The sequence below is a fragment of the Caloenas nicobarica genome, chromosome 1 (genome assembly GCF_036013445.1).
Source record: "Caloenas nicobarica isolate bCalNic1 chromosome 1, bCalNic1.hap1, whole genome shotgun sequence".
Lineage (NCBI taxonomy): Eukaryota > Metazoa > Chordata > Aves > Columbiformes > Columbidae > Caloenas > Caloenas nicobarica.
In genome coordinates this window covers 26,573,203-26,645,291 of record NC_088245.1, presented here as the reverse complement: position 1 = coordinate 26,645,291, position 72,089 = coordinate 26,573,203, and the positions used below count along the sequence as shown (strand labels likewise).

Genomic DNA, 72,089 nt, shown 5'->3' with positions numbered 1-72,089 from the left:
AGGATATTAAAACAGTTAAATAATTGAAATGAAAGAATTTTAATTTAACAATACTTCTAATACAGTGCAGTGTTTTTTCAGCTTGCAGACAACAACAGGTTTTCAAGAATTTCACAAGTCCTCTATATGGTTAAATGTCTCCGAATGCATTTTGATGCCTTTAAAAGAAACTGGTTTTTTTTTTCCTCATTTGAAAACCGTGTATATATAGTCTGCTCCACCAAATAACTAAAATGCTAGAACACAAAGGAGTCATTTAGACTACGATTTGGTCAGATATATGCAGACAATACACCTGCCTTAACATCAAGGAGTAATTATAGAAATAAAGGCAAATTTGCATCAAATTCATGATGAACAAATTATAAACTATTTTTGCAAAGTTGTTAATTAGCAGATTCATAATAAAAGGTTTTAATGGACACTACATTTCTGAAGCTATGTGAAATAGAAAGTACTTACCAGAGGTAATAACTAGTTTAATTTCCTTCCATAACTGTAACAACCATTCTTTGCAAATTATTGTGCTTAGGAGCTGTGAAGTGAGACCATTGAAAGGAAGTCTCTCCTCAGTTTGGAAAGCACGTATATGAGAATATAATTCTGTCCAGGTGTGACCCCAAATCACTGAGATTATCAAGGATGTCCTCATTGGCTTCAGCTTCAATGGTGTTCTCCATGAATAGATGTAGTGTTTAAATATATTCAAGATATAGCACAATATTAAAAAGTGGTAATAATGCTCATCACCATCACTGTAAAACAATAAAGTACTGAAATAAAGCAGTGCAAGGCTCCGTAAAAAAAATTTAAGCATCCAACATTTCAATAATGTTAACATATTCACATACATAATCATCCCTCTTCAATATCCTTGCATGAAGAGTGTCCACAGGGCCATCTCAATATACACAAGACTTTAAAACTGGAATAAAATATACAGCACACATATGGCACTTATGTTATAAATCAAAACTAAATGGAAGGAGCAAGGCATTGTAAAAGGTCACTTACTAAGAAATCTAGAAGGATTAAGGTAGCTAGAGTGTAATGGTAAGGCCAGATGACAGTTCGGGACAGATATTCAAAGTGTTACTCTAGTGGAGAAGGTTTAGAAAAGAAGAAATTGAACTTCTCTAAACATCTCATTCTAATGAGCAAAAGTTGTGATTCGGGTCTTTGTAAACACAATTTCCTTTCTCAAATAACAGATAACTAGTTTAACTGTCTCAACGTCTACACAAAATAAGATATTAGAGTGAAGGGTTTATCAGCTTTGATGGTTTGATTCTATGTTCCAGGAAAATGACAATGGGATCTAAGGGATATAGCAACCTTCACTTGCAGACTGCTAACTATCCCAGCTTCAGGTATAAAAGTGAATGGAGAAATCTGCCAGGTGCTGAAAGAGTGGGGCAGTCCTTAACTGGGCTGGAAAGACTGGACAAAGAAACTCCAGAGGTTTGTTCAGGCTAAAGCACACTGCTGCCAATCAGCCAAGTACTTAAAATATCCACCACATCTCTCCTGCTTAATTCCGCCCCCAGGATCTTCTCTTTCCAGGCAAGGGGACAAGGTGCAGGTATCACTTTCTGTGACTGCAGGTTAGGATTGGCTAGATCAGGACTCCTCTCATTTTTAATAATGCCCACAGAAACCTTGAGGTACCATGGTAAGGAACACAGTATAAGGACATAGATAAGAGAAAGCTTTGGGAAAGAATATGCCAATATGCAGATGAAATAAAAATAGCCCACAGCCCTTCAAGCATCCTTCACTCACCAGAGTTTTCCGTATCTCATTCAGCTGAGCACTAGAGTATTTCTTACTTACATCATAAATGATGTGTGCAGCTGAAGCAGTAAGTTTGTTGTTGATAAGCAGCTTGAATATTCAGAGTCAAGAGGCCAGTGAGAACTGAAACCTCAACTTCAACAGAATGAACTAGCTTAGATGCGACAGAAGGGCTGGTGAGAACTGTCTTCACCATGAATTTCTAATTCCTCTACTGCTACTAATGAACTGTCCACCAGTCCTGAGGACAGCAAGTTTCATTCCATCAGAGTATTACAAAATTATGTAAATGAGATACGGAGAACTAATTAGAGTGCAGGAATTGCATGGTTCAAGGAAAAGTTCAGTTATGTATCGGTAATTACACAACAACCCTTTTTCCTAACAGGCTAAACCAACTCCATTTGAGTATAATAAGTATTATAATTAAAACAGCTTTTCAAACTAATGATGCATGAAATATATAATAAAAAATGAAAAGTCCAAACATCCATACGGTTTGTTTAATAGCTAGGGAGCATGCGAAATAAGAAAAGCATTATTTTGATACAGAGAATATAATAGCCTTTTATTTTTAACAACAGAATGTTAATGGCATATGTAAAATCTTCAATGTCAATGAAAATTCATACTCAGCTACAATATGAATTTAAAATTTTAACTTTGTTCTCATTCTTAGAAGTAAGGCAGAATGAATTACAAAGATATTGATGCTGAAGGAGGGGAGCAGGTAGATGCAATGGATGTTCAGAATGAAAAGTTTGCAATGATGAATTAAATTTAATGGACCAATTCAGTCTTTTCAATCATACCATTAAAGATAAGTATTGAAATGCACATTTTCTCTTAGGAATTATTGTTCATTTTGTATCTTCCTGACTTTTACTTCTCTTATCAGAAGATTTTTTTTCTTCTCTAAAAGATGGAATTGCAGCAGCCTAACAAATTGTAACAAAGCAAAAAAGAATTGTGCTTCCTAAAAAGGAAAAATGACTGAACAGCAGGGATATAAACTTCTGGGTGTTGAATTATTTTTACATATATTTAAATGATTTTTTTGGATCACAGGAGTTCAGTATCCTCTATTCTACTCAGCACCTAATGAAAGCTTGATTCTGGGATGTTAAAAAATGAAGTTTTTTTTCTTAGCTTTCAATGCCACTGGCAGGACTACACCCTGAAGTTATAGCACATTTTCTTTCTGTTTTTTTTTTTTTTTTCTTGCAAAGCTCTCTGTTGATTAGACCACTGATGCTGATGAGCTAAAATGTGTTATGTTATATCAATTTTTTTTCAGGGAACAGAATGCCCTCTGACACAAGAAGAGCTGAAGGAAAGCAAAAATACCAAGAAAAATGCAGATAAGTGTCCTTTTCTTCGTGCAGGTACATGCTGGGGAAGAAAACTGGGAGAGTAGTTAAAAGTCCAAGATAAAACCAGATCTTACGTGATTTTGTTTTAATTCCCCGTCCCCCACCTCGCTCCCACCCCATTCCCCTCAAGCTTGTTCTGGCTTCTTTGGAGCTTTCACTGCAAATCTGACAAGAAGTTTGGGCTGTCTGTACAACACACAGAGCAAATCTATAGCAAAAAAGTAGCATGAAGCTTCAAGATAAATATTTGCTCTCAAAGGCTGGTGTAAATAATGGTCCCAACACATCAGCTTTTTGAGCTTTTTGCACCTCTGAGATATCTTTAACTGTGCTGAGCAATTATTGGAATTATGTCTTCAATTATTCCTATGTCTAGGATTATGCATATGAGCCTTAAAGGAGCAAAAAGACCCGTTTTCTTTCCCTAACACCAATTTAATTATGTTGATGTTGAAGATATGCACAACTGAATTATATTTATCATGAAGAGATGAAAGAAACTTGTAAACCAAATTACTTATGAATCATAACTGATGAGGCCAAATAATTCTATACCTAATTTAGATTTTTTTTTTCCCCTCCAGCTGTGAACTGAACCTTAATGTTATTATGTATTGCATTCATTTCCATTTTATTCCTCTTTTAAAGAAATTTGTACTTCCAAGGGTCCACAAGCTGTGTAATGCAACACATCCATCTGCTGTGGTTGTATTCCATCACAACTTTACAGCACATAAACAAGAAAACCTAAGATGAGTTTTCTTATAAAATTAGTGCTTTTAGGATACTGTATGATGGTCATTTCCACTCCAGAAATGACTGTGAACTGGAGGCTTAGGATAGAAGATGACAGAGTTTATTTCAGTAATTTACTGGTGCCATGAGAAATGTTTGAGACCATGCCATTTCCCTAACACTTCTGACATAAAAAGTCAGTTCTGCTGCAAGAGTGTTATACAATTTGGCATAATGGAGTTTGTTTCTGCAGGACTATTAACTGCCCAGATACCAGACTTGGAAGAAAGAGCAAAGAAGGCTGTATTACACACTTTTCAAAGAGCTTATTTGTACCGAAACATATCTGTGAAGTTCCTTTTGGAATGCTTTCAAATAAAATATTTGACAATAGATATATTCCATTTCAATAGAAATGAAAATGCATGCAAATGTTTCACAAAAGCCTTTATTTCTGTATGGAGTAATATATCAATGCCCATTTAAAGGAGTGACCATCCAGGGCTCTTTTGAAGATATAGTGCTAAAAATTCAACAGAAATATAAGACTGGCTTTCAAGAAATTTAGTTTATGTTTTTGTTAGTACTCTTTGTGCTTTCTATTTGTGCATGTGAAAGCATCAGGTGCCAGTAACTTAGACTGCTGTCAGAAATGAAAGGATATGTGGAATGATTTTAGAGGAAGTTATAATTTTGCAGAAAGAAAAAGTGGTCTATGCTTCGTTGTTAATGATTCTCTTTTTCAGATAGTGATTCTTTGTTATTGTTCATGAACCATTAACCCAATTCAACCTTTTGACATAAATGGAACCTCCTGCTATTTGACTGGATCAACTCATCAAGTTCGTGGTTATTTACATATTTTTCAGGATATTTGTGGAAAAAAAAGTGTCAAAGACCTTTTTTGACTAAGAAGCTGGAGAACTAGGAACTGTTGTGCAATGCATATAATAGACCATCTATAGGCATGGTTTCTATTCCCGAAAACAATGGAAAACAATTGATCTCTGTGCTCTTCCAGAATATTTTTGTCTCTACTAGGTTCCTCACTGAAACATGATCTGCAGGGTAAATTTATCAAACAACTTGTTTCTCTCTATCTGATCTTTCCTGGTCATCCATGAAATTAGGATGGCATGATTTTCTTTCTCCTACCCTCTGGCTATTTTGGCTTTTCAGGTCAAAGAGATGGTTTTGTGTTTTAAATCTTATAGTAACTTCTCCGTAGCTTCAAGTTTAACTCCTTCATCTTCAGCTCTCACAAATTTACTTGGGTGAAATATCCCTTCAGTTTTTCTTTTATGAGAGAAGCATATTCAACACTCATCTCAAGTGTTTTCTTTCTCAACTCAAAACATTTCTTTGCTGGTGTGGTGTAATCTTTGGCCTTTACCTTTTTGTTTAATTTTCCTGTATAACTGCCACCAAGAAGTCTGAAATCTTGCACCTTACCTGCATTATTCCAGCTTTCCTCATTTTTTCCCTCGGTTCTGTCTTTTCTCAGTTTCTCCTTCCTGCATTCTAACATTTTATCTTCAGTAGATGAATGTTATAGGTGAAAATTTCTTAAGTAAAAATAGGCGACCAGTTATTCCTTACATCCTAAAGTTCCATTCTATACTAGCAATAATTTGATTTTTAAAGTTCTTATATGATTGTTTGGTAACATCTCCTACGTTTTCTATGCTTTTCTATTTTTGCTTCTTCTCTGCACTCACGGTCACCAGCTTTCTCACACACACAGAGCACCGCCAACACATTTCTCAGATACACCTTCCTAAATGTAGTGGGATTTTTTTCTGTCTGTAACAAAGCACACTTCACCATTGTCTGCCATTATTTACTGTTTCCTTGAAACCTATCCAGACTGATAGTCTGTGTGAGAGATGTGCAGAAAATAAAGGTAAATCACATTGTATTTCAGTCCCACTGAAAAGATACTTGTCGAATACAACAGAGGTTTTTTCCTACTCTGTTCAACCATAGGGATATATTATAAAATGTCAAATACAAGCAGAGGAAAAAAATGAGTGAGAAGTCATTGTTTTCTTTGTATTCTTCTGAATGGATTTTTAGTGATTTTCTTCAAATCTTGCAGTGAGATTCTAACCTAAAGGCATAGTGTGTGGCTGTGTTAGTCTAAAAGCAAGGCAAGAGCAAGAATGGGACCTTAGGTCACAGTCTGGATTCAGCTTCTGCCTTGCCCATGGCAGGAAACTCTAGCTGCAAACCAAACAGATAGTCCAGGTAACATCTTCATCCCTGTTTCTGCCATATAACAGCTGGTATCTGCTACAGAGCGACTATTTCCATGTACATCACTGTCTGCTTTTAATTTTTTTGCTTCATGAGCTGAGGTGTACCTACTTTGGACTATTTTCGGTTTTCACGCTTTTTATGTGGGTATGTACAGCTGTCTAGCAAGTGACTCAGTTGTGTAAATGCTGTTCCAAAAATCTTTTCAGATGTCTTCTGCTAGCATCCTATTGCTGTCCTTTGGAGACAAATGGGAGGGATTCCAACACCATTCTAATTTAGAAAGTTTCTAACAGTCCCCAAAGGATACACACTGTTGTCAAATCTGCTCATTGAACTAGCGCCCTCTGTTAGTATATTGATTGTATGTTGTATATGTCAATTAGTGCATTTCTTCAGCACATTGATCAAAGTAAGTAAAGTCAGAAGGTGTCATTCTGCTATCTTTAATGGGTTAAGCCCATGATTTCTCCTTTTGCTCTGGTAGTTTCAGTGGAAGTGATTCGATAGAAAAGCCATAATGGCTTCTAAAAAAGGGACATTTACATATTGGAATTTTGGGTGGGTGTCTGCTAGAGAACATCTGATCAGAAAGAAGAGGTAGAAGATGACTTGTTTGGAGCTGATGAGATGCATCCATGAGTGCCGAGAGAGCTGACCAATGTCATTGTGAGGCACTGAGGGGACACTAGACAGTCTCCAGATGTCCTTTTCAGCTCGGTGATTTTCTGACAAATTCTTAAGGCCTGCTGAATCACTGCTAGGAAGTTTGTTTGTGTGTGTGTATATGTTTTTTCAACGGGAGTGAGAAAGCATATGAGTGTGTATGGGTATGGGAGAAGAGATAAATCAAGAAACACACTTCTATTGCTTAAATATCACCTACTTCTTCCCATGCTGTTCTTCTCTGCTCTGGAAAGTGCCAGCAACCACTCAGCATAATGTCAAATTTCCACTTCTGTCCCACACTTGTGGGTAACTGAGATTAAAAGAACTCTGTGGAAAGCAAAGCACTGCAGGTTATTTTAGCATGCTGAGCAGCTGCTACTTGAAATACAGATCAGAACTTGTTCTTTTGGGAGGGTACCCAGTGACGATTTTCCAGAAGCGCAAGCAATATGTTTACTAATCTCTCCTGGCTAGCAGCAGTATGTTTAGCTTCCATAAGCCTGGAGGCCAGTAGTCCTGTGAGAACTTAGAGCTGCAGCAGTTCAAGCATAATAATTTTGACTTCGAACGACACAGTAATTCCTCAGCTTTTATGCAGTTACAGCTGCACACTTCAGCTCTACAAGGAATACAAAAGGAGTGACATCACCACTACCTACATAATATTTTTAGCTCATGCTGGAATCTATTACTGTTAAGGGACTAAAAAAAGAAACCAAGTTCTAAATTCTTCAAAGTATCAGGCATGTGGCAACCACTTCTGCAGTGCCTCATTAACTTATGCTGGATTTTAATGAAATTTCAGAGGGCATTTGTGTATCTGACAGTCTTTTTTAACATCTATTGACTGTAAAGAGTACAAGCACCAGAAAAAGAATGACTAAAATATATTGAAGAGATGATTTTGCAGCTCTTTTTGCCTTTTTTCTGGCAGTTTTCTGACCAGTATCATATGACTTGATCTTATTGAGACTGTTACATTTCTGTAGACACAAATATGTACAAAATACATTGACATGTGTTGTATATTCATAAATGCACAGACACGCTTTCCCACACACACTAATATACCACTCACATTCCCGAATTTGCATTGGGCATCCATGACAAGGTGCTGGCAGCTGGGCCTGTGGGGTGGCCTCTGCGAGGAGGTGCTGGGGCTGCTGCATGCTGGACACAGACAATTCCATCCAGTTCCAACACACCCACTGCAAGGCACAGTTGAGCCCCTCAGCCAAGATAGTGGTATCTCTGAGAAAACATATTTAAGAAAGAGGAGAAAAAGCTGGACAGGCAGGGGAGGGAGGACAAAAGAGTGTGAAACAACAGAGGGAACACCAAGGTCAGAGAAGGAGGAGGAGTGGAGAAGATGCTGCTGAAGGACTACAGCTCCTGGAGGACCCCATACTGGAGCAGTGGAAAAGGGTGAGGAGCAAGGACTAGCAGAGGGAAACCACCACGTACTGGCCATAACATCCCCAGCCCCACCGCTCCTTGTGCCGCACGTTGCCTCACTGAAGGGACTGAGTGTAACCTGCAGCAATGACAAGCGGGGAGGAGAGGAGCTTGGGGCGAGGTTGAGCAGAGGAATGGGGGCCAATCCACCACATAATTTTGTGCTAATACTCATACAGATATATTTTTAAATTTTGGGTAGGACTTTCATGGAGTTTCTTGGAATACTTTAGAGTAATTTGATTAACATGAATACTATCCTAAGAGATCAATCCCCACAAAGAAATTATCAAAAATTTTTCCTTCGTGTGTGTGTGTGATTGATTTTATAATGTTTGAAATGGAGGTGTTAATATGCAGACATCAGACAGATTTCCAAATTGATTTAATTCTAACTAGACCTCTCCAGTCACCTGACGTTCCTTAGCCCTCCCACTCTTTTTCTCAGTTTCAGTTCCCTGACCAAGGTTCTATGAAATGTTTGGGTTTTGTCTTTCCAAACCTCCTCCTACATGTCTCATGTTTGATTTTTATCCTAAACGCTTTATTTTTTTGAATCTTTATTCTTGTCATTCTACCTAAATTCTCTTTTTCACCTTACATACATCTACTTTTCTGTTCCTTCTCTCCAGACAGATATACTGTGGCAGAGAGAGGTATTGTGATGGCTAATGATCAGAAGTGCTCATTCATATTTCTTGGATCTATCAGTTCATTTTTGTATCAATGTGAATGGTTTTTGTTTTTATTTCTTTGTTTGTTTTTGTATGTGTGTGTGTGGTTTTTGTGGGTTTTGGTTTTCTTTGTTTTTTTTCCTGGGTCTGGTCAGGGTCCTCCTGTTGGCCAGGAAACTCACGATGCTTTTTTCTCACTGAGAAGTCATGGGATAATATGTAGTTCATTAGCGCTGGGCATTAACTGAAAGTAAAACCAGTGCAGACTGGGTTTTAGTGCCAGGAGATTGAGAGAGTTTATTTCAGGTGGGGATCTTGTTTCTGTGAACTCCACTCTCCGGTCAGAGCTGAACTCATGATTGTCTGAAGGTTTATCAGTGTAAATCCTTTTGGAAACAAAGTCTGTTATAGAATACAGCAGCTTACATAATGAACGGCTTATCTGCATAAAAAAAAAATTCAGCTCTTAGTTGTACCCTGTATTTACTGTTTGAGCATTATCAGGTGTTGTCCAAAATATAACATTTGACATTCCGAGTGACCTGGGATTTACTTTTCAAGGCTGTCACATTTCTGGTATGAGCTAACATTAACTCAATTCTAAGGATTCTGGAAGCAGTTCTGCACTATGAACAGTCTGATTTAACTTTGTAAAAGATGAGGAAACTCATTTATAAAGGTGTTAAGGATGACAGAAGTGACTAAGAGCTGAAATACTAAACAAAATTATGGTTTTCAAGACAATATATGTAACTGGTTATACTATTACACATGTGGAATGAATTGCTGAATTGTGCTGCATTGTGTATGATATTATGTATTCTATTATGTACGGTTCTGATAGAAAAGGATCTGCGATTTTTCTCTTAATTATTTATGCACCTGAATACATAAAAATGAACAAAAGATGATGTGTTATGAATGTTCCTTTATTAGCGTGTGGCTTTCAGTAGTTCAAGGAGCTTCATCAGTCATCACTTGCTTGCACTTAAGTAGCCTTTTTCAGCAGTAATAGTGTGGCTGATTGAATACCTATTTTAAAATTTTAAAAATGCTACTTTGCTCTGAGAGATGACAACTGACTCTTCATTTGAAAGGAGAAGCTGACTTTGTATAATCTGCAGGCTTGACAATGAGTTTAATTTCGTGGATGTATATTTATTACTTCTGCTCAGCATTTAAGTGAATTTAACCTACACTAGGCTGTGAGCCCTGGATTGCATACCGGGACCATCAGCAGTCCACATACCCTTGTCCTGCATTTTAGTGCTGATTTGCAAGGTTAACTTTTAAGATTAATAATTAAAGTGTTTCATGCAAAGATGTACAGAGAAGAAACCATACATGATATACAACAGATTTTATTGATCCTATGAAGACTGAAACTGTGCTACGTACTTGCGTACCATCTGTTGCACGTCAGCTATCTACTAACTCTAGACATATGTACAAATCACAGCTTTATGGAAGTCTCTATAACATGGCATCTTAGGGGAGTGCTTGGATTTTCTGCTGGAACTACAGGAAAGGTGACAGTAAAGGTGCAAATTATGATGCTTGAAACTGTGCAGTGAACTGAGAAGAAAACGTGAGTTTTTTGTAGGGGCTATGCAATCTCAAATTTACTGACCACTGATCTTGGAGCTATGGCTATGACAATATTTTACTATCCTTGTTATTATCACCTCCATGGCTAGCCATAAGGTTTGTGCAGAATGAACCTAAATAAAAGGTGTAGGTGCTAATGTGGATAAGAAATATTTTCTTCTTTTCCTCTGTGTAGCAGAGAAAGCTGGTATGATTTACCAAAACAGGCCTTATGGCAGAGCTAAGAGAAAAGTCTACAGCTTGAGTAAAACATTTTAATAATAAAACTAGATTTTCACTCTGACCCTAGAGAAAAAACCTTTCATGTTGCTTTGCTAATACTCTAAATATTTCAATCTCCCTGCATATAACATTTTTGAAGAAACTCTAGGAAATATATTTTTTAAATACATATTTTCTGAGGTTGATAGACACTTACATAATCTAGTAAATATGCATATAGCCAGAAGAGCATTCCAAGATAGGGAACAGAAAACATGGAGTACTGAACCTATACAAATTAGGAGGAGACAAGAAATGAGTTCTTCCCTATTATGAAAGGTAGCTTAGCTGCCATTCACCACTGAAGAGTGTTCACAGGCTGCACTATGGCAATGAGATTAATGATGATTCTCCCAGTTAGATTTAGTCATGAAGGAATGGGATTCTTCCTTGCTCTGTGGCTTGTGTGGTATAATTTCAAACCCACTGGAGGCTAATGTAGAGTCTGGTAGTATTCCAGCAAGAGAGGTAAATTGCTCTGCACAGATGTGAAGAACTACTCATGTTGAAAGGGAGGGTAATAAATCTGAGATCCAGAGCATCAGTGGGCCAAGGGGAAAGCACAGCTCAAGGTGCAGGAGAGGCTTTGCTAGGGCCTGGGCACACTGCACAGAGAAGCTCCTTTAATGCAAAGCGGGCCAGCTGACAAGCTGGCATCCCCTGTGCCAGCTGCCTCTGGATGTAAGCAAATGTCAGGGGAACTGGAGATTATCAGGGTGTGAGGAAATCTAAATTGCATGTCCTACTGCAGCTTCTGTGGGACTGGTGTTTAAGAAAGTCTGCTACAACTATCCAAACTTATCTAAAGAACCCTTTTTGTAGGGGCGAGCTCCCCGAACTGCTTTGCATTATTGAAGCAGAGTGAGAACACAGAACATGGGCCTAGACCAGGGTCCGCATCTTCAGAAGAGAAACAGATGTGGCTAGTTATTGGTCTTAATCTATATTTAGCTTGGTGTAGTGTAATGCTGGTAATGTAAGAGGCATTAACATGCTTTTTAGCCTGATCTTTTGGGCAAATAAGATCTCTGTGATTGTGTGCTGTGTTTTTTCATTCTTCTTCTTCTTATTCCCTATATTATTTCCTTTTCTAAAAGGTTTTGAACCAACAGCCAATTTCAACCAAAGAGACAGAGACCTAAGACATATTGGCTTTCTAGAAACACAGTGAAAACCAGACACTGACTGGAAGACAGAGGTAGGAAAACTGAAAATCCCCAATGGAAAAGCTGCAGCATGACTGTTCCATTCAAGGCATCCTAACAAGTCCCCCCCTGCTTCAGCCAGCCATGCAAACCCTCACTGGCCAGCCAGCACGCATGGGTGCCTTCATCACCTCTTACCCAGCTGCAAGGCCAGGTGCCCTCAGGGAAGAGAACTGCTATTGGTGTAAAATTAGGAAATGTGGGTAAGAAGGAACAAGAAATACTGAAGTGATGTGAAGTTACTGAGGATGCAGATGGCAGAACTCTTATGGTGGCATAAGGTGTAGGACAGAAATCTAGGCTTCATTATTCCATAGTTAGAGATTAAGGTGTCTTCTATTTGACCAAATATCTCTCTAATCTTCAAGCATTTCATTCCGTTCCAAACTGAACACAGTAGAGAAGTCATCTGGATAAACCTATTAAGAAGCTGATTTTTAGAGCTGAAGGTCATCTGTGTGTGTTTAAGCATTATTTACTTCTTATTTCCTCTGCTTATTTCCTCAAGCAAAACTTGGGGTAGCTTCTCAAGTTAGCCTTTCTGCTGGTGCATTTTATTCTTTTAGTTCTGATTCTGATAACTGCTCAGGCCTACTTTATTTGAGAGAAAATAAGAATTCTCCTTTCAAATACTTGCAAAAAGGAGACTCTCTAGCCTGTAGCCCTTAGGAGTAGAGAACTGCTCCAATTCCAGGCAGAGCTTTATTATGGAAATCTCCAAAGTGAATGGAAAGCAGCCCACACAGTGTATAATCACTGCTTATAAGTTTCATATCATAGTTATTAAGATTAAAATGATTATGTTACTGACTGTGTGCTAGGAACAATTGTTCGTTTAACTATGCATAAATTGTTTTAAAGGTGTGTATAGCTCTTGTTGCTGAATCAAACATTTTGCATAAAAATGTCATTAGAAAGACACCCTGGTGTGGTGTTATGGGAAAATAAGTTCAATAATAGAAATGCGAACTCTGTTATATCCAACATAAAAGCTTCTTACCCTATAGAGTCCACAGAAAGTGAGACTGCCACAACTCCCTTGTATATCGTTGCCCTTTTATTGATGGAGAAATACTGTAGCTAGAGGCAGGTACTAAATCATCCTCTTAGCTCTGCACCATTATCTTGTACGTTTCATGTTGGAACTGAAAATATCTTGAAATACATATTTATACAGTAGCATTGCAAAACTTCAAACTCAATGTGTTTTTTCAAGGATGAACTATCTGTTCATATGTATTTTATATTTAATAGTCTTCAAAAATATACTAAAAAGCCAGAAGTGGAGTGCAGGCCATTTATAGTTCCTGTATTTGAAATGAAAGTTCTTAGAACAACTGAAGAAAACAGTTCTGTTAAATGCACTGCATTTTATGATCTAATTTTTTGCAAGCTATATTGATCAAAACTATTCTGGCAGCAGAAATGGAACAACAGAGTAATAGCCAAGCTCCTTCATGCAACCAAATAATAGCATAGAGTAGTAAATGGAGAGCAAGACAAAGAGGACCAGAGAGATCACATAAAATGTGGTATTGTGGAATATTAAATCCACTGCAGATAACCAGTGGCATATGAACAAAATTAAAATAGACAGTCTGAAGCTACAAGCTGGGAAATATAAATTTGTATCTCACTAATGTTTCCCTAATGGATAGCTCCAATGCATGATGGGGATTTATTTTTAAATAATGTTATTTCACTGCTAACTGACCCTCCTGTCCAGTTCAATTTACATAAGGAATAGAGACACTTAGAAGGTATGATTTTTGGAGGAAAGGCAATATTCACAAAGTCGCTCTGAAAGCCAGAATCAGAACAAGACTTGTTTTGTTTTGACTTAGAGAAGTATTATGATAAACGAAATTCTTAAAATACAGGCACAGAAAACCAATTCTATTTAAATGCAATTCTGAGACCATACTACATCCCTGAGCTTGGAGTGAGCTGCATTTAGTCTGAGTCTTGTGCTCCTGTGAAGCTTTAGAGGCTTTAATAAGGCTTTGGGCAAATGCAGGCATCCTCCCACACAGAGTTTATTTCAAGTCAGGGGCCTCACACTAGATTAACTATATTGGACCATAAATAATGCACTGTCAATTGCAAAAATAGAACTAAAGAACAGATGGTTCCTCAGAGTAAGGGATGTGGGGTAGTGTGGTAGTAATGCCAAGCCTTTGTGCAGTGATAAGGGTAGACCTTGATCTTGCTCAGGTATATGTGATAATTGCATTGCAAGTAATCATTAATGTAATTATTACTTCCTGTTTGCTTTATAGTAGCTCTTGTTTCCCACAGATGTAGTGCGGGACCCTCTTGTTTACAAAAACTTGTTTATAAGACTAAAGCATGTCATTGCAGTGTATGACAGAACAAAATGTTAATTCTGCTTTGCCATGGTTATCGTTAGTGCAGTTCTTGATTACATGAAAACCTGCTCATATATCTGACATTTTAACATATATTAAGTCACTATGTACGGTCATACTATGTTTATACTACTAAATTAAATAGTGTCAGGCAACATTAACCATACTGGTATTCAGTTGTTTACATTACTGAATTACTAGTACAATCTTTTTTTCAGTTTTGGCTAGGGCAAACTACCTGTCTCCTAAATAATTCTTGGTTGCAGTTTTGGGGTTATCACAGTTGACTAACTATTCCCAGTAGTCATTTTGGATGTTGTCAGTGTGGTCTGTGTGGGAAGACTGTTTAACGGTACGGGTGCCAGCCTTTCTAGGTTAGCTGGCTTCAGAACTGGAAAAAGGTCAGTAGCATATTTAATTTATCAGCATTGAAATTGCTTCACAGTCTGGTAGTACATCATAGCTGTAACAGTAGCTCTGGGGCTGGGGAAAGAAGCAGCTTCCAAGAAAGCTTTTGAGCTGTAAATGACCATGTGAACAGATGCCATTCTTTTAGGCCAGACTTAAACTAAATTATTCAGAAATGGCTTAATTTTTATTTTCACTTTGCTTTGCAATAATCTAGAAGATCTCCTCACAGTATGTGAGAGGCAAGAAGTACCTAGGCAGTCGCTGTATGTCTCCTTGTTACTGTTTGTTAACTTATTGGGAGAGAGCTTTTAGCTCCTAGACTTCATCTTAGAGCTCTAGACATTGATTCACACAGCAGGAAGCACAGGCTTAACAGGCTCTTACTTGAACTCTACCATGGCAATTTACTCATCCTCCACTATAGCCTGATTACATCAGAATTATTGTTCTGTGGACACAAGGCACAGATAATCACTGCATGGACATGCTATACAGACATTTCAGAATTTTAGTTTGTGTGTAGATGAAGCTGTAAATATATATATATATATATGTATATATATATATGTAATAGGGTGACAGCAGTCCCAAAGGATGGGGAAAATGAGATTTCTCACCTTGAGAAGATAGTGGCCCCCAGTGGGGCTTCAGACAAGGGAAGGGTCCAACACCCTTGTAAATCCTCTGGTTCCCTCCTCCCAGATTGCTGCCAGAACGTGTGTTCTGGGAGAGCGACTGAAGGTTCATTCTGACACGGACTCTGGCCGAAGGGCTGAGGGAGAGCCACACTGGGAGACCATTGCAAGGCTGGGGAAAGTATAGCCCAATCCTTCTCTGGTAAATCCACACTTCAGCTGTCTTCCTAGTCTCCTAATGACATATGAAGTTTCTGCTTCTGTCCTTATTTTTCTTGGCCACTATGGAGTCTACTTATCTTAGGAGGTGACCAGAAAAAAAATCTCAATAAAGAATACTCAACAGAGAAAAAAGAGAGAAGACGTGACTTTGTGTCTGGGGAAAGTTTTAGCCCAGTTACATATCCCTTTTATATGGTTCTTGTATCTGATTTTGAAATTGCTATTAAATAAGGCAATGGCATCTTTCCCCATTAAACAAGAACAAATGGGAAAATATTTTCACAAGAGTGACCTACTGATTACCAGTCTGAAATGTAGGTTCCAAGTCCATTTTCTTGATTTATTATTTTCTGCCAAAATTGATTTGGACAAAAAACGTAGTAATCACCTAATATGTGGTGAGCAATTTTCCATCTCATTACACAACTCTTGTATGTTATTATCCATTTAAATGAATACCTGTTAAATGAACAGACCTGTACAATGCAAACAATTTTTCGATCCATCATGCCAAAACAAATAGGGAACTGCAATAAAGTCTTTACAGCAGTATACCACACTATAGAATGCAATACAAATGAGATTTATCAGTGTAATACATCAGCTAAATTAATATAAAACTTTGTAAGAGAAACAAAATTACTTTTTGGGTTGTCACATGATTGTACTGTAACCCTAATCTTTCAAAACTCCAGGGAGTTCTGAAGAGGCATTCTGCATCATCCAGATAAGATCTTTGAATATTCGTCCCTATAGTGTTCATAAAAGTGATGCTGTTAATGCTGGCTGCAACTTCATACCAATTGTGCAATGATCTCTCCTACAGACTTCTGTCACCACATCTGTTCTGATTTCCACTCCTGTGAATCTTCAGGCCTGAATCTCTTTAAAACAAAAATGTAACCACAGCAAGATGCAATGAACTTGAAGATTGCAGTGGACTGGATTTATCTATTCATTCAATCTATGATTTAGACACAAGTGCTCAGAGGTGGAAGGAAACGTTCAGTCCTGGTTCTCTTCATGACAAAATGCTGATCCAAAGCTTCACACTTTAGGAAATTTTTTATTTATGTGAATAGAGTTAATTAGGAAACTTACTGACAAAATGAGAAGAAAGAGGGCAAATGCTGGCTGATCATCTAAAAAACATTTTAAAACAATCTGTTTTTAGCAAGGATTAGAGGAGGGAATAGAAGGAAAATACATTTTTACTAAGAATTAAGTGAAAGTGGAGCAATATTAGAATGAAGTGGTAAGGCAAACCCTCAGAAAGAAGTATTTTAGAATGAGTGAAACAGAGTGAACTTGTTTACTTGTCAAAGTTACGAGGTAAACAGAGTTTGTTAATGTTAACCTCCCTTTTTCCAGACGTGCTTCAATATAGTTGATAATTTCTGAGTTATTCTGAGTGAACCTGCATGGCTCTTCCAAGTCTAGTCCTTTCTATTTGTAGGAGTATCTAAGGCTATGCCTGCAGAGATACATGGCTGCAGTCACATAGCTCACTCATAGCGTTTACTACTTTAGCTGTCAAAAATACTTTAGACTTGTTACTTCACTTCTACAGCTGGGTGTAACTGAGAAGCAGTTTAATAAGCTGTCCCGTTGCACTACTACATGTCTGCTAGCAGCTTTGTCCAAGTTCAGGTCCTCTAGCTCTTTGAAAGCACTTCTGCCTCAGGAAGAACTGCCTTATAGTTGTGAGACTGAGCTGAAACCTGTCATTTCTGAACACTTGCTCCCATCCAGCAGACAAGGACTTCATATAAACACCTTTATCAACCAAGATGTGACAATAACTTTTCTCACCTGAATGGTATCTAACACATTGTTTCTCTTCAGCTGTGCTGCTCTCAGCTGAAACAGACATCTCACCTCTCAGAAAAGACTCAAAGCTTCCAGACTGTCCGTTTGCTGAACCTATTGCCTTTTACCCACACTTCAGCTCCAAATTGCATGCAATTTTTGCATTGTGAATGATGGAATGCTGAGCCTCAAGAATAAGATCAGTGAGGAAGTAATAAGAATGTGACCTAAAAATAGCTGGACTTCTTGCTCAAATCTTCTTAGCAGTTAAATAGATCTATCAGTTTTGTCCTGGCGGAAGAATCATACGGGCTTCATTTCATGTCACTTATATTGCATATGAAATGTGTGGACACTCTGTGGATAGCAAAAAAATACTGTCCCTGTTTAGACAAATACCAATTTTCAACATATATTTTTTCCTCATTTACTAGCCAGCTCCTCCTAGGATGCCTGTGAGTTCTGACAGCAGCAATACTGACAATTCTCTATCTCAATAAAAACTACTATGTCCTGCATATGCAGAAACAAACCAGGGAGAAAGAACGATGTGTAAAGATCTCCGTAGAAGTTGAGTTGCACTCAAAAAACAGTTGCAGCTATTAAGAGGATCACCATCTTGAACTGTTCTAGAGGATGGTCTGTATTCACTATCCATGGGATTTCTATCCTTATCTGAATTACAGGCAATTTTATGTGTAGGACAGATTTTTGTTTTATGATGACATTGACACTATGTGCATGTTTGTGGCTAGCCTCCGATGGCGCCCTGCTCTGATAAAATAGTCTCTCTTCAGTGTGCTTACATATTCTCTAATGAATGGATTTCAGCCATCAATGTCCAAAAGAGAATTTTAGTTCAGAAGAAAAATCCCTGTTGAAATAGAGGTGGCAGAATTTTCCCTTATGCTATTCCTCACTATAATCATAATGTAGCAGACAAAAAAATGAGAACTCTTACCATTCGCCAATGATCAAACAAACCAAGTGAGAATAGAATCAAACGAGAGGTGGAAAATGCAGATACGTGTCTTGGCTGCAATGTGTCCTTAACTAAATATATAGAGTAGCATAGTTCCATCTGAAAAGCCTAAGAACATTCATCTCATAAAAGACAATTATTCATAATAACAACTTCCTTTTGTGATATGTGGGCATCTTAGATTCATGGTCCACATCAAGTTCCCAGCTAGGACCTGATTATTATCTCTCTGTCATAGAAAATGCTTATTCATCTATTTCTTACTCCAACATGAAAATAACAGTCTTTTCAAAGTTTGACTGTCCTCAGTTTCATGCTGACACAGAAAAAGAATAATTCAAAAATAACACATTCTTCTTGATCTATATTTACGTGTTTAAGCTCTTCAAGCTCTTGACTCCTGAGTTTCTTTAGCTACCATTTTTTTGGACACACAGCTGTAGTACCATGCATTAAAATGCTGGAGAATACAAAGACATAGGACATAGTTCATATAAACTTTATTTGAACCCCCAAAATATAATACTCGTAACAGTGCAAAAATTATATCCAACTTAGAAAAATAAGGAGAGTATCTTGATTTAAAGTAAAATGAAAAAAAAATGACAACACTGTGCAACAATTAGAAGTATGTATTATAAATGCCAGAAGCTTTTTGAAGTGCATTTTCCCTTGGTTATATCCGGGCATTAATGTCCTTTGGCAGTAAGTAATGGTCTGAAGAACTGATGTTAAAAAAGACAAAAACAATACAGGCTCTGTGGGAAGTTTTTTTCTTACTCTCTGTCTTTCTCTCTTTGTTTTCTTTCAATTTCATTACTGAAACCAAATTATTTTTTTTCCTCTGATTGAAATCAAGTACATTAAAGCACAGAAGCCTTGTTTTCAGAGTTGAGTGAATTCTTATTGCATTGTGATAAATCTCAAGAAGCAAGGAATTGCGATGGAAACACTGAGATGTTCCTCGCTATATAATACAGTTACTAGGCACTGAGCCATGCCTGTATGCACACACATACTTTAAAATAAATGTAGTCATGACGAGTAAAATAAAATTTCTAAGAGCAAAAGCTGAGCTAAGCTTTTTAATACAAAAAGTCAGCTTGATTAAAGAATCACACCACTCACTGATGGAAGAAAAATGCTTATACCATATATTATGCATCTTTGGTATCCACAGGCTGATATGAAGCATTACAAGGTGGAACTCTACTGACTGGGTAATGAAAAAAAGATGCATTGAGACAATAAAAGAAAGCCAAAAAGATTTATTAATTGATGAACTTACATTCTCCATAGCCAAAAATAAGTCTTCCTGTACAGAAGTCTTCAGCATGTTCACATTAAGGGTTCAAATGATGGGGCTACTTGCATACATGATTAACTCTACCCCTATTTATTAAAGTGATCTAAACACACGCTTAACACTTATAAACACTTAAAAGCCTTACTGAATTAAAGCCTAAGTATCTGATTCAATGCCCCTTGTCATCACTATGAGTCTATCAACCAGAAAGACCTTTGTGTTTATGCAGGTGTAATGCTTAGCTAGAATGTTAGACCGTGTTCTTCAATACCACACCATAAAGGTAAGATTAAAATTAACATTTTGAATCATAAATTGAATTTCTTTGGTTTTGTTTGTTAGGTCTTGTTTGCATTTCTTGTTGTTACTAATATCATTGCTGTGTGCCAGCTTAGTTTCTGATATGAAATTGAAGTGCTTGACTTGTGGAATGATAAAATATTTGATTTGACTTCAATATATCTGTTTGCTTGCATAGAGAAGACTAATTTATTTGATTAAATAATTGCTCCATTAATGTTACATGAAATAAGCACAACTTACATAAATAGTTCCCTTGCCCCAGAAGGGAGGGATTTGTTTGTATTGTATCAGTTGCAAAACCTCACTCATTCTGTGCCAAGTCATAGCGACTGCTCTTAAAAGGGCAGACATTTTCTGAGAAGAAGAAATACTTAGATTTGTAATTTTCTTTTCCCTTCCTTCCTTCCTTCCTTCCTTCCTTCCTTCCTTCCTTCCTTCCTTCCTTCCTTCCTTCCTTCCTTCCTTCCTTCCTTCCTTCCTTCCTTCCTTCCTTCCTTCCCGCCTGCCCCCCTCCCTCCCTCTCTCTCTTTCTCTCTCTCTTTCTCCCTTTGTCTCTTTCTTTCTCTCTTTCAAGCCAATTGCTTGTCACTGGAGAAGGCTCCAAGAAAGAATCCTGTCTGTTCACTAAAACAGGCAAGTCTTCCCTTTTCCTGGTTGCGTGACGCTGTGTTCCCAAAACTCTTTGCAACTCACTTCCCTCAGTCTCAGACCATCCCAGTCATGATTCTAAACCAGATCCCCAGCTCTACACCTTTTACTCTGTAAGCTTCTTGCGAAGAAACTTCTTCAGAAACAGTGTTGTGGGCACTGCTGATATGCATACACAGGAAACACTTAGATTATAAACTCATTTCTATGAGAAAATTCTTTTTGAAGAAAATACAAAAGATAATTCTAAGTTACTTACACTTTAATAAAAGACTGACTTACCTCTCCTTTGTTACTGGACAGATACTTCAGAGCAGTTGATATGTGATAACCTGACGTAGGGAAGCATAGGATTACTGTACCTCTGGGATTACTCAAAAGCATGAGGCTTCAAGCATTTGGACTACGTGTACCTGAGGATGTCACCCACACTGAGCAAAATGATCTATACCAACCAAATCATCCCTGTCTTACTAAAAGACAGTTACTGGCATAGCTGTCAATCAAAGGAAACATCATGCCTCTGGCTTATTTGCCAGTACAAGCTTTGTGTTTGAAACTAGCCAACATTTTGAAAGACAAAATAGCATAGGGTGTTCACTAGGGACCCAATTAAAATTAAATTCATGTTTAATTATGTGCATCTTTGAAATAGGACAACTACAACTATTTTAAAATAAAAAATGTACAGCTTCTCTAAGTGGCAAAGTTAATTAGAGTATTTTTTTATGTTACTTCTTCAGGCCATTTTTAAATTAACAATCAACAATTACCTTCTGAACCCCTCTTCCCATCCTGAGAGGAGTATATTTAATCATCGAGTGTCAGATCCTCTTTTCTTGCTTTCTGTTTGATAAATTTCCTGCTTATGAATTTAGTTTCATATTTACAGAATATAATTCTAAATCAAGAAAGCCAGTTGAAACATTTCAAATTGAATACAAAACAAACTGTGTCATGATCAGCACTATGGACCTGAATATGAAGCAAGAGTTTAATGTCTTAATAGGATACAGGATGTTCTTTGTGACATTTAATTTATACTAGCAATGCTTTTAGCAAATGTATGGCAAACAGTCCAAACCTCAGATAGAGAATTGGTCTGAGCCTGTTAAGAGAGCAAATCTCTCTATATATCTAACATATCCCTATATATATATCTAACACTGATGTAACTGTGACTCTGACCTGTTCCCACCACATACCTCCTGTGCTCCCAGGTGTGCTCTTAGGTATCTTGCTTGCTTGAATTGTTTATTTTACTAAAGGATCATAGGATAGCAAGGCCTATAAAAGTCAGAGAATAGATTTGGAGACTAGAGAGGCATCAGTAATCCCTGTTCAACATCATAAAACATTTTAAAAATTCTGCAAGGAAAAGAGTCCCTACAGGGAGTCCATGCTATGTAAGGCTAAATAAATTGGAGAAAAATGAGAATTATTGCCTTACAAGTATTTTAGACCAAAATTGGTCTTATTCCAACTCTTCCTACTCTATAGTCAGAGCATCATAGTAAAGTAATTTAACTCAATGTAACTTAAAAAAAAAAATTCAGTTTCCTTTCAAGAGTTTTTATTAAAAAGGACTAGGCTATCATAGATAAACTGGATATCATAGAACAATGGAATTACAGCATAACAATTTGAGTAGGAAATCCCCTTATAAGTGCATGAAGAAATACAAATGATTTATTTTTATCTCATTCTTAAAGTGAGAGTGGATTCTACAAGGGTCAAAACCAAAGCAAATTGAATTCAATGTGAGATTTTCCAATGCATTCAATGGTTCTGGGGTCTGACTTTTTTGAGAACATACAGGTTTTTCCTCTTTTATGGTTATATTGGTAGAAAAATATTACTGCTTCTCTCAGCAGCTCAACAAAGAAGCAAGAGAAATAATAGACACTTGACCCAATAGTTATTTTCAAATAGCATTCATCCTTGTGCAATGTACCCAGAGCCTGGAATGCTACAAATCAAAGTTTGTCGTGCAGTATAAATTTGGAAAGTGTAAAATATTAAAATTCAGAATGACCATTACTTAAGAAGACATTTCTCTACTTAAGAAGACATTTGCTTAAACTACAGTGATTTTATTATTCTCTCTGTGCAAATAACACTACTCTTTCTATCATTTATACATGATAGATGCAGAGATGATACACTTAGAAAGGTAACAATAAATAAAGGATAGTCCCTGAACCACAGATATCTTACAGTTTATCAGACAAAAATGTGCACTGAGATGCACTGCTGAATAATGTAACTCTTATTCATATTTAATACTAGCTTGGTTTCAGTGGGATCAGTAGGAGATATATTTTTATCACAAATAAAAGACTGAATTAGTTGTGTAAAATGAGTGGGAAGAAAATGAGGAAGCAATGACATAGTTTGACATGAGTGGTTTTATTTACACTCTTATCATATCTCATTTCAACTAATTAATTATGGCTAAATTGAAGGTAAGAATCTATTTTCCTAATTTAGTTTGAAAATTTTATCATGGTTTCCCTCAGACACTTACATAGCAGTGCTAACTGTATGTGTCCCTGTTGGTCTTACCCTAATAACTTTTGAATCTGAGTTTATTCAGTCAAATCTGCCAAGGAAAGTTTCAAAAGCATGGGCTGATTTCAGAGATGACCACATTTCCACTAATTGTCTGAACAAGTAAGGGCTGAATGTCTGTTTAAGTGTCCCAGCACTTAAGGCTGTAGCTTGAGTTCAGTCCCTTAGAAGACATAGTGGTCTCCGCTTTGCAGAGAAATCCTATAAATGATCCATCTTTGGCACTGGGAAAAATTCAGTTGGGACTCATTCCTCCTTGACCATCAAAGTCAGGTCATCATAAATCACATAGCGTGGAATTTATCACCTACCTGTAAATGTCTACAGTGTAGACGTGTACATCTGAGCTAGTCATGCTTTTTATAGTCAGTAGGGAGTAAAAGGCACTGCAAGGGCACAATTCATCTGACCTGCTTTAGACATCTATTTTAAGATTAGATAAATTGTGCCCTAGAAATGCCAGCTTCTCTCCATTGACTGCAAAGGCAGTCTAAGGCAACTTATTTAAATATAGATGGCTGTTTAAATCCCAGTGAAAATGCATGGGAAAACAAGATACTTATTTCTCAGCTACTTCATAGATTTTTAACTCTGAAAAAATGCTTCCCATGTTCATGACTAATCTGAAAAATAACATCACATTTTTTAATTCCCTAAAGTTTTTGAAAAAAGCTGAGTCAACTATATATTTCTTACATGGGAACGGGTACACTGCTTCCATTATCTGTTTAGATGCTTGTTATATGTGTGCATATGCACACACATGGACAATGCACAGTTTTCTAGGCCTCTCACTGCCTTGTGCTTAGGTTGTGTGGTGGTGTCATGGACAATCTCAGTCTAGGATTTGTGCCAGGTAATGCAGCTAAAGTGGGGTACTAAAGACCATAGCCTGAACTTGCGGGTGGGAGTTATTGCCTTCAACTGAGACCCTATAAGGCCTGAAACCTGCCAGGAGACTAGTCTTCTCTCTGGCAACTAGCCTTTCTGGCAATGAGTCCTCTGCTGCATGGGCTCCATAGTAGTGGATGAGTCTAACCTGAGATCAGAGAATATGTGACCAACTGCCTGTAGTCAGTCAGGAAAGAAGAGATATTCTGGCTCTGCATTGCAAGTATGGGAGCTACAGCTCTAATTTCAGGGAAGTATAAGGGAGTTCTCAGTCTCAGTGCACAGAACTTGACTTTCAAATCCACAAGGAGTGCAAGTGTGTACACAATTCTGTGTAATATCTATACATTATATACAAATGTATAGCTCCATTCCATTTTGCATATATATCTACCTAGGTCAAGTAAGTGCATAGCTGTGAGATGTATTATAGTAATATTAGCCAGAGTCAGACTAGGGAAATCATCTAGTAGTCAGTACTCTTTTTTTTCAAAAGCAGTATAAAAAATTAATATGTTCCCCTTCCTAATAATTTCAATATATTTTGTTTTCTTGCTGCTGCTGCTTGCCTGCATGAAGTCCCAAAAAGAAAGCAATGGAATATCTGAAGCAATCTTTTCATTTTCTTAGTAAAGGTAGGGAATGTAGATTCATGCGGCAACAAAGATGCAAGAGCTACTGATATGTCAGGAACCCCAGAAGCACCTGAGAATGGTAATGTCTGAATTAGGGCTTCTCTCCCCAGAAAGGCAGCAGGATTAATAGCCCAACTGAAGTGCATCTACACTAATGCATGCAGCATGAGAAACAAACAAGAGGATCTAGAAGCCATTGTCCAACAGGAAAATTATGATACAGTTGCCATCACAGAAACATGGTGGGATGACCCACACAACTGGAGTGTTATAATGGCTATGAATTTATAAATATAAAATGGCTTCAAACTCTTCAGAAGGGATAGAAAGGGAAGGAGAGGAGGTGGGGTAACTCTATGTGCCAGAGAGGGTTTCGATTGCCTAGAGCTTAACAATGGTGACAATAGGATTGAGTGGTTATGGGTAAGAATAAGGGTGAAGGCCAACAAGGTAGATATCATGGTGGGAGTCTGTTACAGACCACTTAACGAGGATGAAGGGGCAGAAAACATTTTTAACACTTTGAAGAATTTAAATGTAAAGCTATTTATACTTGGAAATTGGTCCTTGAATGCACTCCTGATGAGTAAGTGAAAGGAGTTAAATCCAGCTGATGGCTGGTCACTAGTGGTTTTCCCCAGGGCTCAGTTTTTGGTCCAGTTCTGTTTGATATCAATGATCTGAATGAGGTGACTGAGAGCACCCTCAGTAAGTTTGCAGACAACATCAAGTTGGGTGGGTGTGTTGACCTGCTGGAGGGTAGGAAGGCTCTGAAGAGGGACCTGGAGAGGCTGGATTGATGGGCTGAGGGCAATTAAGTTTCAACAAGGCCAAGTGCCGTGTCCTGCACTTGGGTCACAACAACCCCAGGCAGCGCTACAGGCTTGGGGAAGAGTGGCTGGAAAGCTGCCTGGTGGAAAAGCACCTGAGGGTGTTGATTGACAGTTGTCTGGACGTGAGCTGGCAGTGTGCCCCGGTGGCCAAGAAGGCCAAACAGCATCCTGGCTTGTATCAGAAATAGTGTGGCCAGCTGGACCAGAGAAGTGATTGTCCCCCTGTACTCAACACTGGTGAGGATGCCCCTCAAATACTGTGTTCAGTTTTGGGACTCTCATTACAAGAAGGGCATTGAGTTGCTGGAGATAGTTCAGAGAGGGGCAATAAGGCTGGTAGAGGTTCTAGAGAACAAGTCTTATGGGGGGGAGCTGAGGGAACTGGGGTTGTTTAGCCTGGAGAAAAGGAGGCTGAGGGGAGACCTTATTGCTCTCTGCAACTACCTGAAAGGAGGTTGTAGGAAGATGAGTGTCAGTCTCTTCTCCCAGGTAACAAGCAATAGAACAAAAGGAAATGGCCTCAAGTTGTGCCAGGGGAAGTTCAGTTTGGATATTAGGAAAAATTTCTTCACAGAAAGGATTGTCAAGTATTGGAACAGGCTGCCCAGGGAAGTGGTTAAGCCAGCATCCATGAAGGTATTTAAAAGATGTGTAGATGTGGTGCTTAGGGACATGCTTTAGTGGTGGACTTGGCAGTGTTAGGGTAACGGCTGGACTGCATGATCTTAAAGGTCTTTCCCAGCCTAAACAATTGTACTATTCTATGAAAGAATGGAAGTGATTGGATATGTAAACCTATATAATAATAGGCTTAAAAGAAAGGCATACATAAAATGTTTGCATTTTTAAAATGTCTGCAATCCTGAATTGATTTTTCATCTACTTTTCTTGATCCTCACCTCAGGTTTTCTTCTGCCCCACTTACCTTCTTATCCCTGCCTTATTAACTTCGTACTGTTCCCCTTCACATTTCTTTCTGCTTAGCTTCTCCCAGAATTCATGAGAATTATTTTTCCAAGGATAACAGACTTCAGACTTCAAACTCAGAAGTGTTGTGACCTGACTGCTATCATTCTGTTCTATTTTTACTCATGGCGACTGTCTTGTTCATTTCGATTAGAGAGAACATACATTATTTGGGGCTCTAACAGTGCCTTCTGCAGTTGAATGAGGTGGTTTTGGTGGTTTGGGTTTTTTTTTGGATGGGATTTTAGACCCTGAAGTATGACTGATAGTACTAATGGTAATAAAGACACAGACTTCCAGGAGAAAGCTGGAAACTCTTTCTCTTCAGGAAAATAAAAGTAATTGAAATGATTTTAAGTGCTATGCCTGAGCAATGTTTCTTCACTGGCATTTGTCTTTACGCGTGTGGAACTCCAGGCTTGGCAATTAATTATGTGGTCTAGTTTCTAGCTATCAGAATATTTATCATCAGGAGCTAAGCAAGGAGCTATAGCATTTCAAAGCCGGAAAAAGAGTTTGGGACAGACACCTAACAATGTGATTGTGTTAAATGACCAATGGACTGTTTAGGAAAGTTTCCATGACCTTAGTTAAGTTTCCTCCCTACATCCAAATCAATTTTGTTTGAACATTCACAATTTCTATATAGATTCTCCCAGCAAAATAATGGTTTTTGGTTTATCAGCAAGTCAAGAAGAGACAAGACTTGAAAGAAGCTGTGGTAACGGTATCTGGTGAGTGTACTTTGATTAGTTCATGAAATTACAGATATGACAAATATTACTAAGTGGTGGGTTTTGTTACTTTATTGTTTCACATTGTACATGAAAAAGGCTCCTGATTGCAAAATCTAATGGAAAATTTTAAGGACTTAAAATGTTCTGTTTAATCCAAAGTGTTTTTTAGATTTAACTTTGAATATTTTTTAAAAATTGCTTTTAAATGTTATTTAAATTTCAAGACAAAATAATTTAAATTTACAAAGAGTACTGGAAAAAAAAAACCAAAAACATTTCAGTTACATCTGAGTATCTTCTTTAGTTCTAAGTGCAAAATGTTGTTGAATAGTTTCAGTGTAACAAAGAGAGACAAGTTTTATGTGAAAGAAGTGGATGGGATGCAAATAATGATTAAGCCATGGCACTTGTTATCCACATGCCTTACTTCCCACATTAATTTAGAACTAAAAATACTTTTCTCAAGGTTTTTGTGAGGAAAATAGGAGAAGGAAAAGAAACAGTACAAAATTTACAAGATTAAAATAAGTTTTTTAAACAATGCTTAGATATTTTATTTATGGTAATAGCCAGGAAACAGCCTGTTCACGGCAGGGAACTGACTCTTTTACACATAAACACAGCTTCTTCGACTACTTTGCTGTACTTTGGGAACAGATGAAATGATGAATACCATTTCTATTAGGCAGAAACCCCAGGAAATTAGTAGTTACAGATTCTAGTAACTAGACCGGTGGAGTGTTAATGATTAGTTACTTTTTACAGTGTATTACTGTGATAAAAACCATTTTCTTCAGGATTAGTGGCTAAGGTAAGCATCTGTCTTTTTTAATTTTTAAAGCGTTATCGAAATTATAAAACCAAATTCCAGCAGAACCGCAAATTTAGTGACTTTTTGCGTTGTAATTATATGTTGTATTTCTCTGGAAAATGCTTGTAGATAATTGCTGCATTTATACTTCTACAGGTGGGCTGAAAATGAAATATAGAGTACTGTTGCTGAAGAAAGTATAACAAAAGATATGAGCAATAAATTACTGCGTTGCCTTCAAGCATGTAAATGGCATTGCTTTTTTCCAATCCCTTTGTTCATTCAGTAGTTTTTCTGCGGATAAAAGACATTTTTACAGAGCCAAAAGAATAGTCATCGATCTGTTACATGAAAACTCTGTGGTTATGTGCTATCGTGACCCTTACATTCCACAGAATGGAAGTGTTCATTTCATGTAGGAAAAATAAAAGTTTTTCTTATTTACTTATTTATTTTTGCACAGTATTGTAGTTTTTGAATCTCTGGTTCAGTGCCAGATTCCTGTTTAGGAAATGAGGAATGGCTCGCCATTTCTGCAGCTCTAACTTGCTTCCTCAGCAAGTTCTCAAGCATCCAGCAGCAGAATCATATTATCAGAGGTCACTGAAGAGGCTGCTCCTGACAGTATGTATTATAACAGAGAGTCATCATTGTTGCAGCCATAATTTTTATTAACATTACTCATAACCTGTAAATGCCAAGAGTAATTCATGCCCAAACTCTTCTGTCACTCCCCTCCCCACATCTACTTCTCTCATTTTCCTGCCAGATTGCTTATCTCCAGGATTTCTTTGAAATACTGACCTGTTACCATTAGAACCGCAAATGTAAGTAGATTTATTTAATTTTGAAAGCCTTGTTGGCAGAGTCTTTTCACTTTGTTGTGAAGTAAATTCTGCACTGGAAGAGCATCTTAATATAACATTATTCTGTTCATTCCTTTTTATCACAAGCACAGCTTTCTTTCCCATAAACTCCAGAGCTTTATTTCATTAATTGTCGATGGGATAACTTACTCTACAGTGTAATGAACATTACCTGAAGTGTTTGGTGTGCTTTTCTGCTTGATGCTCAAAATATATTACTGTAAGTGCTGAAAAAAAATATGGTTTTTATGTTAGTATTTTCTTCCAAGTTGCATGAAAAAGTCTGGTTTTGTTAAGTGTATTTACACTGGTCAGGAATGGTGAGGGGAAAACTTTTACCTCAAAGGAGTATTCCTCAGGCATTTTGCTCACTGGCGTCAGCTATCTCTGGCACCCTATTCCCAGCTCATCTCTGTATGAGACTCCCAGTTGTCATTGGTCACATCTACATGGGTGCACTGGCTGCATTTCCCCTCCAAGGAAGATCTGTCCTTCTGGGAAGCCGGTGCAGAGTGCAGCATGTCAGGGTGGATCAGGGTTAGGAAGTGTGCTGATACAGACGTTTTATTTACATGGGTAAAGGAGACAAAGACGAGGCACTGGATGCGCTATGAATTTACTGCAGAAAAATTGCAATCAGTTGGGAGGACGTGCAGGTGCACTAATGCACATGTCTCTAGAGACTTCAGTAGCTTCCATGTGGTGCTGTAAGAATGTGTGACTGAGCTGTCTTGTTCCTGGAAGATCAATGTATAGGTAAGAACAAACATATATCTCTCTGCACCTGTCTATATAAAAATATCCAAAGACATAAGTGGACTTTAAATCAATGACAGACTAAAGCTAAACCCCTCAGGTGAGACAGCAAAGTGTTCAGGATTAGTGAGCACTCAATGACCCTCACAAATGGTGAAGAACCAAATCCTAATTCAAAATGGAAAGTGTGAATAGTTAACCCAAACAAAAACCAGAAGGTTCTGTCAGTACCTTTTATAGTTAAGCTCTTACCTTAACATGACAATATGTGAATTTCAGCATTTTGTTTACAGGCTAGTAAACTTATGTTCACAAGCTCATGTCTGCACTAGAAAGCCTGAATAATCCTTGAGATAAAAGCAGACTGCTGTATTCAATTCTGATAGCTGGTTGCTAACTGAAAGCTTCTACTATGAATGATTTTTACTTTAAGAGATTTTTCCTAACTAACTCCTTTATTCCTACTGCTACAGATACTTCACATGTCCTGGTTTTGGGCACAAACGATTCCACCTTTCATGATGGCACAACTTCAACCTTCATCAGGTACATTAAACTTGTGATGAAGGGGTTTATAAATTACAAATTACAATATAATGCAACTTTTGACCAGAAGGGATTGTAGTAATTAAAGCCTGATCTTTTGACTGCATTATAGCATTAAATTTCCTGTGGCACAAAAATATTTATTGAGGGCATAAAAAGCAAGGATAAACACTCAGCCTTTTTGTCATTATTATTTAACTACTTTAGTCACTGAACCTGTCTGGTTCCATTTCTGTAAATACTACACTATATGACCTACCTTGACCAATACGTTTTACAAGCCAGAGTCATCCATTAAACTTGTGAAATGACTTTGCCGATACAGCTTGTACAAAAAGCCAATAAGTAAAAAATGGTTCTCCTATGAGCTGTCTTAGCATTTCTTGCCATGATTAATATAAGCAATTGTCTCAGTTTGACTCTTCGGGGAACCAGTAACTAAACAGAAATAATGATGCTAATTGAGGCAAAGATATACTTGTATTTTATGCTGTTGCCTGCAGTTCACACGCGAAATATGTTTAATATGTGCCAGATTTACTGTCTTAGTAAAAGACATGGGAAGGTGATAGTGGGGATACAAATATTAATGTCACCTACTGAAAGTGCCAAATGCAGAGTATGCTGGTAGTGCATAATACAGCAATGATTAATTTTCTTTGCCAAATATAATAAATAATGTTAGCCTAGCCTTTTTAGGTTTCCATTCCAGCGGCTGTGTCTTTATATATGAGGAGTAGGTCAGGCTAATAAAAAACCAACTTGTCTCCAGAATTAGCTTAACCGTGACAATATTCAGTAATGATACATAACAAGCCAGTGTGAATACCACAAAGTCTATTGCCTAAAATTGTCCAAGCAATTGTATTCCCTTTTACTCTGCGTTTTGAAAAGTCTCCCATTAGTCTTTCACAGCCTCAAAACTTTTTGAAAGGAGAACTTCCATCAGTATTCAGATGATGTGGTGTTTGTAGGATGCTGCTGGCCAGCATCTCGCTTCATTTAGGTCTGTTATTAGAGAGAGATTACTTCTTTTTTAAAAAGTTGAGGATCATGGGAGAGAAAAGGAGTCTAATAATTAAAACAGTCTCCAACAGAACATCATGCCTATTCTCTGATAAAAATGGTCTTCCTATTATTAAATACAAACTATTCTGTCCTTCTAATCTAGAATTAATTTGTGCAATGTTTCTATTATTTATAATTTTCTGTGTCATAAGCTGCTCAGCAGATTAACAATACTTCTTTTCTTTCTGAAGGTAATTATAATGGGAGAGCTTTTGTATTCATCAGACTTTTTAATGAGGTTATTAATACTTACATCTCATTACATCTGTTGAATCATAATTTAATTTTTAATTACTACATGCATTTGTGTGTTTTGTATATCTGTATATGTACGTGCTGATTATTGGAATTGTTTATATCACAGAGGCTAAGAATAATTCATTTTAGACAAGAAAACAGTTGTTATGCCATTTTCAGTAGAAATAATATATTATAGACATTCTGATCTTCTGGCTATTGATCAGAGAACTCTTTGATTGCTCTTCCCTACATTTAACATTTTAGAACGAGAATTCAAAACCTGGTGAAGTTAATAGAGAAACACCCATTGCTTTCCATGGCTGTTCTGTCAGGTCATTACCATGTTTTATTACTACATCTCTTTATTTCTTAAGATGAAGAAAATGTGTTTTAATACTATGGGAAATGAAGGGCAAAAAGGAAGAGTGGACAGTAAGAAGGATCTGTAGACACTTCAAGTGACCTACTCTTAGAAGATGCAGAATGTGTATTTAGTGAAGAATTTGAGCTTTTTTTTTTTTTTCTTCCCCCTCCCCCCAAACCTAAAAGTCCATTCGAGAAAGCTGGAGTAAAGATAGAGAAGCCACCAGGAAACCTGGAGAATGCTTTGGCCTTGATCCGACAAAGCACTCAGACAAGTGCTTATATTTAAGCATGTGAATACTCCAATTTGAGCCAATGAACAGTTCCACCTCATATGTCTGGCTGTTTGCTGCCTGGTAAAATGAAGGAGGTAGGAATTTAGTAGTGGGTTCATGATTACAGCCATGATTAGCATCATGATTAAGGACAACCTCTGGTTGCAGATACAGTCTAATTTATAACATATCAATTCTGTATTTCCACTGCCTAAACTTGAAGAACTTAATTTGACAGTTCACTTCTTACCACACTGTGTTGAGCCACTGAAAAAACAGAATTGAAGAAATTGAAGAGATGACTTGAGATGTGATTTATTTTCACTAACTTCAGCCTTCTGGCTTCTAGCCTATGGCTCTTCTAGGGGCATCTCTATCACCTGTAATCATTTTGCTTTTGAATGGAATGAATCATCCTTTCAGATTTCCTAATTGTCTCCAGAGGTTACAAAGGGGAATTAGAAGACTAACTTACTATGGTATCACCATTTTTTAGATATCTAAAATTAATGGAGATGATGAAGCTGAACATAAATATTTACCTTTAACAGATGTTCCACTGGCCCAGCTGCACCTATGCTGAACTAAAAGTATATTAAACAATGAATTAGCTGCTATGGGTATTTAATGAATCCCATTTATCCATATTTACATGCACATAACCCCAAATGATTGTTGAATTAAGTGCCTTCATTTGTACTACATGTACAGAACTCCTCTGTCTTCTCCCCACTAAAACCATATATCAATGAATACACAAATACCCAATGGATTGGTGTGCAGAAATGGTATTTAGCTCATGTGTAAATTGATACAATTTTGAGAACATAGAGCTAGATAATAAATCAATTCTTCAATGGCAGGGGAAAACACATTGAAGTTGATGATTACAGGTTTGTGATAACTTAAATGGCCATGGACAAACACAACCTGAAGACACACAAAGCCTCTTGTTGAAATCAATACCATGAGAAAGCATGAAGAAGCAGAACAATAAGCAAGATAAATTTTAATAAAAATTCATCAGTTGCAAATGAATTGTAGGTAATACCAAGATAAGCTCCTTGATAAAGAATGGAAAAATGCAGTCATAGTACCTCTATTCAAAATACATAGCTTAAACTACATCCCAGATAGCAAAACCACTATATATATATGTAGTCATTAATTAAAACTTCATAAATTACTAAATTTTCCCTTTATAAACAGTTTCCTTGGTTTTAAGGTAGGTTATGCTCCTTTTTTAAAGGTTATAATATCTTACTCTAGGTTTTATCATTGATAAAGTTATCAACCAATAGTCCCCGCTTTCAACCTCTTGCCCACCTCCAGCATACTCTCTGAGGGAGCAAAGTGAGAAATAGAGAAGGTATTGATACTATGCAAGCATAGATACTCTTTATTCAGAGATAAAATATTGCAGTGTTATCAACACTATTTCAGTCACAGGTGCAAAACACAGCACTTCCTAAGCAGACCCAGTATAGTGTGCACCTTTAAAAGAAAGTTGCTTTTGACAGCTAGATGTCCCATATTTGCTCAATTCTCATGGTAAGTCTTATAAAATATACAAAATTGTAATTACAAAGTAAGATTATCTAATGTCTCTCTTCTGAATTTTTAATGTAGTAGGTTAGCTGCCTCAGAAGACAAGATTTAGAAGAGTACAGAAATGAGAAATTAAGTAAAAGTGAAGGTCTATGAGCAGGAAACATAGAAGAATAACAGTGAGATTCATATTTTAATTAGAGCAATAGTGACCAGAAAATAAATATATTTATTAGTGTGCTGTCTTGTAAGCAATCTCATAAAATTCTCTGTAAATAATATCAGCTCAAGTTAGACTGTCTCCCAGACATTATAGTCTAAAGGAAAATGGCACTTTAAAGTGAATGGAAAACAAAGTCCCAAATAATTAATCTGGTAGTGCTGTAATCAATGTTTGGATCAAATAACTGTCAGATAAGCTTTTAAACTATAATGTGCATTAGTGATTGCTCTAGTTTTTAATTATAACATTATGCAAAATAGAAATAAATTAACAACCGGAGGAAAAGTCACAACCAACGTAATAAGCAGAAGGTACTAAGGTTCCAACCCTCAACCCTTGGATGTGTCTAAGGGTAATTAAATCTTCCTAATCCACAGTTACTCATGTATTTATAGTATCTAGGAACCTTATTTTCCCATGGTAGCGCTTTTTAATTAGTTTAAAGATAAAACAGGTGGATAAAATTGTGTGACTGCTATTTAGAGTGGCACATTTACAAAGAATTTCAGTGCTTGCCCAGCTGGTGTTTTTTTCTGTGACTGTGTGTAAAGATCTCCTGTCTTTTCTGGGTTATGTTCTACAGTGTTTATGAACACATAACTTGATTTCCCAGATGAAGAAAATGTAACATAAAATCCAAGTAAGTTATCATAAACTCTGTGAAGCCACAGTACAGCATAGTTGCCTTTTTTCCCCCTCTCCCCCACCAATGGAAAGTAATTAAAAGGGTCTTTCTTGTTTTGTATTATATCTCTTGTTCTTATTATGATACAAAGTTGAACAAGTGTTATCCCCATATTGTTTGGATTTTGATTTATTTTGTAAATTTGTCCAAAAAGACAGATTTGGAATTATCTTCTGAGCTGCCTCAGGTTAGCTGCCTTTCTTCAACAGCTAAGACCAGTAGTATCTTTAACTCCCAGAGACAGGCACGTTAATATGGAGAGAAATATATTTTCTTCTGTGAGAAAGTTTTGGAGAGATTTAACACAGATTCTGCAACATCCAGCAGAGGGTACCAGAAACCTCTTCATTCTGGTCCATTCTCCTTATAATATTTTGGTTTAGTATCTACAGTTGCCTATTTATGGAAGAGTTGCTGCCAAAGGTGAAATTCATCTCACCAGTCATAACCATTGAAAGATAAGATAGGTGGGTTTTAGACACCTTTTTCCAGGGTTACTCCCAGGATGGGACAGAGCAGTAGCCAATATTAGGTTTGCCCCCATCCCATCAGCCTTTAAATATGATGTATTTCTTCCCATGAACTGTAGAGGGCATGTAACACCACTACCTTGGAGCAGATGTAGATGCAGGTCTTTTACGCAGCTAAAAGTGGCAAGCTGATGTTCATCCAAGCTGCAACTAATATTTCAGAACATCTAATTTTATAGTGCGTTAGGACCTAGCGAATTTAGTAATCTGCCCTGTAAGTGTATCTCTATACTGTTCCACTGCAAAAGAGACCTGGTTTTGACTTCCTGTTGTAAATCAGCCCTGCAGCTGGCAAGAGATCAAAATCAGGGTTAACTGAAGTTCTTTGTGTGTGCACAGAAACAATAAGCTCTGGTGCATTCTCTAGAAAAGAGTGTGATAAATATAGCCACAATTAGCATATGATACTCTCAGGTCAGTATCTTTAGACATGTATTAAACGAGGGAAGTTTCAGGGAAACTACTTAAAGATAGAAAGATATGATCAGTATTCTGCCACTAAAAGTCTTCAGAAAGGACTAAGCAAAGGATACAGATATGTCATCTTCTGAACACTAGCCTGAATTTTATTAACACAAAAATAGCAGTCAAGCATTCCTTCTTCTGTATTTAATCCAGTAAAGCATTATTGCTCAAATTGGGAAGAAGTGAAAGGGAAGATTAGAGAGAAAAATAGGAAATTTTCCAATATAAGATCTGTATATTTCTGTCATGTATGTTTTTCAAAGTCAAAGGACATCCTTTCAGAATACTACTATAATGTTTTATTTTCTGAGGATAAAGTCCAAGGAAAAAATATTGAAAAATACAGCATAGTCTACACTACCTTCCAGCAAGCTTTCTGTGCAAAGTGACTACATTACTTGACTGTCTCTCAGGATCCTGAGAATTAATTAATATTTGACTGGCTCGTTGAAGAAATGAAGTATGGACTCCTTCCATAGTTAATGCTTTAACTAAGTTTCCTTTTAAAGCATATTGTGGGTTTCTGTGTCCCTTTCTAATTACGTATCATAAATGCCAGATGTTCTGTGTGCACGAAGTGGCACTGATGTGGGGATAGAAGTAACATTGTTTCAGTGACTTTAATTGTGCCTTCCTATACTGACAGCAATGCTGGGGATTCGGTAAGTGCTTTAAATTAGAACTGTTTGGCACTGGAATACTGTAGTATAGAAGTCACCATTAAGGGAATTTTCACTGAAGTTGTTGATATAATTTCCTACTTACTCATGTGTCTGGATTTGATTATGATTCAGAGCAATAGAAGTACAGCAATCAATATCCATGTGTTTTGCCACTCATAGGCCTTTAACTGCAGAAAAACTTAATTGATCAAGTTTTTTATTTGAGAGGGTTTTGTTTATTTTCTTGTTTGTTTGTTTTCAACTCTCAGTCTCACTCTTCTGCTTCATCATTTGGGCTAGGTAGTCTGAAAAGATTCCTTTGAGTTGACTGTCTTCATTGTTGTCATTAGACAGAGTGCAGAAAATGAGGTGAGACGCTCTGGGCAGCAGAAACATCAGTGCCTAAAATAGTAAATCTGTTAGAGAGACCTATGCTAAGGGACCTTTTCTCCTTGCTTCAGTTTGTACTAATGACGCTGTTGTATCACTCACCATCATGTTGTACAATACCTTTGTTCCTATTTTTGTGTCTTTTCATCTTATTTCTTCCAGCTTGTTGAAATTCCTGTAGCAGTTTGTATTAAATGTCAGCTTCTTTGATGGTAAGGATCACCAATTCCCCCATGTGTGCATACCGTGCTTAATATAGAGAAATCTTAAAAATAAATAGATGCACACAGCTGTTACTGCAATACAGGTAATAAGAGTCCATTGAGTTTTTTACTAAGCTTCATTCTCAGTAAGATATTTGAGTCTGTTGGAGATGAGTTTTTATTGTTCCTTTTTTTCCTGATGTCCTTAGGAAAGTAATAATTGCTTTCTTTTTATATAACAGCTGGGGACAACATTTTTTTTTTTTCCTGAACTACTGATAAAGTAAAGAATTTTCAGAAATGAGGTTTATAGTGTAAGGGATGAAACATAGCCACACCCAGACTAACTAAATTGCATCTGATAAAGCTGAAGATATGGATCTCCACGTCATAGTACATAAAAAGTGAAAAAGTACTTATGTAAGAATTACAAAACATTACCATTGATTAGCCAGCAAATTTCATGGTATAACCTATTTTGCCTTTGATAATACATGATTTTTTTTTTAAAGAAAGAGGTAAATAGCTTTCACAGAGACAGTAACAATTACAAAGTTATTGCTTATAGTTTATTGAAGAATGGCTTTTGTTAACTCTAGAGAATGCATGGGTATTTGTTTACAGAGCTGTTTTTCCAGTTAATATTTAGTTGGTAGTCAGTAACATAGCAATAAAATGCTTGCTTGCTTTTCAAGTAAAAGGACAGAAAAACTACTCAGATTCTCCAGCAAAGCTTTAATGCATCTTTATTTTCTGAGGAGGAAGCTTAAGGAAATCAGACAGGATTATACAAAGGACAGTAATTAGGACTTACTAAATCTGTTCTGTAAAACTATTAAAGATTCCCGGCAAAATACCAGCTATTTGTTTTAAGTGGGAGAAAGTAATTGCTGTTCCTTCACGGGGGCAGTTTCAGGGCTGAAGCTTATGTATTTCTTTATTGCTTTTTATGTAAATCAAGCTGAAAACAACGCAAATATACTGGTTGACATTTTGGTGTTCTCTGGCAAACTGTGATGTGCAAGCTCAGACCTGTCATCAGTCCTATCGTGGGATAGGTACTGACACAATGGTTACAGCTCTGATAGAGAGCATTCCGAAGGCAGATACACCTCTGCAGTGTCAGGTTATCGAATTTGGTTTTGTTTTGAAGCTTGAAGTTTCTTGGAAGGTCATTTGCAGTACATTCATGTTCACAAGGGTTTTGCTGGTTATGTTATCAATAACCTTAGGAATAAATTGTGGGCCTGAAAGTGCAATTCACACGCACATGTTCAGAATTGACTTTACTAAGTTTAAGTATCAGAAACAAAAACTTCAAGGCTGTACATTAGTGCAAATGCTCTGTAGTAGGAAAAGAACACTTAACTACACTGTGGGGAAGACATCTCCGTGCAGAGTTCAGTCCTTTGTCCTCCTTTCTCCACACTAAATTCTCCTTCTTCCCTAAGAATATTTATTTGGAAAGCTCATTTTGTTGTAAGGTATCTTGTAAGGACACTTAAAGTTTTTATTTCCTGCCCTGATTCCAAACACTATAATTGCTCTTAATGGTGCACAGCAAATCTAGCAGCTGTATTTATTTCTTCTTTCCTCATATGAAGTAAGTTATAGGTTGTCTGGAAAATCATATGACCAGTGGCCAGATATGACTGTATTAAAAGGGAAAAGGAGGGGAAAATGCACCAAGAAAACACTTCTATCACAGTGACAGATTTTATGAGATGGTACCTGAATGATGAAAATTTACTGTAAAAAATAGCACCAATTAAAAGCCCCAAATTGATTTAAAATCAAAACCACCTGGATTTACATCTTGGGTAAATATAATGCTTGAAGGAGGTTTCAAATAAGATTCTTAAATATTGAATGTTTTAATTTTAAATTAAACATCTCAAGTACAAAAACTTCTGATAGAAAATACAGAAATGTGCTTGTCAGAGCAGACAAAAAATCAGTATGTCAAGGAGGTGAGAAATTAAGATTGCCAGGCAACATAAGCTTGACAACTCTTGTCCTGACCTGGCTTCTTAATGACAGCCAGAAAACACTGTATGCACTCAGCTGACAGAAATAAGAGGAAAGGATGTCCATGAGAAAATCAACACAAGCAATAACCTGAACCTACCATGAATCATAATGACTGTATTGTGAATCTGATTCTCTTTAGCTGCACAAGGCCTTTAACTTCTATATGTCTGCACTACTTACATGTTTCTCAGCTTATTTAATAAGAGAAACTTTGCATTGAAAAAAACTAAAATTCATTCATCACTGCACACAAAAGCAACAATTTTATGCTAATATACATTGTATATACTGATTTCCCATTTTAAATCCACTTTCTGCACAACATGTATTCTCAGGGAAGCACTCTGTTTTAGAGTTGAGTTTTTACTTTGCGAAGAAGAACTTCCCTGTAAACCTCTTGGAGTACTTCTGGAAGTTATTAAACACATGCCTACCTTTAGTTTTACCAAAAAATATCTCTTTGATTTAATTATTCTGCTGTACAAATTTCTGATTAAAAATATCTTTTGAAGGCAGAAAAGGATTTGAATATAAATTAGAAAGTAGAATAAGCGCAAGTACAGCTATAAATTTTCTCATATCTCCTGAGAAAATGATGGGTTAGGCTTGGTGGGGGTGTGGTACTTTCATTGGAGATGTTTACAAATTTCAAGTAGTTAGCTTTACCAGCTAAGAGAGATAAAAGTTCTAGAGAGTAAAATGTAAATGATCGGATGAACTGAAAGATAACGCTTAGCTCTTCACCATAAGGATATTGTTTAGCATGAACTATTTCCAAAGTCTCCAAAGCTCAAAGGAAACCATTGAACATTCCATATTTGACCTATCACATGGGAAGGACTTTATTTATTTATTTTATTTTTTAACACAGTCTTGAAGGCTGCGTAATCCTGAGACCTGCGTGGTATGTTATGGCATGATAGGTAGGAGCAAAATTTAGAGTGCTACATGGGAGAATTAGATGTGCAATTCAGAAAGGTTCAAAGTCTGTTTACAGTCTTATTGCCTCTAAGAATTTATCCCTGGTTTTCTAAGAAGCCTTTTCCTAGAGGAATTGCATTAGCGTTTTGAAGAGCAATAGTAAAGAACAATTACAAAGCTGAAAATGTAAGTGTTAGGAAAAGTGTAAATCTGTTAAAATTTTTGGAGCTAGAGAAAGTAACTTTTAAAAAAAATCCAGACAACTTTTTCAAATTTTGTTGCTGTTTTAAAACCAAAATTAAATTGAGGTAACAGCCTATGCAATATTATTTGTAATATTTGTTTGTGTACACTGTACAAAAACACATTTGTGTACCAGTCTGTCTTTCAGCCTATTTTACCTTAGAGGCCATCAGAATAGTGTAGATAAGACTGTTGATCTGAGGATGGTGCCTGCATACATTTGTGGTATTTTTATTTCCACAGAGAGACAATCTCTACACTGGTGATCCACAGTGAATTGACATAAAACATCAAAATTGAGGAAATTTTTCTTTTTTTTTTTTTAATTTTATTTTGAGTAAGGATGTTAAAAGACAAGAACTGCTCTTTAGTAGCTTGATAAAGGGGAAATCCAGAGATTTTATTTTGCTTGCAGTTTCTGTCAATAGTACTGAAACTTATTTTGGTTCGTTTTAATTAACAGTAATTGGGAGTTAAGTCCAAGTCAGTCTCTTCAGCTTCCAGTGCAACTGCTGGAGGAAGATAAGAATTATCAGATGACAATTCATGTTATCAGAACAGTTGCTGAAAAGAGTTGCACCCATTCTACTAATGTGCTTATTTCCCTATATTGGCAAAGATAACTGGCTTGAGCAAGATATCTAACTCTTACATGACAAGCTGAGTGAGGTGTATCTTGTAATATACAGTGAATGATAGTCACTTATGCTTTATTCAGACTGTGTATCAGCAATGACTGACACAGCTGTTGTGAGAACAAAACATGTAAATAGAGATTTGAGAAATGTAGAGTTAATATTACTGTGGGCTTCCAGATCCGGACTCTGTATAACATGGTAGTTATGATGCCTAACATAGGACTTTCAAATAGGCCATTTGCAACTATTTTTCTAACTAGGTTACACAATATAGGTATCAAGCACCCTGAACTCTTGATAATTTTCTTGAACAGAAAACTATGATAAATTCATAATAGGGAGCCAGAAAAGTGCCTTTACCATGGTTAGAGAGAGATACTAGTACCTTAGAGTCTGGTGATTTACCCTTTGTTCAGGAACTTCTTTGTCAGTATACAATACAGCATGAAAAATGAAAAAAACATCCAGAAGCAAACAAATAAAGGAGTCTAGCAGGATTGCTTTACAATAAAATATTAACAACCTTTCTAATCTTGGCATGTTGCTGAGTCACCGTGATACAGGTCTAGTCATTTTAATTCCTTGGAATGGTAAAGCCAAACTGAAACAAAATGCAAATATTCTTATTTCATATGTATCTAAGAACTTCCTTATTCTTCATATGTAGCAATACATAATTTACAGCGGGGCTGCAGAAAAGATATCAGTTTTACATGCGTTGCTTTAAATCTACTGATATTTTTGTTGGCTTCAGAAGAGGAGGATCTTGTCTCTTCCACAAAACAAACATTATTGTTGTGTTACGATCTCTTTGTTTTCTGTATCCTACCACTGGCTTTCCTTCTCCAGTATGGCTTCAGCCTAATTCAGTACTATATTGCCATGCTTGCGTTATTATCAGGAACCAGAGAGAGTCCCTTGGAACCATAACTGGAAGAGCTGATAAAAGTTTGATGTTTGTTTGTTTGTTGTGGGTTTTGGTTTTTTTCTTTCTTTCTTTTCCCCTTTGGTAAAGAGAAGCTTATTTGAGAGATGTAACCCTGTAATATGAGATATTAGTCAAGACTTTCAAATGAATTATTTTCACTCATGCCTAATCCTCATTCTACTGAACATGTACAGCTTTGTAACTCCAAAAACACATTCTCCATAGCCAAAATTTTGCTTTTCAAGCCCACACACTTAATATGCTTCTTAATGATTCACTTGTTCCTGTGTTGTCAGTGTTGGTAATGGACCTGCCATCTCATTCCACATGTTAGGTGTTTGCTGCCTAATCATTCCACATGTGCTTGCTGAATTGTTCTATTCCACATGCTCTCCTCTATCCTTTTCTCCCAACTAGGTTTTTTCCCAGACTTTTGCCTGTTTCCTGCATTATTTCTCCCTGTGAGGAACTCTCCTGGACTCTGGCTTAGGCTGTGCTCTGGTGACTGTTGTGTTACACAGTTGTGAGCAATTAACATTCTCATATGAAAGAAATTGGCCTCTGTCAAACCCCTGAGCTACAAGCACCCACTAAACAGTGTGAGCATCACAACTTAATTTGCAAGAAGTGAATAGAATGTGGTAACTGAATGCAATATGCAGCTGTAGCTAACAAATATATCTCTTTCTTGAAAACAACTTATTTTAAGATGAATAGACATCAAAATATATGTGTGAGAAGCTGCGTTCTTTTTGATTCATTTGAAACAAATGTGATGGTTTATTTCGTTTATTATGTTGGGTTTTTTAAGAAAGGCCTGAGTTTGCAAGTTGTCTATAGCAGTAAATTCCTGGCCTCATGTGGAGATACATTAACATCAGTGTGTCTCTGTCTGGCAGAAGTCTGCCCGCTTGATTTAGTGTAGAAGGGCTCAGCATCATAAAATCTTCAAGCTAAGATTTGTGCTTTTTACTTTCTTTAATAAAGAACCAAGCATATAAATTGTCCTGAATAAACAATAACGTCAATAACTGCAAAGGATTTTCATGAACAAATCCCGCCTTTCCATTTTTAAAAATGTCACATCTGGCACAATGTTATAGGTAGTATAGTTTTGGATTGAACATGCTAATCTGAGCAGACTATATTTGAGGGAATAGATTGTCTTTGTATATTGTTCTCCACTTTACCTAGCATTGTCTCTCTGTATATATTAAACAAACATTCTCTTTTCCCTCCTTATCTCTTTAATATCACACAGATTGCTAAAATAAATCTCAAATATTCCTTTATTACTTCTCATTTACATCTTTCTTGACAGATTTCTCACTGCTTTTAGAACTGGCAATGTAATGAGAATGATGTGAGTTATAAGAAACTGGAATAGAAGATAAAGGCAAAATTATAAGAAAAAAAAAGTGGAGGGGTGGAGGATTTGGTTAGAGATATTAAAATATATATAAAAGGGCAAAAATCATCCAAATAAGATGCAATAGAGTAGATGAACTGAAAACATCAAGGGGTAATTCCTCGTTCATTTGTACACAGAGCTGAAAGCTAAATAAATCCTCAACAGGCAGAGATGAATGTCAGTTCATTGATGGCAGGTATCTGCGCAGCTCTGTTCACAAAGATGTGGCGGCAGACTTGCTGGTATTTGCCTGTGCTGGCATAGAACAAGGAGCAGGAATACCAGCAAAATGGCTTGTGCACATGTGGGATTCATTATAGTGGTTAATCAAGCAATGAAAATCAATGCAGCTTTTCAGAAAGATATCTCACCATCTTTTCCTCATACAGAATTTTTTATAATATCCTAAAATTTAAAAAAAGTGTCCAAAGAGGATGAATACTATGAAGAGAATGTAAAATTGCACCTTGTTCAGAATGATCATATCTTTAACATTTTTTTTTTTCAGCTGACAAATAACATTTTATATTTTTGTCTTGGGAGCTGCTCTTGTTTGTGGAAACGTTCTTAAAATCATCAGTTAAATACTCTGCAACCAAAAATATCTCTCCTATTCTTCTTCCTATGGTATCTTGCAAGTGCCAACAGTCCCAGTGGAATTGCAGTTGCCTCTAGACTCAAATTAACCTAAGATCGGCCATATGAGCTCAGCTCAATAGCTTATGCAGCCAGGCATCCCACCTCTTATCTGCTAGCAGATACCTTGCAAACAATGTAAGAATGGAATAAACATAAAACACATAAAAAGCTTCTTTGGGACTTTACTGAACACTAGGAATGTAAGGGTCAAGAACAGCAAAGACGGGTATCAGTTTTGTGTTTTTAACAAATTTCACTGGATTGCTTTTCCACAAATTCATCTGTGAATAGCGTACACCTCCATTATTATGCGTACCGTCAGGCTGCAGTCTGGCTCAAATGATGTTAAGAGATTTCTTGATCAACCACAACTTACTTGGTAAGTTCGAGGAACCTAGAGCACCAAGCAGTTTTGTACATTGGTCTGTAAACCAAAAAGCTCAGAGTTGGTCTTTTTTTTCTCAGCATAATCTGGGGTATTTCAACCTTATCCCCATTTAGTCTTCTGAACAATGTTAATTTGTCAGTAATCTTCTCCGCATAAATCTGTTAGTCACTTAAATATAGCCACCCCTTATTAGCTTCTAAATATCACACTATAAACTGTGATTAACCTATAGTAAGGAAACTGGTTTGATGTCCCTCAGGTCTATTTTATTTCTATTTATTCAAAGGCCATTAAACTTATCTTTAAAACTATAATTTCAGTATTTCGTAATTTTTCTTTTTGCTGACAGATCTTAACATTTTCACAAAAAATAAGCCCCAAGCCATTCTTCTCTGGAGTTCATTGATAATTTAAAGAGGCAATTGCCACTTCAACCTCACCCTGTGAAATCAGATCCAACAGAGCAGTGGAATCCTTAACTAGAAGTCCAGGGAGCAGGATATTATCCAAGCAAGTCTTAATCTCGGCAAGATCAATAAAAACCTTCTGCAGATAACAAGGGACTATACCTAGGTTTTGAGGTGTTATTGTATTTTAATTGTTGTGTTATTACTGCAGATTAATACCTATATTACCATAAAGTTTAAAAAATAATTACAGAATTTGGAGTTGTATGCAGATCTGATCTTTCAAGTATATGCTTCAAAGATCTAATACAGTGAAGCATCTTTATTAATGGCTGCATCACTCGTCTACCTCCTTTTCAAGTCAGATGAATCCTACTGAGCGTGCCAAACGTGAAAGTTAAATTGCACTCTCTTCTCCATATGTGACCAGCACTGATATTGCTTGCATGGTACCCTTGATCAGTGGGAATGACTACCTTTATAGAAGCCGCAGTGCTGAAAGTGTGAAATATATATAGTGTCATTTTGCTAGAATTATTCCCAGAATAATATCACTGCTGACATTGACCATGGAAATAACTCTTAACAGGATAAGTTTACGCTGTTGTTGACATATTTGCAGCTATTTAATAGAAACCAAATTAAAACAAACATAAGCTATAAAAACAGACTGGTTTGCTTTTTGCAGAGTGTCATGACAGGAGAAAGTAGATATTCTATTTTGTTCTGAAGTTACTAGAATTTTTGTTCTAGTAATACTTCATTAATAAGACACCAAAAAGTTCAGGCAATGCAAATGATAACACAGTCTCCCATTTTATTTTTAGCCTTAAAATATTGTAGTAATAAAACTTGTAATAATTAATTCCAAGACTGAATCACAGATAACAAAGAAGCCTTTAAAAGAATGAGATCATCTGGTCCTCTCTTCATGCTTACTGTGGGAACTGCATTTGTGAGGCTAGTTGCATTTGTTGTGTTGTTTTGTTTTGTTTTGTTTTGTTTTTCTCAAGAGAGAAAGGTTTTCCTACTATACATATTTCTCTGATCTGTTGTTATTCTCTTATTTCTGAGTACTATGTCCCAAACTAATGAATTTAGTCCCAAGGAAACAAAATCAACTTGGACCAAAATTGTATCAATATTTCATCCAGAACTGGAACTGTCCCTGAAAAGTTTACCAACCTCTAACTAGAACCAAACAGGAACATTTTCAGTCATAGATGAAATGAAGCTGGAACTAAAGAGAGAACGTTCTAATTTAACTTATTGTTCAGTATTTTTCTGTTAGCTAGTGCTCAAGCTTACTTAAATGAATACATTTCATACAAGAGGAATCAGTGGCAAAGCTATGGCCAAGGCCAAGGTTATAGGCTATGGCCAAGGCTATATTCAAATTATTTGAAAGTCATCAGCAATGACACAGCAATGGGAAGTTCTTGCAGCAGAGAAACACTGAGGTAGTTTGGTATCAAATAGGTGAGCTGTCTCACGTTCACCATAGTGCTGGGTCGTGGGCTAGCACAGCTGGATTGTGAGGTGGCATGCTCAGGCGGTACCACCCTGACCACTACTGTAGAACGGCTGACATAACACTTGGTCACGGCATAGCTCACCTGAAGGCTGTCTCACCTAATCCCTCAAGCACCATTCCCTCAGCTTCTGGTTAGTGATGTGGTAAAGCTAGGGAAATACTATTTTGGAGTGAAAACAATTGATTCATAGGCATTTTGCTGTCTAAAATTTTTATCTCATAAAAATATTTCAGCTTCTTCTTCTATGATACATTCAATATCTAAAGTATTGTCATCGATTGCTGGATGCTGTGTTATGGAAAAGAATCCAGCAGCTGAAATCCTAGTGCAATAAACTGTGATAGGACATATTTTAGGAAGGTGGATTGTTACCTTTAAAGATAGAATTTTATTGCCTATTTTTCTAAGTAGTCCTAAATCATTAGATCTCCTTAGTAGTACCCTAAATGGAGGATAAAGAAAGCTGTTTTCTTCGCGAAGTCTGTAGGAGACAAGGGCGTGCTGATAAATTCCATGGTTGGGTGGAAAGGATAATGCTGACTGTGATAGGAGCTTTTTAGTTTTAAAAACTTTGGTTACTTCTTCCCTGTGACTTATAGTAAAAGTAGAAAGATCAATCACTTGACAGAATGACTTCGTCTACTTTCATTTTTCCATTTCCTTATTCCATAGCATTTTGCAGATACAATATATCAGCAAATCAAAACAGCCTTTGTGATTCTCAATGCCATTTGGGGAGGGACTGCAGAAATCCAAGTTGTTTTATGCTGTTCTAATTTATACTGTCTGCACTGAAGGATTGGTTTCAAATAAACTTATGTGCAGAATAATTCCTGAGCACTACAAGCCACCATGAGTACCTGTAAATTAACCTGAATGAAGAAAATGTTTCGTCAGTTCTGGGTCCATCAAAGATAAAATTCCTGGAAATGAGGAAGATAAGTAGAACATTTCAAACAGTTCTTCGTGTTAGTGATGTGGAAGATAATATGAAGGCGGTTTTATTTTTCATAACAGCATTTACAAGAACTGCTTTTTCAAATAAATTTGTTTTCTTGCACACATTTGCTAATGAAATGTGAACAACCACACACTCTAGGTAAAAATGAAACTTCTGGGTTATATATTTTTAAAAAAAGAATACAAATAAACCAAACATTTTAGAAGGTTGTCACAGAAATGTTTTCATAAATCTGAAGCCAGATTAGGAACAAAACCTTAGACTTAAAATTAACCCTGAACTAGCCTTTCATGATTGTTGTTGCTCAGCCAGTTCTAACAAGCATACCACAAAGCCATAATCCATTTTGAAACGGAGCACAACCTCAAGTGTTATATAGCTCCTGGAAAAATGTGTGAGGACCTCATCTGACTTAAGATGGTCAGAGTGGCAACCACCAAAAAGTATGTATAAGATAGCAAAAAAAAATGATAGCTTTGGTGAATCTTTTCATATAATCTTTGTGACAGAAGATAAATGGACTGTTTACCTGAGGGAAAATTGGACATTCATTATTTTAATATGGGAACTGTACACGGGTATTGCAGCAAACATTAACACTGGAAAACATGAAAATGTAGTAAAAAGGCAAACAGGTAAAATTTGGGATTGAGGAAAATGAGCTAACCCTAAAAAAAAGGAAAAAGCAAACTAGACATATAAATCATGAAGGTGTATTCAGAAAAAGGAGTCATGAGCTGAGAAAAGGCTTGGTGGTGTCTTTCAAGAGAAACTTGTGCTAACAATGTGGTAGAATAGAAGTCGAAGACCAGATTTGTTCCATCATCTGTGCATTTAAGCAACCTTAACTTATCCTGAGGGAGAAATTAAAGGAGAATCATAACTGAGCTATGTCTACAAGAGTTATATTGCAAGGTTCTTGGGCTTGGTCACTTTAGGAAAAGAAGAAAGGAACCATTCATTTACATTTTAGACAATGCAACATACGTTAATATATGAAAATACATTTCACTAAGTACAATGGGGGAAGTGTTCTGAGGTATGGTTGATGTCAAATAGTTTTTATGCTTGATTGATGAACATCTGATAGAGACCCCTAGACAAACAGAGAACACATTTATTAACGCTTATACTTTGCGAGATCTCCTTAAACTTCCATCTGATCTGTGCTCACTTTGTGTTATAGAAAAATAGAATTAATTTTGGTGGTAAAAATGCTACCAGAGTTTACATAAACTAACTTTTAGTCCAGGGGAAAAGGTAGATAAACATGACCAGAAAAATGTGAGTAGTGGACTGAACCATAACTGCATGTTTAAATATAAATCAAGAAAGGTAATGTCCATAAAATGAAAATGGTATAGCTGAAACAGAAGACAACAAGGTAGGATGTTCAAGTGATTGCTCTCACATGCATTGTAGTGACTTAACAGACAAGAAAGGGAAAAAAAATATTTGGCTGTAAGAAGATTCAAATAATTGCATTTGTGCTCAATCTAAGTGATGAAATAAACAGGTTTAAAGTACATGTCTACAAAGATCTCCAATGAGTATAAGAGATAAGTATCTAAAAATAAGGACTGAGAAACTGAGGTTATTAATTATGAAGACCCTATTCCTGAGGCAGGAAAACAGTGTGTACAAAAATAAGATCATCCGTACATGCTTAAAAGAAAGATATTTGATATTTTTTCAAGTAACACAAATAAATGTATCGCACTTACTAACATAAGCTCAGTATGCTCCAGCAGTGAAGGAAAGTTCAGCTGCAATGTGTAGATATAAAAAGATACTTTCTTTAAATATGCTGAAATGCACCAGGCACCACTTGCTACAGCTGCCAAAAGGAAGCTGGAGTATCCCCTTTCCCAGGAAAACAGATTTTATTTTTCTGTATAACTTATGATTTGTGAACTGAATATAAATTTCAATGCACTTTGCTGATTGCAGCAGCCTACTTTGAAATATTTGTCAAATTTTAATGGATTACAGGCCAGATCTAGGCAATCAATGTATTGATTTGATTTTTTTAAAAGTTTGCTTTTAGACAAAATGTGGATATTATCCAGAATAGAAGATCAGGATGGCATGGAGGATTTTAAATTGCAACAGCAAGAACACATTTCCAGACCGTCTCCCAGCCAGACAGGGAGAATTTCAAGGTGGAAATTTGTTTACAAATATCAGGATAGTGATACAGACAAATGTGATAGAAGACACACTACTTCCATTTGGGACCTGAAATATGTGAGACTGGAGTATCTTATACACCAGATTTATTTGAGTTAGCTCTGGCCTACCTTGTTGCAATATCTGTCAGAAGGGTATAATTCAGTGGGTGTGAGTTTAAATGGCTTGCAGTGAAGATTAGTTTCATGGCAACAGTCAGAGACTGGATGAAGAGTCACATTTGAGACAAGAATCAATAACGAATCAAAGGCATTAATCCTTTTTGTGTGGTTGTGTAACATGAGTGAAAGGCTGTACGTTTTATATGAAAGGTATGTTTCGATGTATTAAAAAACCTGACTTATTTGAACACAGTCCTTCCAGGCAGAAGATAGTGGAATTCCTCACAGTAAGCTAAGCATTGGAGAACAGTTTAGGTAAGGACTAAGTCAGTCAATAGGTGAAGACAGCTAGACCTCTAATTTTACATTGTCAAAACAAATAACTTCTGCCAGTAGGAGTTCTCATACTTCAAGGGACACCGTAGGGCAAAGAAACAGTGCAAGCCATGCCAGAGGTCAATTAGGTATGGTTTGTCAGCTCATTGAGGCCTCGGGTTTGAGTGCCTGAAGGAGTATTGCGAATAAAAGTAGTTGGAAAGTTGTAACAAACTTTGCTGGGGTCAGGATATCTATCATTAACTAGCTCAGGTTCAGGAGAGGAGATACTGGAGCAGTGATATGAGAAGCTCAAGGTCCATTTAGCAGCTGACATCTGAACTGGGTTCTCAGTGAGACAGTCTTAGCCAAGCACCCTGAACAACATATTTGTTACAGTATTATCTTCTCAAAACTTTTTTTTCCTGATTACACTAGGAGGGGAAATTTTATTTTAGTTGAATACAAATATTTTTCCCAGGGAGGTTTGGTCCCTAGAGGAATTCTATTTTCTCTGCATTTCACTAATACTCTTAAATGTGTTATAATCCTTTATGTATTTCCTCCTTCACTGTATTTGCAACTTCTCTTAGTTAATTAACATCTGTAAGAGTGATTAATATGCTGTCTATCCTCTTCTTTGAGAGCATGAATAGAAATATTAAATCAGAACAGACCTCATACAAATTTCAGAGGTAAAGGAGAGCTCACCTAAACCAATGTGCTTCTGTTTAAAATTACCTTACGTTAACCATCTTCAAACCATGACTCATATTACAATATGCTCCTCCAGACTCATTTTGTTCAATTCTATAAGTCTATTTTTGTGACACACTGTGTAAAAAGCTCTAGCAAACTCAAGTTTTACTCAGCTCATTTAGTTCCCTTTGTTAACTGATAATGTAATCTTATTCAAAGTCATCCAAATTTACTTTCCATTTTTATACTTCAAACATTTACACTGGCTATTATTCTTGACTTTGTTGTTAACCTTTGAATGCTCAAAGGTCTTCTTTCCTAATATTTGTTTCAGTATTTTGTTAGAGAGAGAATTTCTCATTCTCTTCTTTGTCCTATTCAGTCTCTGCCTGGTATTCTCCCTCACTGATAGTGACTGTTTAATGCTTTTTGCCCTGTAATTAATTCTGCCTGGAGACACAAGAAACAAACCTCAGAGTAAACTTTGAACAGCTTCACAGAATTTAGTGAAAAATGTTATAGAATCATAGGATCATAGAATAGTTTGGGTTGGAAGGGACCTTAAAGGCCAACTAGTCCAACCACCATGCAATGAGAAGGGACATCTCCAACTAGATCCGGTTGCTCAGAGCCCCATCCAGCCTGGCATTGAATGTCTCCAAGGATGGGGCATCTACCACCTCTCTGGGCAACCTGGGCCAGTGTTTTACCACCCTCATAAAAAATTCTTCCTTGTGTCCAGACTGAATCTCCCCTCTTGTCCTGTCGTAACATACTCTTCTTAAAAGTCTGTCTCCATCTTTCTTATAGGCCCCTTTTAGGTACTGAAAGGCAGCAATAAGGTCTCCTCAGAGCCTTCTCTTCTCCAGGCTGAACAAGCTCAACTCTCTCAGCCTGCCCTCATAGGAGAGGTGTTCCATCCCTCTGATCATTTTTGAGACCCTCCTCTGGACCCTCTCCAACAAGTCCAAGTCTTTTCCTGTACTGAGGGCTCCAGAGCTGCATGCTTCAGGTGAGGTCTCAAAAATTGCATCTCGTGGAATAAAGAGTCTCAAAAAATGATACTGAAAAACAGCCTGAATTCTGACAGGGTCACCAGTATTTCTGTAACTGATTGGCAAACCAGCACAGAAGAGTATGTTCATCCTGTCAGAGGGGCAACCTGAGAATGGGCCTTATACAGTACGGGGGAGAATAATTGGCTTAATCTCTTCCAGAGACTCAGTTTTGCTGTCATACAGCTTAGTATCCTCATCTCCAAGGGAATATGGTATGTAAACCACAGTGTGTGTTATAAGTAATGTGCAAATACAATTATCAAATTAACGTTGATTTGGGACTGTGCCAAATGGAACAGTAAAGCAAGTGTTGTTTTCTTACTTGTGTTCACTTCAAGATTTCTCTTCTAGCTTTGTCCCTGAGTCTAGAACACACTCTGTGTTCTGCAACTGTTTAGAGCATGATGGAGACAAGGCAAGAATCGTATTGCCTACTTCTGTTTTAAACATTCAACATTCCTAAAAGTTAATCTAGGTTTCTAAAAGTTGACAGCTATGTGATTGCATTGTTTTGTCCTTCAAAGACCTTGAGAAACTACTGAGAATAGGGAGGTTAACAGTTTCAATTTTGTTTTAATGAGATATTGCAGTCTTGAGAAGCTGTAGAGATAAAGAGAGAAGTAACTACAAAATAAATGAGAAAAAGTAGAGATGTAACAGAGAACTAGGAGATACAAGATTCTTTACAAATGAAAGGCTTGGGGAATATGCCGTGGGAAATAAAATAAGGAACAGTCAAAGGGAAAGATCTCATCTTTGTATTGCATGTTTCTCTTTTTGTAAATCAGTGACAGTCATAAAAAAGCTGCATTTGGATCAGATTATGGTAACACAAATTGTAATGCTGTACAGCAAGACTGAGTGGAAGATTTGAAAATATGCTGAGCTGTTCCTGCATCAGTCTTCAAAATGAAAGCCAGATTAGGGGTAGAAAGGAGACTGCAACATTTGATTGTCCCAGGGTCACTTCAAGGAGATTTCACAAGACTTTGTCACTAGTTTGTGATGTACCTGGTGTCCTGGAGCTCACGTTTGCAAACTAGATGACTGATGAATGCTGTGATCTTTTAATTTGTTTTGCAGCTGTTTAAAAGAAAGACCAAACAGCATGACAACAATATGAATTTTGATTTTTGGAAATGTTTGGATTTGTCTGCCTGTAAGACTACACTTTTCAAAAGTTGAAATCTTATCCTGAGATTGATACTACTTGTGACTCTGTCCAGCACCTACTTCTGAGGAAACAAATACCACAAATCTTCTGAACATCTCATCTGAGAGTGCTACAATGCTCAGGAGAAAATCGGATAAAAAGTATGAAAAGAAGCTGAATTCATTGTGATAGAGGAAAATGTCAGCATGATTTCTGAGTTTGTGTTTCTCAGACAGTGTAATAATCATATAACGTAAAATGCTTAAACCAGTTCCTGACACACAGAACGGTTGTCCTCCATAATTATTTATGTTAATAAGTAAAATTGGTTTAAATGGAATTGTATAATTTTTAATACAAAATTAATTTTTTACTGTAGGATAAATGCCTGTTAATAATTTTATGTTTACCCTGGGCAGATTCCTTCTGCTTGCTCTAAGGCTGCAGAAGATCGTGTTTTCTCAAAAGTCAGGTTCTTCCTTGTAAGATCTTTTTTTCTAATACAGATTTTTTTTTTTAAGGGAAATTCTCAAACAAAATAATTTGTTCAGCACGCATTTGATAATGAGGGTTGATGTCCAGCCCTTGAGGGTGGATGACTTTACTCTCCATGTAAAATTGTGTTGAAAATATCCACCAGTTGGTGCAAAGTTTCCTGTTCCAGAGGCAAAAAGTTTGGTTTTATGAGTCTGCTGTCTAAGTCAAATCTGGCGGAGATGATTTAATGCAAGCAGACAGAGGGAAAAAGGGAAAGTGCTTAATTGCCTTTTCATTTTTATGGCAGCACTGTAGCAAGAGGCCCTCCAGCACACATTGTTTTCTCTCTCTAGGCAACCACAGCTGTGAACTGGGCTCCCAGATCCAACTGGAACTGAGATGTGAATGGGAGAAAAAGGTAAGAGTCACTTTGCCCTGGCTTAGCTTTCGGATCTGCAGCTTCTGCTGCCAGACTCTCCATTGCTCAGGAGACACTGACTCTGTGGTGATGCCGGCCTTCCTAGGAACTGAAAATACACAGCTGAAAGACATAGAAACTATTCACCAATATGAATCCAGAAACAGTTTCATCCATTAAAAACAGTCAGAAAGATTTGTGAACTACTGATTACAAAATCAGCCTAGGTCGTAAAAGTGTAAAAAAGGTGTTAAGAAATCACATACATATTAAGTTTTGTGTTTAATATGAAATGTATGGAAGTCTTGGGAGACTCAAAATAAAGCTGGGGTTTGGAGTTTTTGTTGGCTTATTTTTTGCTGAAAAAAAAAATGAAGTATTATTTTTCAGGTCAATTGGGAAAATATTTTTCTTTTGCTCAGTTTTATGTTGAAGACCCCACATAAAAGTCCATTACTCACATCACTTCTGTTGCTTTAGAAAGGACTTTTCTACCATGAAAGAATATTCTCCTGTTCCTTTTTCTGCTCCAGCTTCCTTTATGTCTGTGAATCCCTTCCACTGAGTTCCTCTTTGTCTGATAATTCCCTTAGCAATCTCCTCCAGTGATCAAAGTCTCTCATCTGGTGATCTGTTGCTTAGTTATGTCCCTCTAGAATAAAACTTTGAAGACCTGGCTTGCTTTGGCAAAAGGAACAGGTATCTCACCATCCAGGCTGCTCCATTTGAATAGATGATCATCAAAGATTAATAACCCTCATTCTATGGCATTTTCACAGAATTAGAGGTATTTCTTATCACCTCCTCTGGAATTATCCCTTTATGGAGAAAAAATTTAGTACAGAATGTGATTAAATCTTATATCAAGAATATTTTGAAGTCTGCTTCACTTTTTACAAAGTCAATTTCAAAGGATATGGAAGGAATAATTTCTAGATATAAACCCTCCATAAATTGTCCTATACATTTATACCAAAAGCCCTTCTATACAAGGATTAAGACAATTTGTCGTTGTTTAACCCCAGCTGACAATTAAGCACCACCCAGCTCATTGCCTACCCAGGTGGGATGGAGAAGAGAATCAGAAAAGTAAAAGTGAAAAAACTCATGGGTTGAGATAAAGACAGTTTAATAGGTAAAACAAAAGCTGTGCAGGCAAGTGAAGCAAAACAAGGGATTCTTTCACTGCTTCCCATGGGCAGGCAGGTGTCCATCTCCAGGACAGCAGGGCTCCATCATGTGTAATGGTTACTTGGGAAAACAAACACCATCACTCCGAATGTCCCCTCCTTCCTTCTTCTTCTCCCCAAATATACATTAAGCATGACATCATAAGGTATGGAAAATCCCTTTGGTCAGTTGGAGTCAGCTGTTCTGGCTGTGGTCCCCCTCAGTTTTCTGTGCACCTGGCATAGCATGAGAAGCTGAAAAGTCCTTGACCACTTAACAACAACTTAAACACTAGCGCATTATCAACATCATTGTCATTCTAAATCCAAAACACAGCAGTATACGAGCTATGAGGAAGAAAATTATCTGTCTCAGCTGAAACCAGGACACACTTTATATCTTTTTCTCTGTGTTTTCATTTCCACATACTAAACAAATTTGTTATTTAATACAGAAATTTTGAAGAAATACGGAATTAAAATAGAGGGAAATAAATACTCTTTACATTATATAGAAGCACTTCATTATATATATATTTAATCTGTTTATCCTGCATAGAGGGTTTGTTACTTTCAATACAATGTATTGAGAAGCTATGCTTTGATGATAAAGTGTGTCTTTCCATATCTAGCACAGATGACAACAAATCACTGGAGATGCTTTATGACATTGTTGACGAAGGGAAAGAAAAAAAAAAAAGACATTTCAAATAGGCTATTCTATCTCATAGTAACACATGAAATATAAGGAAATTTTTTTACAATTCCAGTACTCGGGAGATTTTTTTCCTTTAATCTGCTAGAACAGTTCCTTGCAGATTAGTTTTGTGGAAGATACTGATATTGTGGTGTTTTTTTTCTTCACGGATACCTTCTGTCCTCAACATTGGCTTCTCAGTCTCTGGGTTGGTTGCTTCAGGTGCCACTCTTGGTCTCCACAGAGACTTCCAGCAGAGGAATTTGGGCTGTATCTATACTTCACAGCAATTTTATTTGCTTCTCCATAGTACTGGCCAGTTGGTAGAACAACTGAAACATATGTGCGCTGTGGGAGAAGTATGTGAGGAAAATGCACTTGCAATATTTTATTAGTTTAAATGTAGGATCATTCAAATTAACCTACTTGCCCAGAAAAAGGAAAATACATTCTTTACATGGGCAAAGTAAGCATTAATCAAGAATTCAGTCTGTGAACACCTGGTAGAAATAAAAATGATCCTTAAACTTGAAGATATAGTCCCTGCTCAACCTCAAAATTGCAGAGCAAAGGAGTTTCGAGTGGCTCAGTAGAATTCAAGTGTACAAATAACTTTGAAGAGGTTTGCATTTACATTGATAACTCCAGAGTTGAGAAAATCATAGAAGATCTACGATGAATGCCCAGGTAAAACTGTACTAGGCATATGCAGACTAACTATATGGCACTTTGCAGTAATTTTCCTTTTTAAAAACAATGTGTATGACAGTGGTGTAATGGAAATCTTATTCCAGCTTTGCTCCATGGCATTTTTTTCATGACTTACTTTTGGAAATGTGTTGTGGGACATTCACCACCGTGTCGACCTCTTATGAATCTTCACATTGTCATTATTGATGTTTTCAATAAACCCTGCTGGTTGTACAGGACTCAGAACAGCAGACTTCCCAGAGAAAAAGTCATTTGGCATTCAGATCTGAATACTGAGTGTGGTTTTTAGATCAGAGTTGATCTAAATTGTACCAAAACAGCTACCGTTGCCTTCTTGTTAAGCACCTTTCATGCTAAAAAAAAGAAAAAAAATCCATTGTTTGATATCTTTTTATTTCCTGAAAGAAACAAGCTTTAATCTTGATTTTAATGTATTTATCCTAATCAAACACAGTTGCCTTGACATCTAGATAGCAGCATCTTTGTAAACCATCTAAGATCACAACTGAGAATTCAGTACTGGAAATCACAGACATTTTTTCAGTTTAGTGGAATCCCTTTGAGGAGCCTAATGATGCTGGGTTTGGCTAACTTTGAAGATCAGTCAGGTGATTCCAGACGGCCTGTACGCTCTCACACGTCAACTGACTGATTAAAAAAAAAATACTAATGATTGTTTTTATTTAAAACTTTTTCAGATTACCAGAAAAAGACACCCATCTAAGTATTTAATTAGAAATATTTCTTTGGTCTTCTTGTCTTTAAATTTCAAAGGATTTTCTAGAAATAATTTCAGGGTGTCTAAAACACCTCACATTCAGAAAAGCAATATGATTTTGAATACACAATTCTTCAGTTAAGCTCTCAATTTACAGTTTAATATAACATTTTCCTATAAATTTCTTTTTCAATATTCTGTAAGGGATCCTGTATTTTTGTAGTATGTTATCCAACTTACATTTAAAACACTTTTCCATTCCTGTGAGGGAGGGATACAGTGTGTGTTAGGTTCTTTGATAAAAGCTCCTCTGCTTACTCCCAGAAAGATGACAGAGACACAGAGAGGAGATGACACCCAATACCCTGCCCTGGCTTCTCCTAGTCCATCTGCACCAGCCCAGGGGGGCAGAGAGGCCCAAGAGTGGGTAGGAACACAAATTATGGACTCTGAGCAGGGAACTTGCTTTCTCGGCTGCTCCCAGGGAAGTCCCGGGACATCCTCAGCCCCATGATCCAAGTGTAAAACCATCAAGATGAGTCAACAGGAGTGATCCTCTGGAGATTCTTTTGTGCCGAGGGGAGTCACTACCTAGGGGTATGGGACACAGAAGAGGATGCAGGTAAAGAACATTTTGGGATTGCACAGGACTCCTTACAGGATATTTAAGGGAGGAAAAGGAGGCAGAGATGGATCTTGATGCTTTGGGGGGCACCAAGTCTGGGAAAACAGAGGGATAAAGTCATAAAAAAGGTTGACTACTTGCAGGTTGGTCACTACTCCTGAGCAGATATGCCATGCACCTTTTTACTTTAAGTTAAATGGACTAGATCTCTAACTCTCATCATCCTCATCCTTTCAGACCTATTATAATTATGTGATTTAGTATGAGATTCATTGCATTTGACTGCAGCCTTCTAAAAGATTATGTGTCTAACCTCTGATGTTTGTCTAGCCCTCCTGTTGTAGTCATTGAAGAGGGAATGGTACCACAGCATGGAGAGTGTGCCCTAGGTAGATGGGCTGAATCACCCTGAAGGGACCTCTTTAATTTCATTGACTAGAGAGGGCTCTTAAATTGTAACCTTAGAATACATATGGAGTTTTCAGATGGTGTCCTGGTTTTGTTAAAAACAAGACCAGTTTCTCTTTTACTGAATTCTCCTCTCAGCTAAGTTCTTCTAAGTGCCTTCTAAGTAACTGCATATTTTTCTTGGACACTGTGCTCGGTGCTGATAAGATGACTAACGGAATGCTGAAGAAGCTCATGTTTAGATTTATTGCTATAATAACTAAGAACTGATAAAATTCCACCACGAGAGGGGTGTGTTTGAGGAGGGGCATACAGAACAGGTGACTAAAACTGACCAACGGAGTATTCCATCCCATAATCATCATACACCCTATATAAGAAGGAGATCACAAGGGTCTCGCTCTTCTCTTCAACCATGGCCGTCATTGAGAGAGGACCCTGTCTGTCTGCCTGCAATCTATAGGCCTCAGGTCCTGCATCCCTGAAATCCAGTTTCTAGTTTGCTGTGAAGTCCTGCCCATGACTTCCAGATGCCTGCCCTGCACCTGCTGGAGCCATGCCAGCTCCCAGCTCTGCCACCGCTGGAGTGATGCCAACTCCATATCGGGCATTCAAGACTGGTTTTGTATATTTTGTATGCTTTCTCTATCTGTTAGTAGCATTAGTAAAGCCTTTAAAACTTTTCCAACTTGCAAGACTCTTTCTAACTTGAAGTCCCTCTTCCTTATCTTTCTGTCACCTTTTATGGTGGGAGGGATTAACAGAGGGCATCTGCCGTGGTTTATTGTCGCCTTGCTTTAAACCTTGACAGATGGCTACAGTTGCATGAATTTAATACTTAGTAACTTAAAGTTATAATCAGCACTTTGATGTTATAATCAGTAATTTGAAGTTACGAGACATCTTCTCTTTGGTGTCTGCAGAGAGAATGAGCTCAGATCTGACTAAGATGAAGCCACGTGGACCTTCTTGTCTTAATTTCCTTGTCTCACAAGTCCCTTGTCCTTGACAATAAATGTGTATTGAGAGAAGAGACTGTGAAAAAGCAAAGAGAAAGGCCAAATTCTGGAACCTCTCTCCTTGCCTTATTCACCAAAAAAAAAAAACCCGATTATACTAATTTTGCAATTTTCTGCTTTCCTGCAGAGACCTTTATTTCTGTTTTGAGAAACGGAAGTTATGATCAGCCAGAGACAAATAATGAGAGCAAAGACTGTGCAAGAGCCACAAGGCCTTTGCAGATAAAACCTGTATGAAGATTCAAGGACTTTGCATTTGATGGTGAATTAATTTCAATTTTCCTACTAAAAAAGTATAATTTAGCATCACTGGAGATTCTAAGGCAAATAAGTCCTTGGAACAAAGAATTTCAGTGTTTGAAACCTCTTATGAACTAGGGTTGTCTAGACAATAATGGAGAATATTAGCTACAATGTCCAAATTAGGATTGCTGCTTAGATGTTGTAGCTGTGTAGTTTAGACACTTACTATAAGGATCATATTCTAGAAGTTCTGGATGAGAAGTAATCTGACTAACTTACAACTTTAATTAATTTAAGCACAATTGTTGTTGTATTGCTTACAATATATTTCACAATCTTGATAGTCCAAGCAATTTATCTTCAGATAAAAATCCATAATGACTGCCGGAAAATTTTTAGATGGTGTGCTGCACAATGGCTTGCTCTGACATTTCTGAATAGCAAAGAGAAAGAAGTGTAAGTGTGAATTTACTATAATTTCAGAGACCTAAAACAATTTTTATTAGGCATGAGACATTTTGTCATGTTTTTCTCCAAAGCAGATGATTCGTGCATAGATCTATTACTCTGTCTCAATATTTTCGACAGCTGTTTATAGTCAGCACCTTGAAGTTTTGTTGCCTCTATAAAGGCAGCAAAATATAAGAAAGAAAGATTGTTCGTGGCCTCCTTACACTCCTTCACTGTCTTGGTTTCGGATTCACTGTTTGGTGTCTTCCTTTAACTTTCTTTTTATTGTCCAGCTACTCACAACTTTGTTTCAAAGACCGTAATGTCACTACTTTACTTAAAACAGTGCCAGATGAAACATTCTGTTTTGACAAGTTATACAGTCTGAGTCAAATGAATAATCTTTCTAAATCAAATTTCATCTGACCTTAAAAATGTGAAAATTTAATTCTGTGAATAGCTTTACTGTGATTTCTAGTATTTAGAAAGTGTTCATCCCACATTCTCTACAATCTTGCCAGCCTCTTTTTAAAAACATACAAGATGATTTTAAATCAATAAGCTTCTTCAATTACTCCCCGAACAGCAAAGCTATAAAAAAATCTTAAACATCCACTCCCACAAAGAGTGATATACTAATTAAAAGCTTTTCTTTCACATTGTAAGAGTTCCAAAATGCTAGTTTTTATACCCATCTTTTGAGGGCAGTAATATTGTGTCACATGATAAATAATGTATGTATGAAAGAGTTTAGATTCATGTAGTAGTAAGAATGCTAGAGTCTATTGTACTCAGGCTCTTAAACCTTTGCTAGGTTATCTGAACAGCTTCAAGATTTTCAGTTAGTGAAGTAACTTAATATCCGTCATTTAGCAATGACCTGAGTAGCTCAGTCAATCTTGTATTATTCTGACTTTTGTTGAAGGTATTAGATGCTATCATAATACCAATATATTATATTATTTTGCTGGTTATTTTTGATATCATAAACAAGTGAATGGCATTTCTATTCAAGACTACTTTTACATACTAGAAATACACTCAATTTATCAAGTTAATCGAAATCTAGTATGAGTCTTTTGATGTGCATGACAACCATTTTTCTGCCTCTGAAACATTTTTCTGTGTGATTCAGCCTTACTATAACTGGTACTTCTGTATTTTAATTGGTTAATTAAATACTTTTTCAGGCTGAGAATACACAAAGCATAAATACATACACTGTGTAAATATCTTATGAAAAATAAAATACAAATGATCTTGGGAAATCTTTAGCTGCTCGTTCAATGGATGTCTTAGAAAAAAAGATATTACTAAGCAGCTAACCCATTTTTCAAAAGGGATGAATGTTTAAGTTGTCTTTTTGTCAAATCATTTCTAGAACTGGTTCAGAAAATTTACAAACTCACTTTTCCTAAATGTATTTCTATAACCTTTCCTGTAGGGCTATTTACCCAAAGTATGTAAATGCTTAGCCTGCTAACCTCTGTTTATATCTGATATAAACTGTGATTATAGATTAAAAGGAATAATTTTCCTGTAAGGTGTTTCAGCTTGGAATATACATACATAAATACAAACTCAGGCACTCACAGACTGACACAGAAACAAATTATTCTTAATCTCAAAGTAACATGAACATACACAGCTCAAGCTGTTAAGGCTTGTATAAAGAAACAATTCTGTTGTTACTTTTTATGTATCATGAGAAAAGCTTCTACAAGGAGAATAAAAATACAAATGTTAATAAATTGGGCATAGTTGATATTTGTTGAACTGAATGGTTTTCTTTCGCATGTCCTGAATGTTGAAATCACTGCCTAATCAGAGTAGATGAAGTAGTTGGAAGGAAAGTAAGGCAGTAGTTCTATTAAAACTGTTACTATCACAGAATCACAGAATGGCTGGGGTTGGAAGAGACCGCATTTTGTAAATGTGTGTGATGGAGACTGGAATCACTGTCTGAGGAAAGTGAGGAGTCAGCCAACCAGCTGATGACAGCTAATATGAGATGCTAAAGAGACTTGCTCTTTTCAGTCCACTGAAGGCTAAATTAAAGGAACCATATATAAATATAGGTATATAATAGATTTTTGAAAGTAAACTCACTGAGAAAGGTATAGAGAAGCTCAGTGACTTGGAACTGAGAAAGTACACACTAAGGTTATAGATCTAAGAGGTATGTTTTTAATTGTGAGAATTAATGACTTACATTCAGTTGCATACTCCACCAAAGACTGAAATCCAGTTAAGGGTTTATCTGCATAGACGTAAACATGCTCTTTCCACCTGCCACCCAGAGCCTGTAAGGCAGATGGTTGATTCAGTAGAGAGCCACAGAACAGTATGACCTGTTGCTACAAACCTGAGCTGGTTGCAATGTGAACTAACTCGCACTAGTAATCTTTACTCTCAGTTTTGGTATAAGGTCACGCCAATACAGTTACAGAGCTTCAGGTTGAAAACTGGCTTTTATTTAACAGCTTCGGAAATAAGCAGAATTAATGTCCAACTTTCCATGTACATGTTTTCTTGGAGAAACACTACAGTGGAAAGGCAGATATCATTGATGGCTTACTAGAATAAGGGGAAGAAGTTCCTTGAATTGTGCTATTTAGTAGATAAGCCCACACTAACAACATACCTCTGGCCATAAAATCTATTACTCTAAGTGAAAACAAATGAAAAATGGGAGATCAAATAATGAGTAATGAATGAAATATTATTTGAATGGCTGCCTCTTGTATTCATTACAGTATTTAAAATTATTTTCACCAGCAGAAAGATCACTACGTCTTGCCTGAGCTGCTTGTTTGTTTCCGTCTTGCCATGTCGTGATTTGTGTCTGCATGGAAATAAGGAAATCTGTCACAGTTTGACAGTGTGTGACAAAATGAAGTGCCAAAAATTATTTATCCCTTATTCATTATTCTTACATCCATCACATTCATGAACATCGCTCTCTATAAATTTTAATTCATTTATCCATTTAAATGCACCCCTCTAGAATTTTTTTAGGATTGAAAGAATGAAGATTACAAAAACCTGAAGTAGCTCTCTCTGTAGAAGTTGTACAAATGGGCAGAGAGTATTATAATGAAATTTAACTGCATTAAGTATAATTCTTCATAGAATCTATGGAGGTTTGTAAATAAAATTCATACATCTATTTTTTTCATTATTTCATCTTTGATGCTATTAAATCAATCATTATTTACCTTTATTGGAACAGTGACTGCTATGCTTATGTTAAAGTAGTTTCAACACGGTTTGTGGTCTTACTTTAAAGATACTAGATAGAGACTGCCATGCATATGATTGAACAGCTGTTATAATAGTATTTCTGAGGTTTGTGAAGAAAGTGCTGCTTATGGCCACTGGAGGTCTTACATGGATTTTATTGAATGACTTGAAAATACACAGGAAAATTTAAAATCAAGATGAAAATTTGAACTGCTTGATTTTAACTTATACTAAAATTGACAAACATGGAAACCTTCATGTAAGCCAAACCCTATTTATAGAGTTTTGCTTTTTTTTTTTTTTTTCAGTAGAACGATGAAACGATTTTTATGCATTTTGTACCAAAAAGTCTTCCTGGAAGATCATCAATTTCTTTATAGCTGATGGAGTGAATAGCCAACAGCAGAAACACTGGGATAATTCCTCTTGTCATGTTGTAACCTGAAGTCCTAATTAAGATAAGTTCAGGGTAATTGAATCCCTTGAAACAAGGGGACATAGAACAAATTATTATTGAAGAATCATGCTGCTGTGTTGTACACTAGTTGCTGGGAAGCATTTTGGAGATAAGCACTCTTTGCATAGATTTCCTTTTGCTTTTGTGGGTATTCTGAGATCTAAGCAGACTTAAAGACAACTTCTGGTTTGAGCACCAGTTGCTGTTTGTGTTGGTTTGAGAACTCTTTGCTTCACTTACCACTGTAGTCCAACAAGGTAGACAAAAAAACAAATTCAGAGTTGCTGGACAACATCTGATCACCCTCTGCAGGTGTCTCTCTGTTTATTTTCTCTCGCTTTACCTCCCACCCACCATGAATATGGAAGCAGGTCATGGAAAGTAGAACAACTTGAGGAGGAGAGGTTAGCATGCCTCTACTGGAGATATTTTGACCACTTTGATAACTTAGTTGCTTATAAAGAAATTTATCTCTGAAGGTAATAAGTTCCTCAGTTATGTTTTAGGAAGAATTAAATACTTCTAAATCTTTCCCATTATATTTTTTTCTTATTAATGGCCTGATACAAAGCATACTACTTTCTTTATTGAATGAGGCCTTAAGGTGACTTATGGTAACTCTGTTAATATTAATAACTTACTGTTATGCCCCATTTATTAGCAGAGGATACATAGCTAGTCAGTGGACCAAAGAAAACAAACAAAAAACCGAATGTATTTAGTCCAGCAGTCTGGGGAAGTCAGCTGAGGGAAAAAAGCAGAATTGTGGTGCTTTTTTAATGGTCAAGTAATGTATGGGTACTTTGATGTCAAATACACCAATAATGATAACAAAATACTATTTTGGCTACTGCTGCATTGCTTGTACAGGGTCAAGTCTTTCTCTTTCTCCTACTCTACCCATCCTCCACCCCAAGTAGGCTGAAATGGTGGTCAAGAAATTGAGAAGTGGCACAGCTGGGACAGCTGACTTGAATCAACCAGGGGATATTCCTACCATATAATGTCATGCTCAGCAATAAAAGGGAGTGAGGGGTTTTTTTGCTTCCAAGGTGGCTGCTACTTGGAGACTGGCTAGTCATCAGTCTGCTGGTGGGAGGTGGTATATGATTACTTTTATTAAGGAGCATTATCTCTTATCGATAATTCTCAGGCTCTGTTCAGGAGACAGCAAGGGTTTAGTGGATCTAGGAACTGATCCTTCTATTAAATATAGATGAACTCTCCCTGTTTTGGGGGCAGAAAAGGATCTAACTTACATGTGCAAACTATACTTACAGACATAGATATAGCTCTTTTGATGCTTTGCTTCTCTCTCTCTGGCCCAATGACCCCAGTGCAAAAAGGAATAAATTCAATGTAAGTGTTTGAAAGCTTCTCTCCCAGCTTAATGACTCAGTTACTGGTTGCTGTAGTTTGTCTGAAAAATAAGACAGTTACACTTGAATATGTTAAGGTAAGTTAAAATTTATTCAGTTCTTTTACAACCTGTAGCAGCTGTCAGTGATGAAAGATGAAAGATTGTAGAGTTAGATTAAAAAAAACCAAAACGAAGTGGAAGGACATAACCATATTTTCAGAGGTTTAAAATAAGACAACGAAAGACAGAAGGACCCATTTCAAAAACTGAAAAATATTAATTCTCATTGGAAACAGACATTTCCAGTGACAACAAAAAAAGGTATCTTAAGTGGAAGTTTGGGCATATTTCTGAATTCCACCTCTCCTTCGCTTGTTGAAGACAGTTCTTCAGTCAATATGTTAACAATTATCAGGTGGGTTATGCAATCTCTTGATTTCTGCATAGGTAGCCTAGGTAGTTAAATCAAGACTTTGTATTCTGTTACAGTGAACCCAAGCCTAGATTCATGCCATCACCTAACTTCAAAAATGTAAGTAAAACATTTAGGTTGTAGTTTTACTAAAATGCCTACAGATCAACTAGACAGGGCATAGACTCACTGGGAGAAGGATTGCACATTTGAGATCCGAATCACTCTGGATACCCATGCTTCTTTTCACTGATTTTAGAGGGAATTATAGGAGCCTATTTCCCTGACAGAAAAATCTTTACTTGTAAGAAGAGCCTGGGCCCAGAGACCACAGCCATTTTGTAGACACAAATCCTTGACTTATTTTGTTCACCGAACAAGAAGAAATAATAAAGTAAATACCTAGAATGACAGGTAACAATATTCAACATTCATCAAAAGAACATGTGCTACCTAATAATGTCTTTACTCCTTTCTTCTTAAACTTGACGATGCAGGAATCAATAAAACAATAACAAAGTAAAACAAAATATACAAGGTACAATGACAGATATAAGAGCAGTATACGAATATATGTGATATATTTTATAAAAATATTTATTTTTAAATTACCTTCTAGATATATTATTTTCCTTCTTCATTTGAAAACCTTGATCCTATTCCCACTGAAGGACAGATCTCATTAGTATCATTTCGGTTACTTTAAATCACGGATATAGTTAGTGAAGAAAGGTATACTATTTCCCAAAGGTATGAATTAGCAATTTTTCCTTATGTTGTCTGTAAAATCTTGAAATATAACCCTTAATTCCTCAACTTTCCCAGGCAGGTCCCCAATAAAAATATAATTATACATTATTAAGAAAATTTCTTGCTTGTAATAACAGTTTTCATTCTTTAAATGAAAATAAAGGTAGTTCAGATGCCAGTAATTTCCCTTTCTTTCTTGCCCAGTGGGAGACACTGTCAAGTCCTGTAGCAATGTCTGATGCTTCCCTGCTGTTCCCTGCAGGACCAAAGAGCTTCCATAATTCATCCACTTGCATCATTTTACTGGCTTCATATCATGCTTTCTGAATAATGTTTAGCTTTTCAGAAGTGTGACTCACGTGCATCACATCCAGTGAGCAATTCTTTGTCTTCTCTCAGCTTTCAGACCCTTATGACCAGTCTTTCAGACACAACCCCAGGGTCTTCTGCACCATTGAAATTCTCACATTTGGCTTCTGAATGTCTGTTATCTTGCAACAACAGGAATAGATGGAGTCTGGTTAACTGAGTGAAAGCAAGCTGATAATTAATAGACAGATGGTGAAGGAGAGAAGTGTCACTTAGATCCTGATCCTGAAAATCAGCACCTTTTCTCCCTGAGGAATAAGGGTGTGGTTGGCAGTTTGACTCAGGTGCAGAGGGTAGGAAAATGGTGCACAGGCATTGCCCATGAATTTCTGCATGTGCCTTATTAGTTATCAGACTTCCAGGAAATGTGGATTAGTGAGGGTGAGAAAGAACATTTTCCAGTAATTTTTACACATGAGTATGAGCAACTGAAAAAGTTTTCTTTGAGGAACTCTTGAAGAGATCTTCCCTGAAGCAGAACTGAGGCTTTGACTGTGGAAAATGTTGGCTATGCTATATTTTAATTCAACCCGGAGTGTTATTTATACACTATTTACCCCTTGCTTCAGGGGCACACTTCAGAATGAGCAAAGACTACCTATGTCAAAAAATATTTTTGAGAAATTGTCCCTGACCTGTTATCTAGTGTTTGTTTTTCATTATGCTGTCATTTAAAATGCATTTATCTAATGACTAAAGAGAAAAAGTGCAGTCATTCTTCTACCTGCTTTTCCACTGGTATGTTTGTTTCTTTCCCACCCAAGATAAATAATTTTAGATAACATATTCCAACTATTCTGGAAGTGTTTCTTGTATCAAAGTGTCAAGATGCTATTTCCATAATAACACTTGTACTTTGTGTGAAGATCCAGGCTGATGTCACCCTGTGAGACAGACAGGTTCATTTACTGCAGTGTTTGTTCCATCTCCATTATCTGCAGAACCTTAGGCAAATAGTTTACAGCGTGGATAGTACCCTAGAGCCAAGGAAAGGCTGTCATGTCTGGTGATGTTTGACAGTTAGCAGAAATTTCTCAGGGATCAGTGTCTTTCTTATAGCTAATAAGGCCAGCATGTTCTCAGATTACCAGATTCACACTTTCCAATGATTTCTTCTCAGTTTTGCTACACCACAATGGCAGATTGGAAAGTTGTTTGATGAGCACCAGTTAACCATATGTAGCACAGCCATTTCTGACACATGCAATTTTATTGCACACCGACTACTCAGACTGACAAAATCAGAAAATGGCTTCTGGTTTGGGACTTCATATTTTGGCTTTCAGTCAGGTGTGAAATGAAAGTTCTTCGATATGATGAAATATTGCTGTCTTGCATTGACATGGAGAGCCAAAGTCTCCTTGAGTCAGCTCAGCACATCTGTTAACAGTCCTCTGTTTGCACTGAGTTTCTGTGGAAACATACACCAAAAAAGCATTGCCGACTCAGAGTGGCATTTTGCTTTCTGCTGCAGGGTCAGGCTAATGTTCTGAAACTGCCAAACCAGCGGTAAAACGGGTTTTCCTTTAGTTCCTCCCTACTTAATGATCAGTGACTCACCAATTGCCTTTCATTTTCACTGTGTCAATCCTGGCAACCCCAGTGCTCCAAATGACCAATTAGTGACATGGCAGCAAAGGCACTTTGGCTGTTGTGGTTTAGAGCTGAGCTTAGCTTCTACTTAGGAGTGTTAAGAGCCTCATAATTAGATTTTTTTCTAAACTTAAACTGGATTCTGTAAAAGATCCCAGAGGTTTAAGACCAAGCAATCATTTTGCTAGAATTACAGCTAGAATTGCAACTATATCTTTTATCCTACTCAGCTTTTAGCTGACGTACATTTTACCGTGCTGCTTCCTCATGCTCACTTTCATTCATGGAGTTCTGGAGACTGAGAGCTGTGTTTTAACCCAGGTCATGCATCTGTTTCCAGTGTTTTGCCTCCCTAGGCAGTAAAAATGGGTAAGATCATAGGATTCCAGGGAAAGGGAATTGGATAAATGGAGCACAGTATGATGAAAGGAGAAAGGAAGAGTGACAGTGAAGTGAAATAGTTTTTTCCCTTCCTTGTCTCACCAGTCAGTTCTCCATCATACACTTGCTGTGCAGTTATCTCCAGCCAGTCTGTCCTGAGCTGTGCAACAATAATCTGTAAATGACCAGTGTGCAGTTAAGGAGATGTTTCCATAAGGAATTGGTGCAATATGAGGCAAGAACACTGCCATAAGTGACAGCAGTTCGTGTCCAACATTCAAGCGGAGATGCGCACTTGGCACATGAGAGTCATGAAGTGCTGAGGCATTACACTTTGCAACCTATCCAAGGACTAGTCAGCCCTGTGCCTGACCTATTGCATTCATGCTTAGAGCACATTGTGTAACAGCTGCTGTTGTGGCTACTGCAGCCTCAGGACTGAAGCAACTTTCATCGTTCTCTTTCTTCCAGCTTGTGAGGGCTAATGGACTGAATCCATTGCCCTCCTGCAAAGAAGTGATATTCATTTCTATGCATGCACATCATGTCTCATGGAAATTCAGACATAAACATCCATAAGAGCTTCTGTCTACAAAATTTCACCTTTGGGAATGTAAAGTTACTTATGTATAAAAGCCTAAGTAGTCTTGAAATAATCCCCATTCACTAGAGAAAGTAAAGCAAGGAAAGTATAATAGTAATGAAATGAAAATTGCATGTATTTTGAAATACATACAGTCATTGTATCTAGCTATGAAGAACCATAAATGACAATACAATTTATGTCTGAAGCATAATAATCAACCAGTTTCTCTCTCAGCGGTTTTGCAAGACAGAGTGATTTGGGGACTCTTAAGTACCTGTTATTTTTTGCTAATAGTTTGTTTAATAAAGATTTTCCAAAACATTTGTTAGGTTAAACAAAGCTTTATTGAAAACATTTGAAATTAAAAAAAACCCGAACACTAAAATTCTCTAATCTGCCAACTGGTTCCTTAGTATTTAATTGGCAGACACAATTTTTTAATTCTGTAGAAAACTTTCTAAATAAAACCAAATTTATTTTCCTGGAATTAATGTTCCTAAAGGCCACTCATTTTCTGGGAGAACAAAAAATGATGAGCGACTTCTAATCTATATCAAGAATACCTTCATTTTCTTTACATCACACATGGCTCCTTCCTTGCGTTTGGAGCTTCTCTGTGTGAGGTCATTCATAATTATTTTTCTCACCACTCATAAATACTGGCAAGGAGTAAATCAAGTGTTACCAAAAATTACTTTGAAATCCTAAGCAGGATTTCACAACCTAAAGTGAAACTATGTTGGAATTTATATGCTCAAATACAGAGACAAAACACTTGGGCAACAGACCAGAGGCACTTAAATAGTCCCATGAAATTACTTATACCCTTAGAATTCTACCATTGTGTATATCCAGGGAGAGACACACTGACTGACAGAATGACAAGCTGATGGGAACATATCCAAAAAAAGGCAAATGCCTGGTCTGCAGTGACTGGTTGCCTATTCATTTGTTACTAAATTATCGCTGGCTAATAAAGAAACAAACAGACAGTGCCTCTTTCCCCTAATCTTGGCACTGGGAATTGTCTCCAACACTTCCTTTCTCCCACAAGAGTCCTTGTTTTATGATTTTCTTCTATGTGTTGCTCTCCATCTTTGCTAGAAATAATTCTTTGTCTCCTGCCCAATGTTAAAACCACAACATAGTCTGTGACACTTCCATGGGGGCAGTGGAAGGGGACAACTATGTAGAGCAGATTTCTCCAGAAAACATATAGTGGAAAGATCTTTTAATCATCCTTCTTACAAATATGTCTATTTATTTATTTAAGTCTTTTGTTAAATGTGTTAACTGATACTCTGAACTGAGAGACCATGTTTAGTTGTTTATAAATACAGTTTCACCAGATGTATTCAGAATCATGGATTTCCAACAAGCAGTGCCCAGCCCTCGGTGTGACTGATTCACATCCTTGGTTCCCAGGTGTTTGCTTCCTTGCACTTGTGAAATTGTGTCCTGTTTACCAAATAATGAGTCTGCTCTGTATTCTCCCTCTTTTTAGCTCTTCAGTAACTTTCGTGTTGCCTGTAGGTTTTATGAACTGATATTTTATTTTTTTATTCCTTTTCTTTTCTTGCTAAACGAGCATACTTAAATAGTACATTTTTGCAAACATTATGAACATTTTAATTCTCATATTTTCAATATAAAAATAGATTTTATAATATTAATAAATATGGAGGTGACTATACATATACTTTTGCGTATAATTGCTATATAGGAATATTGTGGTTATTAAATGGATTTTTTTACTGTTGGACAATATTGCCAGAATATATATTTATGAATTTTAATTAGTGTTGGAGGATCTGCCTTTACAGCACTGGCTTACAAACCAAAATCTGACTTTCTGAAACATTTCACTGTGTCATTTGAAACTATCTGACCACTTCCATCTTCAAATGTAAGAAAAGCTTTAATATGTGTGTGAAAATGAGCTCAGTTCATGACAAAATATGATCGTTTAAACTTTTAGTGTATTAGACGTGACACCAAAACATTTATATATTTTAAAAAGGAATAATTTCACATAAATAGCAATAATTAGTGGATGTCAAGAAAATAGCACACAATGCTGCAGCAGTACCTGAAGTAAATATTACGTTACTTAGTAGATTTAATGGAAAGAATTCAATGTTCTGTTAGAAACACTGTAGCTGACTTGTAAGCAGTTTATTGCTATTGTATTTGCATAAAATATCATATGTGCCTATGCATAAATTGCAAAAAGTTTCTATGGACAATTCGACAAACACAACATTGATTGCAAGCAGCACCATAGAAGGTATCGTAATTAAATTAATGACTTTTTCCCGTCACGTGGTAATTTCTCAAAATGCAATAGTGAAAATTATAACTTCCAACTCAAAAGCACTTGGGAGACTTCAGCAATTCTGATCCCAGAGTGGTGAACTTTTGTAAGAATCTGTGAAACATGTTCTTCCTCATCAGCTGCTGGTGCTTTCTGTTTAGGGGTTACAGTGAGGAGGGAAATGTATGCTTGTCTCTAATAAAATTCAGTTTCTTTCACTGCTGGTTTTCTGTAGTTTCATCTCTGAGAATAGCAGCAAGCATGGGAAGATTCAAGTAAGGAAACACAGAATTCACCTAAATGAAGTGATACCTTTGAAGCCAGTATCAGAATGGAATTAGCCATCCCTTGGTGGACTTCAAGTGTTCAGTTGTAAGGCGTACCTTCAGTTCTTACATTGGTTCTTATTCTATAAACATTCATATATGATGATCTTTACTCATATCAGCTGTGATGTGATGTTACTGGGAATATTCCACATGAACACAGCAAACTGAACATGTTGCATCTGTGATTTTGGATAATCATCTATGCTCAAAATAAAAAGCTAGCCTCTCCAATTAGACCAAGCCTACCCAGTAGACATCATGGGAATGTAAAGATCCCTGAGCTACCTTTAAATTCGTCACTGTATTGAAGTACTATAGCCATGATAGCATGAACTTCTGCATGGACTAATTTTCCTTCTTCTTGACTGAGCAAATTAGTTTGAGTGTGCCCAGTATGTAAGATGAATAGCTTAAAGCTAGTCCCTTTTTGTCATTATTGCACTATGGTCTTGAATACAGCTATATTCCAATTAGAGAGGCAAAATCGTATTTTGGTCATGGAAAATTTCCCAGGAGCCTAAACGTGTTACAATTTCTGTGCCGTGTAAACCTGACTTCTATTTCAAATTTGTGGACCACACAGGACAGTAGCTCTATAAATTTGGATGCACAGTTGTTGACCAAAGAACTGGCCATGATTCATCCAACACAAATAGGATTTATGTAGGCTCTTATGCCGATTAGTTACCTGGCTATAAGTAATTTTTCACTGCAACATTTCAGTATAGAAAACATAACCAGAGAAGCAGTGAAAATTGTATGG

General features: G+C 36.8%; 1 long non-coding RNA gene across 1 annotated transcript; it reads left to right on the top strand.

Annotated features, from left to right (window-relative positions):
* The first annotated feature begins 27,138 nt into the window (after window positions 1-27,138).
* LOC135996668 (uncharacterized) lies at window positions 27,139-61,387 on the top strand. The gene is made up of 5 exons (XR_010607292.1): window positions 27,139-27,345; window positions 28,929-28,986; window positions 30,255-30,327; window positions 53,428-53,492; window positions 58,967-61,387. It is a non-coding gene; the product is annotated as an uncharacterized LOC135996668 (long non-coding RNA).
* The last annotated feature ends 10,702 nt before the right edge of the window (window positions 61,388-72,089 follow it).